The sequence below is a fragment of the Pleurodeles waltl genome, chromosome 9, assembly GCF_031143425.1.
Source record: "Pleurodeles waltl isolate 20211129_DDA chromosome 9, aPleWal1.hap1.20221129, whole genome shotgun sequence".
In the NCBI taxonomy this organism is placed as follows: Eukaryota; Metazoa; Chordata; class Amphibia; order Caudata; family Salamandridae; genus Pleurodeles; species Pleurodeles waltl.
The window spans coordinates 280590716-280662804 of NC_090448.1; positions in this window are offsets into that span (position 1 = coordinate 280590716).

A 72089-nucleotide genomic window follows, 5' to 3' on the forward strand; every position below is an offset into this window, starting at 1 on the left:
TCAAATCACCCTGCACATCACTGTCCTTTCCATGGGCAGTTTCTATTTTACCAGCCCAGTCCATCACTGCCACTTTTCACAGGTCCATGTGTGATGTGCTGCTCAGTCAAGGGATAACATCTCAATACAGGAATTTATACTGTTATTCATCCCTTCACAAAACAGGAATATAAGTTACAGGCTACAAAGTACAAAACCTGGACTTGAGTAGCACATCATGTATTGACCTGGAAAACTTGGCAGGTATGCCAGTGCCAATGCAGGCCCCCTTGCACCATCACACAATTGTGCTTGTGTTGTGGCCAGGTAGCCCAAAGTGTACTGTAATGTGAAAGTAGTCATTGTGTCTTTTGTAGAGGGTCAATGTGCCACCCATGAGCGCTTCCAGGTGCTGAGAAGATGTATGCACTGCAAGTAGTATCACTCAAATACAGCTACTGGTATAAATCCACATTTGACGCAACAGACCTGATGTGCTGGGGAAGGTTATGCTGATGTATCCTACCACGTATGGCACCCTACCCCCTGGCATGGTTACATGGCTACTGTGGGCATGGGTGAGTGCAAGTGACACACTTTAGAGGATCATGATTGGTTGAAGGGAGTGTAAATGGTGTCTGAGCTAGGTGGGTCTCTGGTAGTGTAGTGCCCTGTAGGAGTGTGGCAGAGCATTTTGAACTGCCAATGCGTCTGAATGGTGAGGCTAAGTAATTTTCTGAGGTGATATGTGATGTGTGCAGCGCAGGGTAGGCCGAGTCATAGTATGGCAGTGGTGTGTTGGATATTTTGCTTCATGTGTATTAGGTGTGCAGAGATGGTGTAGTAGAGTTCATTGGTGTTTTACAGTCTAAGTGTGATGATGGCTTGGGTGATGGATGTACAGGTGTCGGGATGGAGCCATATGTAGAAATGTCTCACAATGCAAATAAAGTGAATGCAAGAGGAGATGATTGTGCTAATTAAAGTTTCATGATGACAGAGGTCCAAGATGATGGACAGGTGTCTGTGGTGGTTAGAGGGTGAGAGTTTTTGTAGTACGGTGAGTACATGTTGCAGTATGAGCAACTAATGTCACATACAGGTAGCCATGTTGAACAATGGCATGTACTAACTATTGTTGGTGGAGTTGGTGTCTCATGAGAGCTAGTGTATAATTTGGGTGTCATCAGTGTAGGAGATGAAGTACAGTCCCTGGTTCTGAATTATGAGTGGCAGAACAGTAATCTTCATTTCCAAGAGAGTTGGCAGAGTGAAAGGATTTGATGGACACTGGAGATGAATTTGTTATAAAGATGCAGAATCAATATGAAGAGAATAAATTAATATTTATTCCAATCCAGATGCCATCAACCAAAAACAGGCCACACACTCCATAAACCTTTCCCCCAACCGATTCCGAACATCGCGTCTCCTCGCGATCCCGAGAACCTTCGGATCACAGTGTTCTCAGCGGGATCGCGAGGACACTGACACTACTGTATGTCGGTAAATATAACACATCCCCCTTACTTACACAACTACTAAATAGTACAGTTACTTAACAACTACTAAATAGGAATACAGAACAATTATAAGATAATAATGAAAGGAAGTACAGAAAAATATGAAAACACAGTATATAAAACAAATATATGTCTCAGGACACAAAATCCTTTAGCCAACGTGGCTTGCGATGAACTCTGAGGTTCTTTTTTAACTCAGTAGAGATTTCGGGCATGTTGTCTTGATGCATAAGTCAGTTGGATTCACCAGAAGTTAGAAAGTCCTTGGATCCACTATGCACATGAGATTTCCGCAAGTCCTGACTGTGAGAGCCAGATGGTTTACTCCACTTTACAATCCTGGACATGCTCCATGCATCTCCATTGTTTAAAATCACAACATTCCGTCTAACTTCCTTGATGCAGAATGGACCCATGAATCCTGACATCCCTTTCTTCCCAAAACCAGGTTTCTTCACTAATACCCTGTCACCTACATTCCATTTGACTTCAGATGCATTATGTTTGAAATCATATCTATTTTTATACTTTTGCTGATAAGACCTTCTCAATTCAGGACCCTTATTCAACTTCTCACCTAGCTGATCTGACTGTCGCAACATTCCATCCATCCATGCAGGATTCATTTTAGTACAACCCACTCTTCCTCTTAAATACACAAAAGGAGAAATTGAAGTGACCATGTTAGGGGTGTTGCGATGTGCCCACCACATTTCTCTAAGCAAATCATGAAGAGGCATTCTAGTCCGAACAACCTCTTGAGCACAATATTTCACCATTCTGTTCATCCTTTCAGCAAGACCATTAGCTTGAGGTAAGTACAGAGCTGTTCTCAGATGTAATATAGCCAACGACTTCAGGAAATCTTGCATTTCCTGAGAAGTCAATTGCACTCCATTATCCGTCACTAATTGACTGGGCACTCCTTCACGCGAGAACTCCTCTTTAAGAAATTCAATCACAGTAATAGTGTCTAGAGTGCCTAAACACTTTGTTACAACCCACTTCGAGGTATAGTCTACCAGAAGCATCACATAACGTTCATTTGCAGGTAATAAGTGAAATGGGCCCATGAAATCAAGCCCCAACTTCATCCAAGGTCTTTCTGGTACATTAACAGGGGAAAGTGGAGTTTTGACTACAGACTTGCATTTATCACTGTGTGCACAGGATACACAGTCTTTAACTACAGCCTCAACATCTCGGTCTAAACCTGCCCACCAATACATTTCTCTAAGCCTACATTTAATCAAATTTCTACCCATGTGGCCTTCATGGGCTAAATTGACAATCTTATCCCTTACACCCATAGGAGGAATAGTTTTACTCCCTCTAAACAACTCTTCATCATTACAACAAAGTTCATCTCGTACATTCCAAAACCCCTTCAAGTCATCAGGAATATCTTTAAATTCTGGCCACCCCTTTACAATAAATTCAACAAGTATCTTCCTGGAAAGATCTTCTTCTCTCGCACTCTTCCATACCTCTCCAGATATAGCTTTTTCTCTCACCCAATTTATTACTCCGACATCATCCAACTTTTCATCTCCACTGTCAATGGAGGCTCGAGACAAGAAATCCGCTACACAGTTCCTTGTACCAGGTATATATTCCATTTGGAAATTGTAGTCTAATAGGCCTTCAACCCACCTTTTTATTCTGGGTGGCAAGTCTTCATTCTTCTTTGAGGAAAAAATTTGAATAAGGGGCTTATGGTCAGTTCTCACTACAAAAGGCAAACCCCATAAATAAAACTTAAAATGCTTGATTGCCCAAGAACAAGCAAGAGCTTCCCTCTCAATGACCGAATAATTCTGTTCTGCATCCTTAAGGGAACGGGATGCAAAAGCAATAGCTTTTTCTTCTCCCTCCACCTTCTGAGTTAATACAGCCCCCAATCCATTAATGCTTGCATCAGTATACAAAATGGTTTTAGCAAAACTGTTAAAATACCCTAAAGTCGGCATCTTGCCAATACTGTTTTTCACCAATTCAAAAGACACCTTACACTCTTCAGACCAATTGAATTCAGTACCTTTTTTAAGAAGAGACCTCAAAGGTTGAACTATACTAGAAAAATTCATAATAAATTTGGAGTAATACTCCGCCAAACCCAGGAACGATCGTACACTATCTTTATTCTTTGGTTCAGGAGCTAGGATAATGGAATTGACTAGCTCCAGTTTGGGCTTTATGCCTTCACCTGAAATGGTATGACCCAAATAAGAAACAGAAGTGACCCTTAACTTACATTTTTGCATCTTTACAGTTAAACCAGATGAAGACAGTTTCCCTAATACTCTTCTTAAAATATTGTCATGTTCACCTAGCGTTCTTCCATGTACCAAGATATCATCCTGGAAAAATAGAATGCCAGTTACACTTTCTAGAACTTTTTTCATAATTCGTTGAAAACAAGCGGCAGCGGAGGCTAGCCCAAATGGCATCCTCAAGAATCGGTACGCCCCCAACGGCGTCACAAAAGACGTCAAATGTCTAGAATCAGGATGGAGCCGATGATAGGCAAAGAACACTGAAAAACTTTGAGCCATTCAACCCTGATAATTCTTCTGAAATGTTCGGCAAAGGTTGACGATCCACCCAAATGTGTTTGTTGAGCTCCCTGAGGTCCACACACATGCGAATCTGTTTCCCACCTTCCTTCGGTGCCAAAACTACTGGGGCTAACCACTCAGAAGATTCAATTTCTTCAATTACGCCCAAATCCAACAATCTTGTAAGTTCTTTCTTGAGAGGTTCTAACAATAATCTTGGGACTTTTCTTACTTTCTGCACCGAAGGAGTTGCATTACTCTTGAGAATTATCTTGTGTTCAAAGCCATTAAGACACCCCAGCCTATCATTAAACACAGAAGGAAATTCCTCAAAAATATCAAAGTTGGTATCTTGATCATTCGCCACCAAGACTTGACATGCAGCGTTAGGATCTAACTTAATACCCATATCCCGCTGATGTCGCCAACCCAACAAATTGTCCCCCCTTTTGGCTACATAAACCTTTCCTACAGTCCTTTTATCTTGAAATTGAATTGTCATAACCTTGTAACCTATTATGTCAATCTTGGTGCCACCATAACTCACCGGACTAATATCAGGTTCTTCTAAAGGACCATACTCATTGCCAAATATTGTGTGCCAATTCTTGTCACCTACCATGGTGTATGGAGATCCTGAGTCTGCCAGCACCTTAACAACTTTGTCATCTATTCTAACAGCACATTCAGGCATAACTATGGGTCCCTCATCCACAGCTCCTACACTGTTTACAACACAATCATCTCCAGACTTCACGCAGAACACCATTTTGCCCATATCGTCAGTAATAGAATCTACATTCAACTGTTTTTTCAGCTTTGCAAACCCTTGCATAGTGGCCCCTTTTTCCACACTTTCTACAAACAGAATTCTTAGCATAACAATTTAAACTGTTAGCAGTATGTCCTGAGTTGCCACAACGGTAACATCGCATTTCTTTATTTTCTTTTCCTTTTTTGTTGTCGAAACTGACTCTTAACACTTCATCATGATCACTAGTCACTTTTATAGTATCAGATTCAGAGACAGAGTGTGATCCAGGATCATGCATTTCTTTAATCCAGTTGCTGGTGCTTTCCATTCCTTCCACTATTGCAATCGCCTCTCTCAGATCAGGGTTTTTTGTTAACAACTTTTCTTGTACACGTCTATTGTTGGTACAACGCACTAGCTGATCTCTGATAAGAGAGTCAGTTAGGTCACCAAAATCACATGTTCGCGCTAAGGTTCGCAGGGAAGCAACAACATTTCCTACACTTTCTGTTTTCCCTTGAGTTCTGGCAAAGAACTTATGTCTTTCAAGGACTATATTTAGCTTGGATTCAAAGTGTAGTGCTAACATTTTTGTTGACATCTCGTACACATCTCTTGGTTCACCTTCAGCTCCACCAAACTGCAATATTTCCAAACTGTCATATATATTCCTGCCTTCCACTCCTAAATTGTGCAGAAGTACACCTCCAATCGCTATTAAATAGGAATCAAATAGATTTTTCCAGCGTTTCCATGGCAAGATTGGGTCACCTTTGTCCGATAAAAATGCAGGAGGCTGTGACATTGTAGTATTTGCCATTGTGACAATAATAATACTTGTAAAAATCGACAGTTCCAACTAGTTCATGAATTGGTGCAAGGAGCTTAATAGCTTTACAGCTGAAGAATACAATAAACTAATCAAGTAGTTTGATGAAAAATAATACACCTAAAATGGCTGCCAAATAACACCAAATATGTATCAGTGTTCACGGACAAGTCAAACTCCTGCAAGTCGCATTGCAGACATGAAAAGCAGCCCACCTGAACACTGTGTCAAGTATCGCAGCGCCTCCAGAAATATCAGCAGTTTCACTGTCCCAATTAAGACAGCCTCAGTCACGAAGATCAGGAATGTTTGGCCTGTTGAAAACGACGCTCAGCAGTCAACTGGCGTGACTAAACAGTAAGATTCATGGGTTCGTGAGAGGTTGATGGTAACGCCTGTCTCCTCCAGGCTCTCGTCGCCAGTGTTATAAAGATGCAGAATCAATATGAAGAGAAGAAATTAATATTTATTCCAATGCAGATGCCATCAACCAAAAACAGGCCACACACTCCATAAAGCTTTCCACCAACCGATTCCGAACATCGCGTCTCCTCGCGATCCCGAGAACCTTCGGATCACAGTGTTCTCAGCGGGATCGCGAGGACACTGACACTACTGTATGTCGGTAAATATAACACAATTCCTTTGGTTCTTAGACAATGAGTATGATGAGCTGTTTTATACTACCAGATATGAAGGAGGCTATCCACTTTAGAGATTTTCCTTAGTTCTTAGTGTTGTAGAGTCGGGAGTTGACTGTTTGTGTTAGAAAATTACAAGATTCTCCAGTCAAATTTGGATTCATGTTTTGTACAGGACCTCGCCCATACATGCAGTGCAGCAAAGAGCTTGGTGTGCAGTTTTGTGTGGATGTTTCTGGAAGATGAAGCCTAGGGTACAATAATACACAAATTGCATGCAAGACAGTACAGCAAGGGAGCTTGCTGTGTAGTGCTATGTGAATGGCAGAGTTCAGTATACTGTGAGTTGAAATAACAATTGACATGTCCTGGTTAGTGTTGCCCTGCAAACAGATGGCTAGAGCAAATGCAGACATCCTTGCTACATGGTGGAACAGTCCTTGCAGTAGTGCTAAGAAGCCAATATTGCAACAGTGCAGGCAGACAGCACAAATATGTAAAATGTGCCCCAAAAATGTACATGGCTTGCCATGTAAAAAGAAACTAGGCAACAATGGGGATCATAGCTGGCACTCTTGATGGAGTCCGTAGGCAGCTCAGCCCTAATAATGGTTTATCAAAGACCATCACAGACACCTACACTTGGCTCCAGGGGACTGATGAGTCCCTAACTGACATAGCTGGTACCATGATTCAGAAAGAACAACACCAGCCTTTTACATTTGACACCAGTGAAGTTGTCTGGCAGCTGGGGGGCATTAACCCCTTCGCAGCCAAGGACGTAACGGTTATGTCCTGGGCTGCGGTGCTTAGGCGCCAAGGACGTAACGTTTACGTCCTTGGACTGGCTCATGGGGGAGCCTTTCTCCTCTGATCACATGGAGGGGCCGAGAGAAGCATCAAAGGAAAGTAAGGCCTTTCCTTTCCTTTGATGTCTTTCTCAGCATTTCTGCTGCCCGATTGCGATATGATCGGGCAGCAGAAATGCTCACTAGACCCAAGGGAGTTTTTTGTTGTTGTATTTTACACATAAGGGGAGTGGCCCCTTGGACAAGGGCCACTCCCCAGGGGGGAAAATTATTTTTAGGCCTTTTCTGCCCCCCGGGGGCAGATCTGCCTATTATAATTAGGCCGATCAGCCCCCAGATGGGGCAGAAACCGCTAGACACCAGGGATAATTTATATATATTTTTTTATATGTGGGGAGCGACCCCTTAGGCAAGGGTCACTCCCCCAGGAGGCAAAATTACTTTTAGGTCATTTCTGCCCCCCTTGGAGGCAGATTGGCCTATTTTATTAGGCCAATCTGCCCCCGAGGGGGGCAGACAAACTAGACACCAGGGGATTTTTTTAAATGTATTATTGAATGAGGGGAGCGGCCTCTTGTGCAAGGGTAGCTCCCCAGGGAGGCAAAATATTTTGTAGGCCTTTTCTGCCCCCCCAGGGGCAGATTGGCCTATTATAATTAGGCCCCAGGGGGGCAGAAACCCATAGCCATCAAGTAAATATATTTTTTTGTTTACTTAATTTTTTTATATATTGGGAACGACCCCTTAGGCAAGGGTCATGCCCCTGAGGGGCAAATTCTATTTAGGCCATTTCTGCCCCTCTTGGGGGCAGATCGGCCTATTTTGATTAGGCTGATCTGCCACCGGGGGGAAGAAACCACTTAGGCACCAGGGATTGGTGTGTATGTATGTGTGTCTTTTGTTTTGGGGGGCATCCCATTGGGCAAGGGTCGCTCCCCATGGGGGCACATTACTGTTGGCCATATCTGCCCCCCTTGGGGGCAGATTGGCATATTTTTGGAAGTCCCATCTGCCCCCAAGGGGGGCAGAAAGCCCACCAGAGTCCAGGGAAGATTTTTTTCAAAATAATAGGGTGGGGGTATGGCCTTACCCCCACCCCAAATACATGGGGCAGATGGGGCAATTACCTCCAATCCACACCCTGCGGGGACAGAAAGCCTATTAGATGCCAGGGAAATTGAATAAAATCGTGTGATGGTGGCTACCCACCAATATGGGCATGGTTATGCCCCCACCCCAACTAAAGGGGGTAACAGTCTTTCAGGTCTCCCCCCGCACACTAAAAATCTTATCCCATGGCAAGCAAGAGTACATTTGATTATTTTGGGTTTTCGTTTTATATTTTGGCCATGAGAGCTTGGCCAACTCTCAAAATTGCCCCAAATGGAATGGTGAGGGCTGCATATTTTGGACTTTGGGATACTGCCACATAGAAAAATCCAGAAGACCTAGACACGTCCGAAAACTAAACATCTGGGTGAGTCTAGGGTGGTGTGCTTTACATGCACCCGCACAATTTTCTTACCCACAATGCCCCGCAAACCTCCAGCTTTGCTGGAAATCACACAAGTGAGGTATAATTTTTACCTGGAAACTGAGGGGAAAGTTGGGTGGTAGGAAATTTGTCCCGGTGAGGTGATCCCACACAAAAATGTGAGAAAAAATAGATTTTTTTTAGATAAATTTGAGGTTTGCTGAGGATTCTGGTTAAGAAAACACTGTGGGATCCACGCAAGTCACACCTCCCTGGATTTCCTCAGGTGTCTAGTTTTCAGCTATGTCTGGGTTTGGTAGGTTTCCCTGTATAGCTGCTGAGACCAGGACCAAAAACACTGGTGCCCCCCTGCCCTGCAAAAACAGGTACTTTTGTATTTGATCATTTTGATGTGTCCAGATAGTGTTTTGGGGCATTTCTTTTTGCGGGCACTAGGCCTACCCACACAAGTGAGGTACCATTTTTATCGGGAGGCTTGGGGGAATGCTGGGTGGAAGAAAATTTGTGGCTCCTCTTAGATTCCTGAACTTTCTGTCACCGAAATGTGAGGAAAAAGTGTTTTTTTGCCAAATTTTGAGGTTTGCAAAGGATTCTGGGTAACAGAACTTGTTGAGCCCCATCCTGGATTTCCCTAGGTGTCTAGTTTTCAAAAACGCAGAGGTTTGGTAGGTTTCCCTAGGTGCCGGCTGAGCTAGAGGCCAAAATCCACAGCTTGGCACTTTGCAAAAAACAGCTCTGTTTTCTTTGGGAAAATGTTATGTGTCTATGTTGTGTTTTGGGGCATTTCCTGTCGCGAGAACTAGGCCTACCCACACAAGTGAGGTACCATTTGTATCGTGAGACTTGGGGGAGGATTAAATGGAAGGAAATTTGTGGCTCCTCTCAGATTCCAGACCTTTCTGTCACCGAAATGTGAGGAAAAAGTTTTTGTTTTTTTGGCCAAATTTTGCGTTTTGCAAAGGATTCTGGGTAACAGACCCTGGTGAGAGCCCCACAAGTCACTCCATCTTGGATTCCCCTAGGTGTCTAGTTTTAAAAAATGTGCAGGTTTGGTAGGTTTCCTTAGGTGCCGGCTGAGCTACTGGCCAAAATCCACAGCTAGGCACTTTAAAAAAAAACAGCTCTGTTTTCTTTGGGAAAATGTGATGTGTCCACATTGTGTTTTGAGGCATTTCCTGTCACGGGCGCTAGGCCTACCCACACAAGTGAGGTACCATTTTTATCAGGAGACTTGGGGGGACGCTGCGTGGAAGGAAATTTGTGGCTCCTCTCAGATTCCAGAACATTCCATCACCAAAATGTGAGGAGAAAGTGTTTGTTGGCCACATTTTGAGGTTTGCAAAGGATTCTGGGTAACAGAACCTGGTGAGAGCCCCACAGGACACCCCATCTTGGATTCCCCTAGGTGTCTAGTTTTAAAAAATGCACTGGTTTGGTACGTTTCCCTAGGTGCCTACTGAGCTAGAGGCCAAAATCTGTAGCCAGGGACTTTGCAAAAAACACGTCAGATTTTAATGTAAAAATGTGATGTGTCCATGTTGCGTTTCCTGACGTGAACATTATGCCTACCTACACAAGTGAGGTACCATTTCTATGGGGAGTCTTGGTGGAAGACAGAATAGCAAAACAAGTGTTATTGCCCCTTGTCTGTCTCTACATTTTTGCCTTAAAAATGTAAGACTTTGTGTAAAAAAGACATCTATTTGAGAAATGCTCTGTAATTCCCATGCTAGTATGGGCACCCCGGAATTCAGAGATGTGCAAATAACCACTGCTTCTCAACACTTATCTTGTGCCCATTTTGGAAATACAAAGGTTTTATTGATACCTATTTTTCACTCTTCACATTTCCGCAAATGAATTGCTGTGTACACGGTATAGAATGAAAACCTATTGCAAGGTGCAGCTCATTTATTGGCTCTGGGTACCTAGGGTTCTTGATGAACCTACAAGCCCTATATATCCCTGCAACCATAAGAGTCCAGCAGACGTAATGGTATATTGCTTTAAAAAATCTGACATTGCAGGAAAAAGTTACAGAGTGAAACGTAGAGAAAAATGGCTATTGTTTTCACCTCGATTTCAATATTTCTTTATTTCAGCTGTTTTTTCTGTTAGAAAACCTTGTAGGATCTACACAAATTACCCCTTGCTTAGAAGTTTGTCTACTTTTCAGAAATGTTTAGCTGTCTGGGATCCAGCATTGGTTTCACTCCCATTTCTGTCACTAACTGGAAGGAGGCTGAAAGCACAAAAGATAGTAGAAATGTGGTATGTCCCGGTAAAGTGCCAGAATTGTGTTGAAAAATTGGATTTTCTGATTCAAGTGTGCCTGTTCCTGACAGCTGAGAAGCTGGTGGTTTTAGCACCACAAACCCTTTGTTGATGACAATTTCAAGCAAAAAACACAAGCCTTTTTCTGCAGCTCTTTTTCCCATTCTTTTTAAAAAAATGAAATTTTCGATGTATTTTGGCTGATTTCTTGGTCTCCTTCAGGGGAACCCACAAAGTCTGAGTACCTCTAGAATTCCTGGGATGTTGGAAAAAAAAGGAAGCAAATTTGGCCTGGGAGCTTATGTGGACACAAGGTTATGAGGGCCTAAGCGCAAACTGCCCCAAACAGCCTAAAAAAGGCTTGGCACCTGAGGGGGAAAAGGCCTGACAGCGAAGGGGTTAATACCTTCATCCAGTCCCTCGAGGCCAAGTTAGACTCCTTCATAGAAACAACGAGTGCCTTCAACAGAAACATTGTTGCTTTGTTGGCACAGTAGCTAACCCTTACCAGGGACTACCAGGCTGACTTACTGGCACTCACAAATGTTGTTGGGAACAGGGGAGTCATATCTTCTGTCTCTGATATGTGTGTGTGCCTCCCATTCAAACCCCACAACATCCAGGGGAGGCTGATCATGCATCAGAGGAGGAAGATCTTGATTTCCCTAGTTTTCAAAGGAGAATGTCCCTATGAACATTTGTGACTGCCTCGGGACAGTTTTAAAATCTGTCCTGTATCAAAAATCATGTCACTCGCTTGTGAACCCAGGACAGTACTTTTTGATTGTTCAGAAGTTTTTCGTCCACTTGGGGCCCTAAATCCAAAGCAACACCCGCTAATGACAATGTTCTCCCCCTCACTGAAGTCATGACACAAATGTAAATATTTTATTCCATGGGTAAAATTAATTGTAAATAGACACAATAATTGTCTTTTTTAACTACATGTATGTGGTACTCTATGAGGACAGACCTACTCACATGATGTAATGGAGGTTAGGAACATCTACAAGATGATACATCTGTTATTTGTTTCTGAAAGGTTTTCATTTTTGTATGGTTATGCCCATAAGGGTTACAAACGTATTGGATATAGAAACGCCATTGTGATATTTGTGAATTAAAAGAAAATTGACCCAAACTTAATTGGACATGGTGCCTTTGTAGGTGCACATACACATTTCCACCCATTCCAATGTCCTGATTAGCAATGTGTACTTTAACAATATCATGTCAGAATGTATCAACAAAATTGAGTTTCTTGATAGACACACAGGAAGAACCCACTGACAAAATACACACAATATTTCCACATATACATGGGATGTGTGAGGCATGTGAGGTAAAAACAGTGTAACTAATGTCAACAATAATCACGCACTGTCAAGTACTACATTGTTTAAACGTGTAAACATCACTGGTCTCCTAAATCGTATTAAACAACAACAAAGTATTGACTGTTGGTCCTATTCTAGCCACAAAGCCATGCCCATAATTAACATGGCTTAGCATTGCACTTGTGCCAAAGAAGAATGTGCCAGGGCAAACCAATACTATAAATGACTGTGCCCAAAACATGCAAGTAAACCTTGTCTCACCTATGTATACTGATAACACAGGCTCAAATAAATGTATGCTGATACAACAATGGTAAACCTATGGTAAGAAAGACATTTGGGTTTCTAAATTATAAAAGAGCTACATGATGTGGCACACAAATCAAGCAGAAATGTTAACTTATAATGAATGTTGTCTAGTCGTGTGTTACTTCCTGAACATTACAAATCCACACAACAAGGAAAAGCTCCTTGCGCAATGGTGTAAGGGTGTTGCTGTGAGTGCTGTGCTGTGCAGCAGATTATGCAACAATGCAGTTAGGGAGCAGATTTGTGTATGAAATATACCAATTAAACCTGTACCTACCCACACACTTTAACAAAGGGTGCTTTAGTAGGTGAATACGTGTGTTGTGTTGTGTGCCAGATTAATTTTTGAGTTGCACTTATTGTGTCTTAAGTATGGAACTGGATTACAAAAAGGTTTCAAATCTGAGGAAGACTTACAATTGTCTATAGGCCTCTGACAAAGCTACATATACCAACAAAGGTCTCAGGTCAATTGGGACATCATGTACCCAACTCACCTAACCCAAACATATCAACTCGTATCAATTAACTGATAGCCACCTACAGAATAAAAAAACTTTATCAAATCTGTAAAAAAATATTAAATGTTAAAACTACCTACACCCACCTAGCCAACAGTAGCTCACCTTTACACTAGTCTATACTATCTTAACTTAACTTAATCTAATCTACCTTTAGCAATGTAAACACCTGACAAGTTAAACAACAACATCCCATTCACTTAATACACATAGCAGGGTACAGTATAAATATCAACTACATCCTAAACATATACTAACCACACATATAATCCTAAACAAATATATATTTTTTTTTTTTATTTTTTTTTAAACACACATAACATTAACCTTCTACCCACTTAAAATACTACCATAATAAAACACACTTAAAAACTACAACCTACAAAAATATGAATCACCTAACACTTACCTACACCAAACCTTCACCTTAACTAATGATATGCCTTCTAACTACAAAAAATATTCCAATAAAATAACTGGAAAGGGAATGTTCTGAGGGAAAAAGCCATATTTGTCTGGCAATCCTTTCCAAGGCCTCCTGGCAGGTGAACAATATCTCTCGTATGCCACCCTGCTCCTGTTCTATCACAGTCATCCTACTGCTTAGTCTCCAAATGTGTTGGACCAATCTATAATGAAATGTGGAATCTCCTGCACAGCTGGGCCTCCTTTGCAGGGAGCCTGTCTGGTGAGATCCGCTTGATGATCCCTGTGTGGAATGTGTGCTGACCTGCTGCTGCTGTCTGCCACTTTCCGATTATGTTGGGGTAGATTCTCTTGGGGGATCTGAACGGTTTCCACTCACCTTTGCCCTTTCATATATGTGAGCCATCTCCCTTTAGGCCTTTGGAATGTTGCAGATTACCAAAAGAGGTCCTGTCTGACCTCAAAGGTCCTTGCTTTGTCTGTGGTCATATTATCTAGGGAGTGAAAGGAACACATATCACCTCAAGTTGCAAATGTAGATGATTTTTCCCTGATTTTGTCATGCAATCATAAGTACCAGTCCAGACATACACAGAATTTTGAGATAGAGATATGTCTATGTCCCTTCAGTACAAAGACATCGCCTAATTCAATATGTCAAACTGACCTATGTGAGGTCAGTGTAGGTGTACAATATGGAAATGTAGTAACAATAAGATAACAAGCATATCACTCATAACAGTAATTATTGCTTATGACAACGTGTCAATAGGAAATTGTAGACATGATCTAGATATGTACACTTTGATGTTGGTCTTGCATCATGTAATACTGGACAAAGTTGGTCAAAAACATCAGTGAGCAGTAATGAGGTAAAGTAGTTCAACTTGTGTAATTCTGTATTGCATTACTCTTCTGGAGTTACACAAAGCAGCACACATTGCTGACTTAACTTACTCTGCTTCAGGTCCCACTACAACCTGCAAGACTGTCTCACTCCTGCAAGACTTTACATTTGAACACTTCACCAATTTAGCATAAGTCAAAAACATCGAAAGCTGACATAAAGCATCTGGTACAGGTATACCAAAACAATGAGAACCTTTATATTTTCATGTCTCTGTACACTTATTCTCCCTGGGCTCCATTTGTCAGTGCACAAAAAGGTGAATGCATATAAGAAGTGTGTGTATTCATGCAGGAGTACTCATCTTGGCAAGATCTATGTTATGTGTAATGCAGGGGGCCTTGCAACATGATGCAAGGGTGCCTGCATTGGTGCCAGGCAAGCAAAATTACCCCTCCAGTCGGTAAGCACTGTAATGCTAACATTCTGCATTTCTGCTTTTTAACTTTTACACAGAGCTGTAGCTTAAGTTCCCACTTTGCAATGTATGAATCCCTCACAGAAATGGCACATAGGGGGATACGAGACATGAAGCTGTCATTCGAATGCCAATCCATGTGCATTCTAGTCCGGTTATCCAGCTGTCTATACTCATGCCAATGACACTGTATCCATGCAATGAGGCCTACTGGAGCAGCAAAGGTTTAACAACCATGAAATGTGCACACTGTGCTCAAAAGTACTCTTTTTAACTGAGATATACAGACTGTCATACAGTTTGCAGCTGCTAAACGAAAAGACCAGAACCCTGCCATGTGGACAGCTGCACTCACAATGTGCCACAGTCATAGCAAGAGCGGTAATGATTTGTACAACACCATGGATCAATAGATAGCACCCATACATCCCTACAGCCTCCAGGGCATCAGTGTAATTGTTCCTTTATCACTCCATTTCACATAGGTATGACATGGACTTCTCTGAGGGAGACTCAATCATCCAAGGCAGGAGTACAACAGCCATACCTCAGGTACATTTTCAAACAGATTCATTATCCATACATCATCCACTTAACTCAACCTTATAGAAACACATGTTTAGATGTCATTTTTGCCATTTCCTGGGTCAAAATCCTGATCAAGAAAAGGTTTGGGATGTCACTGTCACATTCCCAGCATCTATCAGTAGCAAAATATTTGGAATGTGATGGCTATCCTGCTAACCCTGTCCTCCACATTTATTCAATTTGCCTTTAGAATTGACACACAGATACAGGAACATGTTTAAGTTCCCACATATTTCAAGTGTAGATTGGCAGGAATCTTTACCCACACCTATATTCAGTCACTAATTATGTTAAGGAGGTCAAAGGTATGCAGCAAGTTTCATTATAGGATGCTGCAAGATAAAGCAAAACATGCAGCAGAATGATGCACATTTTTTAATTATTTATTTCATTATTCCATCATGTTGAAACATGGTAACTGTCTCAGTATTGCTTGCATCTCATTAGTACCAGTTCCATACTCAAATATACCAATAGGCAACAGACCAGCTTTGCTGAGGTCATTCCACTTTACAGCAACACTGGTTTATACATTTTTTGTCACTTTTGTACGGTAAGAGGTAGGACCAAATTTGTTTGTGGTAAACATCTGCAAATTAAGTGCTGGATATTGGATCAAATGCCAAATGCATCAATACTATAAATATGCAAACATCATCACAGATACATAAATGCATAAGTCCTGTGGCCCTGCTTATATTGCCCATATATTCACAATAACATCCCTCCTTGGAAATTCTGAATTCATCAGTGGACACATTCCTTTGTGTTGGCATATTGACTGTCATTTGTAGGTGACACATACCTCCTCATATAGATCACACTGTTACAACTATCATGCATCACACACAGATGTCACAGAGCTACAACCATGTACTCATTAGACTTACTTGTCACATTAGGATCCAGGAAGCTGTACACTTCTTCCTGGGTGTAAGGCGCATGTCCACTTACAAGACAATGATGTAGACAATGCATTGTACATAGATCTACAACAAGTTGAAAATAAACACTATGACATCTTATTGTATTTCCAAATGTCAACACTCTTAACACTAATATCTATACATTGTATGGATAAGTAATGCAGCTAGTTGCCTTGCAGGGCTAACCTGACTGGAGGTAAAAGGTCAGAGATATCTAACATCACATACCTGAAGCATGCTTCAGGCACATGATGACTTAAGTACTGCTGGCCAGCATTAGCTCAGGCACCCTTTTACCATGACACAGGGGTCAAACCTTTGTGGCTATGCAGACAGTAGTTGTCAGCTGAGTGGTCAAAAAAAGCAATACATTCTGTATCACATTACATACTCTCACCACTGCCAACAACCCAGGTCCAACTAACATACAGTAACAGAAAGTAACTTTCACACTTCCTAGTATTCAGCCTGACACACCTACAACATCATTTCCTAAGTGTGGCCAGCATGTCTTCGACATTAGTGTTAGTTTTCGTGACGCATTGCTACGCAAATGTACATTGTGTGATGCGCTGCGCAGGTGCACCTATGCAGCTACAGAAAGCACTATGAAATGGCGGCGATGTGTGGCTTCTGATGCACACAACAGGGGCGATGCATGGGTATCTACAGAAGGTGTGGCTACTGCTGGGGAAAACAACTTAGACCCACTCCCATTGGTCCAGGGTTGTGGTGGCACCATTTGCCAAGGCAAACCGACAGATGGCTGATTCTAGGGGCTAAATTCATGGTTAAGTGATGCAGCACAATGCTGCAAGTCACCTTGCTGTGCTGCACTGTGTCACAGGAAAAGAGCCAGAATGCACAGTATTTAATAGATCACGGCGCATTCCTACCTTTCTCTCTGCGCTAGCCCTATTGTGGCAGCCAGCAACAATGCAGGTACCCTTGCACTATGATGCAAGGTTTCCTCAGTTGTATGGAGGTTTGTTTCTGTGCAGGAAGGGGTTCCTTCCTGCACAAGAACAATCTCCTGAAGCATATTCCTCTTTCTATGTATGTGGCAAAATGTTGCACACATAGAATGTGGAAGTAACTAGAAGAAATAAAGCTATTTCTCCTTGTTATGCTTCTCCTGGGTAGGCATAGGTCTTTAGGGGTATTCCCCAGTCGAGCGCCTCTTGTAAATCTGGGGATGCCTCGAAATCCATGGATGTTGCATGGCAGACCTATGCAACACCCATGTAATGCCATGTAATGCCCTTGTGTGGACAACTGAATTGCATTTTTGCCTTTCATTGCACTTGCACCACACTGCGTGGTGCAAGAGCAACACAACCAGGCTCATAAATATGCCCACCGGTGCTAATGCAGGGTGGTTGGAAGTCTTAAATGTCCCTGAGACTTCATGACAGGAGGCTAGGCAGATTGCCCTTGAAGTCACTCTGGTTTCAAGGGGTGCATCTGCAATTCTATCGCCTAACCAGAGGAACAGCAGGCAGCAGGGCAGCACAGCAAGGGAGGACTCAAGAGCTGATTGCTTAGCTACATAATTCATACAAATTACTAGGGTGCACACCTGGATGTCATCCACAGTCATATGTGCATTTAAAGATTGATTCTGGACCCTCTGCCCCACTCTTTTAGGTTTCCTATTCAGCCTCATCTCTCTCTTCCTGAGATGTGTACAGACCCCTTCATTGTGGATTTTCACTGATTCAACACATACTTAACACATAACACAGAGGCAGGCTGCCTCACCCATACTGCAGTGTATGTTCCACCCAGCTTGAAATCCATCTGGTGATGTTTCTCTAATCTTCATGTTATCCCCAGACAACCATGATCTTACCCACAAACAAACCCAAGTTCCTCCATGTTATGTAGCACTATAGGCACTTCAGCCCTGAGTGTATTCCCTCAGAACATTCAGTGACCAGTACTGTAATCCACATGCAGCATGGTAACAGCAGCATACTGACATGCAGCACACACATTCAGTCTGCGCACACTGTTCTGTTCTACAGTCTCTTTGTACTGTACTAGAGTGTGTCACTTGGAACACACACTACCAGCACATACATATTGCCCATATTCACACTGTTCCACAATTCAACCTATGTGTTGTGTATCTCTTGCATAGGCACATGTATTGTGCACATGATTTAATCGCTCACACATCCATGTGAGCATGATGTTGAGAAGGTATGAGTGAAACACACTGCAGCATAACTTTAGAAGAGGTGAGTGAGCTAGTATGCCTCACAGTAGGGACCCAGGGTTAAATGGTCATGTTTATCACTACCAATCACTACACAATATAGTGCAACCCCACGTTTGCTCGGTTTCACTTCTTGGGAAGGCTTACATCAACTATGATATTATGTCTTTGCGTGGCTCTCCTGGTTCAACCAGTCTGAAATCCATTTAAAAAGGCCTCTGTCAGGACACATAAGCAGATTTCATGTGACTTTGCGGAAAAATACCAGCATTAGTGATCCATGCAACAATACAGTTGGGCACTCAGGCCAAGCGGTACACCAATCTTACTATGCAGGGTAAACTCCCTACCCAAAACACAATTGCACCATATTTAATGAAATTCTGTATGTCCACAACCATTTGAAGTTGCTTTTTGACATATATGCTTCACTCACTACCAATTTCCGTCTTCATAACATGATGGGATAGTTGGCAAACATCTCTCTTGTCTTACTTTTCAGAAAAATGCCATGCATTGCTACTTCAGAGGCTTATTATGTTTTGTTAAAGGTTTGAGCCTTCCTTCATTGCTCTGCAAAGCATGGTAAATGTATATTGAATCAAGTGTGGGAAAATTTATTTTTAACATCAATTATCCCTAGAAAGAAGCCACATGTGTGCTGGTTTTATGGATCCCCACACATGCATGAATGCATTCTTTGCAAATGACATTTTGGCATGTACGCCTGAGACTAGGCCTTCATCCCTGAGAGCTGTCACCCATGACCTGTGATGGTATCAGCTGCGATATCTGCTCCTGCAAAGTGCTGACATTCTGCATGCTAGTCCATATGTGAGACACACTAAAATTAGGAGTTTGCTCCAGGGACTGACTTTTTGGGAGGATTGTGAACCATCGTACACTGAGGCCCTCATTATGAACCTGGCAGTAAACACCATCAACCGCCGTGGTGACGGCGAACAGAAGACCACCATTGGAGCTGAACAGAAACCCACCATATAATGAATAAAAAATCGGAATCCGACAAAAGCCACCCTTCCACCCACTCCACCAGGACCTTGTCGCCGGAAAAGCTGGACCTCCCACCCGCCAACGCCGAGCACACCAACACTGCGGCCTCCAAATAATGATGCACAAATCACCGCAGCAGTCAGTGGAAGCTGAACAGCCATTGGCGGTGCAGACCACCACGGGCTGCAAGTGGACCCAACAGTAAGAAGTGCACACATTGGACAAGTTAGAAACCCACACACCTGACACACATCCACAACACTATAAAACACTCACAGACACACCCACAATCCTTTGCAATGAAAGTATGCCAACTAAGACAGAGAACACCAGAAGCAGACACTGAATGTCACAATCCACGATACTTACACCCAACCACACAAGAGCACCCTCACCTAGATTCACACAAGAAACCATTCCCAACACTCACCATGACACCCCCCAAACACCCATGCTAAACAGAAAGGAAGCTAAGGACCATGGTGGACGAGATCCTGAGGGTCGAGCCACAACTATTCGGGGTACAGGTGCAGCACGCACCCATTGCCTGGAAGATGGAGCTATGGCAGACAATAGTAAACAGAGTCAATGCAGTGGGACACCATCCACGCACCAGGGACGACATCCGCAAGAGATGGAGTGACCTGCAGGGGAAGGTCAGGGCCATGGCATCTAGGCACCGCATTGCAGTCCAGAAGATTGGGGGAGGACCTCCACCAACACCACCCGACTACACTGACTGGGAGGAAAAGTTACTGGCCATCCTGCACCCTGAGGGCCTCACTGGACTCACTGGAGAAATGGACTCAGGTAAGTTATCTACAATAACCCCATATCCATCACAACGGTAATGCATGCACCATCCCACCCCTCCAACACCCACCAAGACCACTACCCCACCCAGCCCACAAGCACTTAATCCAGTCCCCCTACATGCCCACAAACCAACTAACAGGCCCACATCCCTCCCCCTGTGCACAACCACCAACCCCTGCAAGGAAACACAATGGCCTATAATACCCACAATACACCTCCACATCCTAAGCTAAAAGCAATGCTAACCTCATCAAAGCATCCTGCATGGCCCCAAAGTGTGTAAGCTGCACAAACCCGGCCAGCCCTGTGCACCCCATCTGACCATGCTAATGTAACAGACTTGTCCATTTCCCCCAACAGGCGCCACCACCCATGCCACCCTGACGGACAGGACAAGGAGTGGGAGTGCCCCACAGGGAGACAGCAGTACCTCACAGGACACTGGGGATGGAACCCTGCACACTAACAATCAGCCTGGCCCCTCACACAGTCCTGGACTGTCCCCATCCAGCAGCCCCAACCAGGATACCACTGACACTCCTACCACCCAGCCAATAACATCAGCCCAGGGCAACCATCCACACACCTGTGTATCCAGGCCACAGACTGGTGGAACACAAGTACAGAGGCCACAGTCACCCCCTACCAACAGGCAGGAAGATGATGGCCTCAGTACAAGTGGTACCGCCAGACTTGTGCAGGGGACACAGGCACATGGGGCTAGGCCCAGTGGGAGGGCATCAGTGGTCCAGGGGGAGGCCACAGGATAGATGCTTCAGCCCATGATGTGATTTTGGAGGTCCTGGGAGCCTACCACCATACCCAGGACAGATTGGCCTAGATGGTAGCCACCATGGAGTAGAGTCAGAGGATGCAGCAGGCACACCACCAAGAGGCCATGGAGTAGTGGAAAGTGCACAATGCCACAATGGCCAGCATAGCAGGTGCACTGCTGCAGCTTGTCCAAACACAGCCTGAGGCCACAGAACAGGAAGCCCCCACTACAGCACAGGATACAGACCGGACAACAAGAGCATCAGCAGCAACTTCACATGTTCCACCCTCTGAGGACACACGGGGACATCCATCTCAACCCCTACAGGCCAACAAAAGGCGCCCAAACAGACCCTGAGGCCAAGATATGGCACAGGAACACCTGCCAAGAAAAAGATCCCCTCTAAGAAGTGACTCTGCCAAAAACTGTCCTCCAAGTGTCCCACTTAACCAACCACCAAACAGTGCTACAAATAATACAAACTCATGTAAGCATGGATGGACCCACCAATCCTGCCAACAATGCTGCCACCATGTTGCCATATTGATCAACCACCATTAGCCCACTCTCATCACTGTAATCTGCACGATTTAATCCCTGCACCAAATAAAACACATTTTCACCTGTTACAATGTCCCCTGTCATTAGTTTGAACAAAGTGAAGTATGGATGCAAGTGGTTGATAACTCCTTTATTGGTATCTGAGTAGCATGAAAAGCCCCACACACCTTACATGTTGTTGTGCCTACATATGTGTTGAAATAATAGACTAAATTGTAATCTGTCCTATGCAGACCTGGTGACAGGGGCAATTAGTATTGACCCAACACCACCCTAGATGACAAGGCACACTGACAGTATGATGCACAGACACCAATCTCATCCAATTGTCCCACATAGTTACTGGAAGTAGATTTGTATCAGTTGGGTCCTTGAATAAATACCTTCCCCTTCCTCGTCATCACCATCACTCTCATCCCCTCTATGAGGAAGCAGGTCTGGATATACAGCACCCTCCTCATCCAAGAGGGGGATAGAATTTCTAACAGCCACGTTGTGCAACATGCAGCAGGCCACCACTATTCTACACACCTTTTCAGGCCCATAGGCCAGGGAACCGCCAGAGATATGTAGGCAATGAAATCTAGCCTTCAGGAGACCTATTGTACCCTCCTAGTACGTCCATGGGCCTCATTGTAATTCCTCTCTACATCTGTTCCAGGATTCTTCACTGGTGTCAGGAGCCAACACAAGTTGGGTTCGCCAGAATCACCTAGAAAAAGGTGCACAACACAACTTTAAATTACAAGCCTTAGAGGCAGACAGTCTGGCTGTCTGCTAGGTGGCAATAAGTAACAGAAACACCTACCTATGATCCACCCTCCGTCCTCTTGTAGTTGTTCCATCTTGTGTGGCACACTACTGTTCCTCAGCACAAATTAATCATGGACTGAACCAGGGAACATGGCATTCACATGTGTGATGTACTGGTCTGCAGCACACATCAATTGAATGTTCATCAAATGCAAGTTCTTCCTGTTTCTGTACACCTGTTCACTGACTCTTGGGGGGGTGATAGCTATGTGGGTGCCATCGATGGCACCTATCACATGGGGTATGTTGGCAAAGGCATAGAAGTCTGACTTGATGGCAGGGAGGTCAGCACTTTGAGGAAACCTCACATAGGACTGCAGGTATTGTACAAATGCATTCAGGAATCTGGACAGTATAATGTTAAACATTGGCTGTGAAAAACCTGCACCCATGCCCACTGTCACTTGAAATGAGCCCGTGACAGGAAATGGAGTGCAGAGAGCACCTGCACTTCAGTAGGGATGGCATGTTCATTACGATTTGCCGGAGTCAGTGCAGGATCCAGTAATGCACAAATTTCAAGAATAGTTGCATGAGTGAGTCTGTAATTGATTATGATGTGACACTCCACCATGGTCCACAAATCCACTAGTAGTCTGTACACCGATGGGGCCCTTCCTCGCCACAGGGGTCTGTACCTAGGAGGAGTTGAAAACATGTGTGAGGAACACACATACATCGGCACACATTATTATTCATTCAGCACTGCTGGCATGATTGTCGTCGACACTAATGCATAGTGTATGTGACATAACCACAACATGACCACAATGATAGATCAGGGCTGTTCAGGTGAGGTAATGTTAATTGTCGCATGCCGTAGTGTGTTTGGTGAACAATATGACCTGCACTGTGCAGATGGGAGTTTTACAAATGCGTAGTTTTAGCCAAAATGTCTGCCCCATGTAATCCAGAACTGTTGTTGTGGAAGTGACCTCATACTGCTAGCAGTTGACGTAACAGCATAATGCGGTGTTTACAGCCATGCACAAATTCATTGGTTAACATGGATGTCAATGGGGAATCCTAGCGTATCATAATCGCCACCAGTGGGGTGCATGCTGCCCCGGTGCGCACGTGAGCTTGTCACCCCAACTTCACTTGACTCCCTGATCTCATGCAAGCAGGTACTCCACTGAGTGTACTGCTGTGTCCTGCCTCTGATCATGGAAGAGGCAAGTGTTGCAGGGGAAAGGGACCCGGCCTTCACCCAAGAGGATTTAGAGAGGGTCGTGGATGAGGTCCTGCCCCTGTACTCCAAGCACGGACGGCAGAGGTACAGGTGAGTAGGAGGATTGGGGTGCATGGACGTGTGTAGTGGTTGTTGTTTGCTGCATACATGTGTGCACCTCTGACACTGGATGGGCCAGGGTTTCTGACATGCTGCGTGTGTATGTGCTGTTAGTCGGTTTGAACTGTCCGTCCCATAGTGGACGTATAGCCAGCTGCATACGATTGGCCAGTGCCTGACCTCTGTGTTACATTTCTGTGTGTCCCTTTTAGGTAAGCGCCCACCAGAAGAGGGGACTTTGGAATGCCATCGCCAACGAGTTGCGGACCCTGGGGGTCTACAACCGGCGGAGCACCCACTGCAGGAAGAGGTGGGAGGACCTGTGGAGCTGGGCGCGAAAGATCTGCGAGGCCCAGCTTGGGAAGTCCTCCCAATGGTGATGTGGTGCCCATCGGGTACTGACCCCCCTTATGCAATGCATCCTGGCGGTAGCGTACCTGGACCTGGATATGCGCTTGAAGGCTTCACAGCAGTCACAAGGGGGTGAGTACACATACCATATTTGTGACCCTTCATGCATGTGTGTGTGCCAATTTGGATTTATGCTGCTTAGTTGCAGGGTCCATGACTACATTGTGGCCCCCATGGGGAGTAGGGGTGTTTTGGTCAGGTCTACTACACGTCAGGTCCTTAAGTTATTTGGGTAATGGCTGTAGAGCAGGGTTCTGGCCACTAGTCAGGGGCATAGCCATGGGTATAGCGGTAGGTGCTGCCTGTTGGAGGGTCTTCTGGGTGGGTGTATGTGTGAACCACTATTGTACCTCCATTCAGCTATTTACAAAATCTCTCCTGTTTTTTCCCCCATTCCTGTTCTCTTGTGTTGTCTGTGTACATCAGCATCATCTGGCAAGGGAGCGGAGGCACTGCCCAGTGGGGATGCATCAGCCCACGGATCCTCGGAGGCAGAGTTGTCTGACGCCAAGGGGAGCAGTGGGTTGGAGGGCGAGGGGAGTACCATGGGCAGGCAACTACCACTGGTCCAGAGTGAGATGCCCGTGCCCGCTCACCCAGAAGGGTGGGCGTCTCCTTCGCCCAAGGCACCCCTTTTCCTGCCCCAGTCAGCCCTGCTGCCCTCACGGAGGAGGCTATTGACCTCCTGAGAACCATCTCTGTAGGGCAGACACTCATCGTCAATGCCATCCAGGGGCTAGCATCAGAGATGCAGCATACCAATGCCTATCTGGGTGGCATTCACAGTGCCGTATCTGACCTGCAGAGATCTTTTCAGGCTCTGGCCTCCTCTTGGACGGCAGCCAGTGTCCCTGGTCATTCCGTCCACCCTCCAACCTCCTCTACCCCTTCCAGCACAACACTCCCTTCACCCGTCCAAAGCACACATTCTGACACGCAGGCACACACCTCAACACACAGGAAGCACACTTCAAAACACAAGCACCACACTTCCCACCACAAACATAAACACAGCCAACATAAACATGCACACACACCAACATCCACTTCCCCCAGTGTGCCCACCTCTTCCGCCTCCCTGTCTGTCCCCTCTACATGCACACCCCCAGGCACTGAACCTTCATTCACTGTTGCTGAGCCTATTCCTGCAGTCACCACAATAGCACACATCCATTTATGCACCCCAGACACCACACCTGCACTCACCACAACTACTTTAGTTGACACATGCAGCACACTCACCAGACTTGCAGACACGTGGACAACATACATTCACACTGGCAGCCTGTGTTGTCCCACTGTGTCCACCCCTCCTCCTCCCAAGACCCTCAAACGCACCAAAACACCCACCCATCACACATCCACCACACTTCAGCATACTGTCCAGTCACCTGCACCCATATCACGCACACCTACACCACTTATGACCACTCTCTCTACCTCCACTCCCACGCCTTCCACCCCAATTGCACCAAAGAAACTTTTTCTCTCCCGTGTTGACCTATTCCAACCCGCTGGCCCACCCCGCCTCGTCCCTAAACGTGCACACCTCCTTGCCCTGTCCACTCCTTCCATGTCACAGCCCACACCCATCCGCCCTTCACATTCCTGTGCCCCTTCCCCAGAGAGGAAGAATCCCAGTGCTCAACCTGTTCCATCTGCCACCACCCAGTCCTAGCACACTCCCCCACCTTCCAAGGCCAAACCCCCTCCACCTTCCGAACGAAAATCTAAGCCCACCCCGTCATAAATCCCCACCCCCACCACCCTCTGACCCTGTTCCCTGAGGTGCCTGGATACCCCATTGTTGCCCCTATGAGGTGGAGTATCGTAGCACTTGTGGGAGTCAGGTTGGGGCCATTGTGGCCCGTTGGACTTGTCTCCAGACGGATTGGCCATTGGCCTTATATCCACTTCGGTTGCTCAGTGAGCATAATAAATGTTAATGTGTGGCCTGTGTTGTAGGAGGCACACTCTGGATCTCTCATTTCATTGTTTGTGGGCGTGGGGCACATGTATGTACTTTTGACCGGTTGGATTTGCCTTGTGTCGGCTAAGTACCTCTTGCTGTGGGGTGTATGGCTTGTGCCGCTGTGAAGGGTTGTGGGAGCATTGCACTGTGGGTGGAGTGGGTGGGTATGAAACTGTGCCCTTTCTTCCCTTGTTTAGTAGGTTGCAGTACTTACCGTCGTCGTCTTCGTCGGCGGTCTCGGTCGTGGAGGTATATGGCAAGGAGCAGGGCTGGCATGATCTGCAGCTCTCTATCCATGCCTGCTTCGGCATGTTGTGTGAGCCTCAGGTGAGTGTTTCCTTATATTTAGTTCGTTTCCGCCTGGCTTTGTGTGGCTGTGGTTCCCGCCCCGGAACTGAGGCGGTCTTGTGTTTCATTATTTGATGGTCATCTAGGGCCTTTCCGTCGGCCTGTGGGCGGGCTCTGCCATCGTTGTCGGCACTCCTTTGCTGGCGGTGAGTGGTCTTCAGGATGCCTGTGTTTCAGTTGGTTCATTATTTGGCAGTACGGACCGCATGTTGGTTGGCGGTTTTTACCGCTACCGCCGGCAGTGCGGTGTTTACCGCTGTGTTCATAATGAGGGCCTGAGTGTCATATGAAACACACATTGATGCTGCAGGACACAGCAAGACAGCTTGCTGTGCTGCCGTGCGCTGCATTGCCTGGGAGTGGAAGGATAGGAATGCCTCTTATCTAGGTATATATGTGGCAAACCTGCTCTTTAACTTTTATGTAGTGCAATGCATCACATTAGCTTGCTGATTTGATTTTTTCGTAGTTGGAATTATGGCCCCCAAGTTTATCAGCAGCTCATAAATCATGATTCATACACGTTGAGACCTAGAACTAGTTGAGAATGTATGAGTGACTACATATGTACCTTGAAATTCACATATAAGCAATGTAATGTATGTGTTCCCAAAGTTGACATATTTTCTGTCAGTATTACCATCAACTGGTATTGCAAACAAATGACCACTATTTTGTCCCGTCTCCCCTGACCTGCCACTTTGTGCAGTATATCTGTATCATTGTCTGCATCATCTTCCAGTTCATCTGGATTTGGTGGCTCTTAGTCCCACTGCATATTTGTTTTTAAACAGATATTGTGCAATATTGCACACACCAGATTTGTTTTACACACCAGCATCAACAGGTCCAGGCAGTGGAACTGGAGCTTAAGGACCCTAAACTTCCTCTCAACAACATTCTTTGCCTTGGTAATTTTTCTGCCTTTGTCTGAGGATTGTTGAATAGGGTCTGGAGTCATGACTGTAACCCATACCCTTGGTGACCTCAAAAGTGGGAAAAAACAACAGTCCATTATTTGATATAACTGTGTGGATGCTGGCAAAAGCATACGCATTTCTTTCACTTTTAACAGATATGTGTTAGGTATTGTTGGCCATTGCTTTACACATGAATGTTCAGCTTCTATTGCATATATTGACCATGTCCTGAGACATAGGACACATCTACATGCTGACTTTTATGTGTAGGCAGTAGATTGCTATAATAAGTACTTTGGCATGTTAAAAACAGCTCTATGTTATTTGCACTCACTGAGTCTGCAAAGTAACGAGCATGATCAGAATCTCTTGCGTACATTCAGTCCAATATAGGTTGTAACAGTGCCAACATGTTTGACACTCACACATATATTTGTCCTTTTGTCAGCTATGGTGTCCTTGCTTGTCTACTTGACATTAGCACAGCCTTTGATTTGTTCACGTAATTTAGCATGCCTATTTGCTTAGTATATGTAATTCATTTTCAACATGTGACATGGATATTTAAATATGTATGTGTCAAACAAGAGCTAATGCTTTTTGTTTGGCAAGGTGTTGTGCTGAACTTAGATTGACACACATGTATGGCAGGGTAGGCCTTCTTTATGTGAGTTAACATGATGTAGATGTAGGTAGTTTTATACTAGAGACCTGAAGACAACACTTTCGGTTTTCACATACATGTGATTTTGCCTTGCAGGTGAATCTGTGCTTATATACCTTGATTCTGATGTCATTGACATAGCATGAGAGGGTTTTATTAAGGATCCTGAGTAGACTGTGATACCTTACCTTGGTTGCTTTTTCTTCTATGTTATTTCTTAGTGTATGACATATTTCATAGCATATTCATTGACTGTGTCAGCTTAGCATTAATGGACTGGGATGCAGAAATGTACACAGCTTGAGCCACTACATTGTTCAGCTATCACACTGATGAAGTATGTTAATGTGGGTTATTATCTATGTGTGTGTTTGGACCTAGAAGGTTGGAATGGCTGAAAAATAGGTGGACTTTGTACTTGTGGTATCACATATGCACCTCAAGTTTACATTTTCACATGCTTTGATTCTACACTTACAGTGCATGCCATACATGGAATTTTCAAGTTCTTTTTCGATTTGTGCTCCTGATACTTTGGTCAATGTACAGATGTGTTGCCATGTGTGACACATTTACTTAGGTGCACATGATGTCTTCAACACCCATTATTTTGGTGGAACTTTAACTAAAGATCCAGACTTGATACACCATTGCACATACAAACATCTCAAACTTAGCAAAAATGCATTATTCCTACCCATATATAATCTAATAGTGAGCCACATAAATTGTGTGTTGATTTATTCAACAGTGCAGAAAATGTGGTTCTGTCCACTCACACAGTGTTAGATAACACACTACTTGTCACTGTGGATTTTTTTCCTACTCCCATTGCAGATTTAATGAGGGAAGGACACAATGGGACATCATTTGCATGTTGGAATAAGAAATTCCCACTATGTGCACATGACACAAGATCCATACAAAACACAGATATGGCTATTATGTCATACATTACAACTTCTTAGTATAAGGTATATTTCTGCTTTCCTTACTGATAAGTAGGGCATTCCCATATCTGCAATTCTGAAACCACTCATTGATGGAAATGTGAAGGAAGATGAAGGCATAACGTTCACTTCCATGATATTTTGCCAACACATTTATGAGCATCCCCTGATTGCCCATTATGGCTTGGGCACTGAGTAGGTGTGCTTACGGTTTCTGTACAAGTGGGATTTTGCAGCGGGGGCAACAATTGCACATGTATGCATTTAGTTGCTTGGTATCCAGTTGCTGTTTGGAAGTTTTGGGTAACAGAAGGTACTGGGGTGTGAGTTTAATGATGGCATCCAAAACAGATGACGTCAAGGTAGAAAATGTTCTTGGTGAAGTTCCTGCCTATCAGGCTGTTGTGACTTGGAAAGAACCTGATGCCAGCATGTGGAGCACAACCATCAAGTTGACATGTGGTAGAATGCTATTGCAGTTGGCCTAGTTGCATCCTACCACATATCCCAGTCTTGGTCCAATCTTCTCCAGCAGTTCCATGATGGACTCCCTTTTGAAACCCGTAGAACTGTATGGCCTCCTTCTTTCTTGAGCTCAATGACAGATATGAGGGATATGACCCATCGGAAAACACACTCATTCCGCCTTTGCTGCCTACGTGGTGGTGGTCTCCTAGCTACTCCCCGTTGCAATATGATGACCTCCATGGCAAGTGTCCTGTGATGGTGAGGCTTTTATACTGCAGCCACTGCATCATTTTCTACACCTGCTTTGCTGATGCACAGCACTTCTGCATTTCTAGCTTTGTGTGTTGCCCTACATCACAATGTATGACGCAGTGCTGCACCCATACCACTGTGTTACAGTTGCATCTGTTCTTCCAGCAGAACACACCTACATTTCATATTTCAAATAATGTGTGACGCCGCTGAATAAAGCACAGCTTTTCCCCCTCACAAACCTAAAAAAATGATGCATTCTTGAAGATGCATCATTTTTTAAATTTTAAATTAGACTTAATGCTTGCGCCACCCTTGCATCATACTATGTGACGCAAGGCTGACCCAGGCCTTTCATAAATATGCCCCAATGTTTGTACTTTTGCAAAATGCAGACAAAAAGTTTCAAGTGTTGAATACAGAGCACATGTTCTGCGTAAGATCACCCACTGTTACATTTCCTGGCATTGGTTAGTTACAGCATGACCCTTCAGCAATAAACTGAACAATATAATTCATAAATTAATATTTTTGCTGGTGGCTGTTAGACTTTCAGGAATGTATTATGAAAGTAAATATGTTTTTTCTCAGTAGGTGGGCAAAGGTACGGCCAGAAACATGTATTTGTTGTCTTGGTTCCATTTAAAGCTGTTTTTTTCCCACTGAAAGAATCTTAGCATGGATTTGGACGACTATAAGGGGCCCAAATCCAGGGAGCTGGTGATGAGGCCCTGTAAATTCGTGCATGATTTGCTTGTAAGAACAGCTTGACCAAATAGAGCACGATTGTTACTGGTTGATTCTGAGTTCAAATGTCTGAAGCTCCTTAACTAAGTCCTGGGACCTTGTCATGATCCTATTTTTCTGTTCTGTTTCTGCATGTACATTAACTCGACAAATCTTTGATGGCATGTTCTCTTGACAGCAGAGGTCGTATCAGTTCAAATGTATAAATTGGAATTTCTCAGAGTTAATGCTTGAATCTTAGACAGACCTAGAAAAAACAGTGAGCAGGGAGGGATGCTCTCTCTCTGTTTCCAACTTGCTCTGTCACAATTTCATGTAATAACTCGGAGAAGTTCCTTGTTATAAGAACTTCAGACATCTCACACAACAAAAGAAGGCGTTTGGTCTATCATGATAGAGCTCCAGTGTTAGAAAACATGAAGAGGAAATTATCACCCTGTGTCATCGAGCTCTGCCGCCTGCAACGGATGGTCCAGCTCAGATTTTTCAAGTTACTATATGCCCTTTAGATGGGAAAGAGAAGGGTACAGAACCATTCTCTGTGGCGCCACACAGTGAATAAGATCATATTACAGACCCTGGAATGACCAAGGGAGGGCTAGTATATGACATTATTCTCTTTTGCGACTTTGTTTGGAAGAGGTGCACCACTGTTCTGCATCTGCACACAGAGTTTATGACCCTGCCGACCAATCAAAGAAGCACTGGGACATATTTAAGAGCCCCTAGCGCCATTCCAATGCCACATTAGCATCATTTTTTTATGCTAATGTGGCGTTAGAAGGCCAAAAACGCCACGCTATATTTACAGAGTGGTGCAATGCATGCATTGCACCACTTTGTAACCTTTTGTGCTACATTATGCCTGCGCCAGCCATAATCTATGCAAAGGGGACCCTCCCCAGTTCGTGGGGCCAAAAAAAATGGCACAAGGAAAACTAAGACTTCCTTGCCCCATTTCTTTGGCACTTTCAATGCCTGCTCAGAGCAGGAGTTAAAAGGAGGCTTCCATTGATTACAATGGGCCTCTGAATGCTTTGCAGGATTAGAGTCAGATTTTTTTACGCCAATCCTGCAAAGCGCCGACTACTGTAAAAAATTCTGATGCTAGTCCCCTAACTACTGCCACGGTGTGCCATATTTTAAATATGGCACACACATGGTGGTGTTGGGGGACACTACGGGGTGCAAGAAAAGTGGTGGTGCACTGTGTGCAGCTCCAATTTTCTTAAATATGCCCCACTGTCTTATTGTAGACTGGTTTCAAACTGCCATTGAAGAGACAACCAAATTTAACCTGCAGCTCTTACGCAGATACGACCTCCTACAGGAAAGAAAGATTAGTGTGCTATTTTAGTTGCATTGTATTTCAGACCACAGTTTTTCACGTAATTTCCTCGTTCATACTTCACGAATTGTGCTTACCATCCTATTTAACAAATATACTGTAGGGCTCCTCTATGAAAAAGGCAAATATCAACATAACATGCAGGACAGACTAGGTTCTTAATTCTGTGGGTCGTGCATGAATATTATCCAAGAAAATGTAAATGTTAAAATAATAGTTACATTCTTGGCAACGAGCCTTGTGCATTGTTAAGCATTGTTAAATTTGTTCCACTGCCTCTATCGTCATAAAATTAACCCCACCGCACACGCACAAAACCACACACTTTCTGACACAACTGCACCCTTCCAAATAACCATTTTTTCCCATAGTCCTAGTAGAGCCAGAAAAAGTATACACACTGTATCTTTTGTGTAGCTTTCCTGTGTGACATAAATGAGAACATCACTTTACAATGTGGTTTATCTGATGCCCAGAATTCAATGGGCATTTTCTGCCAGATAAACTATCATATTAAATACATCAAACCCGTAGGAAAAACATTTAAAAGTAGTTATCGATCTGTTCATTTTCAAATGTGGATCCTTTTAATGTAGTGGTTCCCATCCTCTGGTCCAGGGTACCTTGTGGGTCAGCGAAGCCTCCTCAGGGGATCCGCAACTGCTTGTAAAATTAAATAATAATAACAGATTAAGGCCGCAGCTTTCAGTAATGACTTAGTAGGAGGGTCCCCGGAATCCAATAATTATTCAGTGGGGGTCCCCAGGTTCCAGTAATGATAAAATTGGGGGCCACAGAAGTCAAAAGGTTGGGAACAATTGCTTTTAATGCACATATTTGTTCCTGAAGCCAGCTGCCAGGAACGATTTAAAACAAGGGACTTCCACACATCTTGGGAACCCTGGAATACACATAAGGGAAGCTCTCTGTCAAGTATCCAGTCAGGATCAGGGGCCTAGCTTCAAGGGGGGTGTTTAGGGTGTCACCCACTCCAATAAATGTATATCGTGGTAAATAGTTGGGTATAGGTTTTGGTGAGGTTTCTGTTGGATTTCATCAGGATTTTTTACATACACACAGACAAAAACGCATATACACTTTCTCCATCTCTCGATTTTGAAAGCCTTCAAAAATATTGGCTATTTTACAAATTATTGTTGTCTCTTAGTACCACTACCAATTTGTATTCTTCTCTTTTTTTACTGCCTCTTCAGCCCATCTCATGCGCTCTGCTTGTGGTATAATGGGCCAGATTTACAATAAGGTGGAGCAGCACTGCACTGTGCCAAAATTGGCAGAATCACACTGCATCACTTTAGAAATGCACAGATGAGCTGTATTAACAAGAATATGGCGCACCCCTGTGTTTCCCCCTGCGCTGGCACTAAATTTGCTGCTGAACTCCAATGCAGCAATCCTTGTGCCTTGGTTCAAGGATGGCTGCGTTGCAGGGAGATTGTATTTGTTCAGGATGGGACACCTTCCTGCACAAAAACAATCTTAAATGGCAGAATGCAGCACACATAGAAAGAGCGAAAAATGAGATGAAATTAAAGCATTTCTCCTTGTTGCGCTATGCTAACGCCACCCCTAGTGTGGTGTTATTTTTTGCTGCTGCCTCAGATTTATGAAATGTTGTAAATCTGGGGCAGCACCAAAAGGCAATGAGTGTTGCTGTGGAACGGGTGTTGATGTGGAACACCCACAGCAACATCCATTGCACGCCTCTTGCACATAAAGTGCTGCCTGTGAAGGGGCTGTATTTCAAGATGGTGTTAAGCAACAAAGAGTGCACAGCTCCACCAGAGTGTCACAAAAAGTGACGCCCCGGTGGCGCTAGGGGCTTGTAAATATTCCCCAATGTATTTTAACCTTACATTGTCGGAAAATTTGAAGCTCACACACCCCACTCTCCCAACCTTCCTGACCAAGCTTCGCCACTAGTCAGGATGCTATGGGGCCTATTCTAGTGACCATTTACGCTCTCTCATGCCTTTGGAGGATAGACACACTTGTGGCAGACTGGAGCGAGGGAATGACTTTTGGAGCGAGTGAAACAAAGCAAGCAGTAACAAAGTAAATTGAATTTGGCTTTTTTTTTTTTTATAATGCCTGACAAAAATGTGCACCACCTGAAGAGAAGCATAGTGACACAGCGTTTAGATTGCAGTTTTCCAAGGGCAAACATACAAGCATACATAATGGTACCTAAACAAACCACATGCAGCCCAGTGCATAAAGAGACACAAATAGCGCCAGGACATGCCTTCTTGTGGTACCAGTGTACATTATAAATATAATTTATTAATTAACTCATTCACATAAGGGAAACCATGTACAACAGATTACTCACATACACCACTCACATACATTTACCAGTACATACCCATAATTTACAGAGGCACGCCTACAAACGATCCACCCGCCTTACCTGGCAACAGCAATTAGGACTTCGATTTCCATCAACCATATTTTGCATGTTGAGATTTTTAATCCCTGATTTGAAATGTGAAAAATGAAAACTTCAAGTCTCAGAATGTAAAGTTCTCTTTATTAAAATGCCAGAACCGATACAAGTGTCACAAGTAGCTCGTCTCATTTGGAAGTTATGAGCAGATAACAATTGAGTTCCTGCAGTGGTTGAACACAATAAAAATAAACCTTCGGTCTTTTGATGGTGATATTTTCACGTCTGTTTGCTTTGCTTGTGCGTTTTGCAGCTTAATAAATACACATTTTCATTTCTTTTACAATGCTAGATGATGAACTGCTTTGCATATTAGTGATCCCGTTCAATGATTATCTAGAAGCAAGTTGTAATCCAATGTATTTTTGCTATAGTACTACAGTGCAGTGATAATGCAGTTATTACTGGGACTAGACATGTTACAGCTGATACTTTTAGCATGTCTGTCTCCTGTTGCCCATGGGCTTTCTCTTCTCCACTCATTGCTGTTTGTATATAATATTGAATATTTTTCTATGTTATTATATTTTCTAAATTAATCACTTATTCAGAATACATGAACACTCATTAATAATTTTTATTAAAACACCTGTGCTAGCAATCCCTCCTCTGATGACTAATTACCACCCACAAATTTGTGCATTTGTGCATCAGCTAAAATCTGTCAATTCAATCCCTTCAGAATGTTGTGTCCCCTTAGAATTTTCTCTGTACAATTTTTCCCTTTTCTTCCCTCCTCTGATTATTCTTTGACCTTTTCCATTTAATAATTTGACATAATTTACACAGTCCCCATGCATAATTTACACAATCCCTATGTTTCAAATAGACAAACCACAAAAATTAATATCCCTTGCAATATTTTCAATAGAATCCCATTCCAAATGTTGCTGAGCCAATTTCCCACTGAAGCAAAATCTTTGCCAGTCTTTTCCCAAACACCTGTTTCTTTTAATTCTTTCAAATCAGCACTTTCATTAGTCCGATTAGTAATTAAGCCTCTAATTTCTTTACTATTATCAGGAATATACGAACAACAATACCTAGAATTAATCATTCTACAGACTCCACCATCCTTCGCTAAAAGAATGTCTAAAGCAAGATGAGTTTGAAGAGTCATAGCTCTATCAGCAGCTAATTCAGTAGTATGGGTCCTGAAAAATTTGTCAGCATGTTATCCACAATAGTAGACAACTTTCAAATCTTTAACGAATTCAAAAGGACTCCCACTGAAGGAATTACTGCCCCAAATATATCTCCCACTATACCAGAGGCGGACTCCCTCCTCTGTATCATATGATGTAATTCAGACACTTTCGGAAACTTCTTCAAACCTCCATTTGATAAATCTTTGGGAAAACTATTCCCAAATATCATGTCCCATACCATGCTCTTGGAAGACGGTAATAAGCATTAAGACCACAAATATAATAAATTCTGGGAATTGCCGGGTCCTGTCCATTCAACATAAACGTCCATTTACTCTGAAACAAAAACACATGCTTACATTCTCTCGTTCCCACAAACAAAGTGTCAGTGAGTGATTTAGGCTTGTATATACAAAGTTTCCCCATGTGTTGCGAATCTAAAGCTAATTTCCCTTGTGTTTTAATTGCACTATAAGCATAATCGTTCATGTAAGTCCTTTTCTTTAAGCCTTTTTTTAATTTCTCCTTTAAGGCCTTTCTCCTGTCATCTGTGTGATCTTAGAAGCTTTTCTCTAAAGGTGTAAGCAAGCTTATCAGATTATTTCTATGTGCATAAACTGTGCCAAATGTCAATGTAGGTTCAAAGAAACCTCTAACTATTACTGTGTCATTATCCTTAGCTACTCTACTCCAATACCTAATTATAGGAACAAACTAAAACACAACATCATAATTCGAGTAAAAGTACTGTATGTACTCCTGATCATAAAATCTTGTTAGTAACAGACTACAACTTATTCCGTAAGTTAATGGCAAACTATGATAAGTAACTCCTTCCTCAACACATGACAATTCCTCGCATCCATTGTCTCAAGATACTCAGTCAACAAGCGATAGAAAACATTAGAAGAAAGTTACCTTTGCGCATTAGTATCCTAACATTTGGAAAATCTTTCAGCAAAAATAAAAAATAGACAACTCTTCTTTCAGCTGTTATTTACAGATCTCAGTCTCACTTCCAGGATCCCTTGTCAAAATTGGTTAGCAGCTTTGTCAAAATCAGGTTTCAAAAGTCAAATCAGGTTATCAATGTCTCTTCCGGTTACCCTCAACAGTCTCTTTCTCAAAAATGTTCTTGGATTGTTTCAACAGTTCAGTTTATCAGCTTCCTTCAAGTGCCAAAATACTGACCAGGAATTTCTCTATCAAAACAAACAGACAAAAACTCTTGCTGCCATTCACTTGTAGTTGCAAACGCCAATTCAGGACCTGCGTATCTTTGACTTGCTATTCTCTTTCTTTTCAACTTTCGATCACCATTCTATTCTCCTTGTTGGACTTTTTTCCTTTTGCAGGGTCATCTCAAATCTTCTTGCCTCCTATTTTTTCTGACCTGGTTTTGTTGGCTTTAGGACTCTGGGCACTTTACCACTGCTAACCAGTGCTAAAGTGCACATGCCCTCTGTGTAAATTGTACTGTTGATTGGTTTTTCCCTGATTGGCACATTTGGTTTACTGATAAGTCCCTAGTACAGTGCTCCAGAGGTGCCCTCGGGTCTGTAAATCAAATGCTACTAGTGGGCCTGCAGCACTGGTTGGGCCACCCACATGAGTAGCCCTGTAATCATGTCTCAGACCTGCCACTGCAGTGTCTGTTTGTGCAGTTTTACACTGCCAATTCGACTTGGCATGCGTACCCACTTACCAGGCCTAAACCTTCCCTTTTCTTATACGAAAGACACCCCTAGGGTATGCCCTAGGTAGTCCTATGGACAGGGTACAGTGTATGTTGAAGGTAGGACATATACTAATGTGGCTTATATGACCTGATAGTGAAATACTGCCAAATTCGGTTTTCACTGTTACAAGGCCTATTTCTCTCATAGGTCAACATGGGGGCTGCCTTTAAATATGATTAAAGTGTGGATTCCCTTTGGGAGCATATAGACATGTGGAGTTTGGGGTCTGTGAACTCACAATTTAAAAATACATCTTTTAGTAAAGTTGGTTTTGAGATAGTGTGTTTGAAAATGCCCCTTTTAGAAAGTAGGAATTTTCTTGCTTAAACCAGTCTGTGTCTCTGCCTGTTTGTGGATTCCCTGTCTGGGTTAGTTTAACAGTTGGGTTGTTTGCACCTCTCTATGGACATTGACACAAAGGGAGCCGGGGTGTAGCCTGCATATCCTGATGAGCCATCTGTGCTAGGAGGGAGGGAAGGAGTGGTCACTTACACCTGAAAGGGCTGTGCCTGCCCTCACAAATGCAGTCTCCAACCCCCTGGTGTGTGTCTGGGGCTTGGCCTGGGCAAGGCAAGAATTTCAAAAACAAGAGAGACTTTCCTTTGAAGTAGGCCTACTTCAAAGGCCAAAATGGGTATAAGAAGGGCACCCAAAACCACAGACTTTAGATCGCTTCTGGAAATCAAGAGGAACCTCTGCCTGGAGAAGAGCTGAAGAGCTGACGAGAAGTGCTGCCCTGCCTATGACTGTGCTTTTGGGGAGCTATCCTGCAGTTGCTGCTTCTGCCTGTGCAAGGGGACAAAGACTGATCTTTGTTGAGCATTCCTGCTTGTGAAGAAATCTCCAAGGACTTGTCCTGAGCTTGCCTCCTGTTGTTAAAGTCTCAGGGCCATCAAAGACTTCTCCTGCCAGCACCTGTACTCTCTGCTGGGACTCCTGCCCTGCCAAGTGGTGCCCTATCTAGTTCCTGGGGCCTTGGAAGGTGAAGCTGGCAGACCAAGACTGAAAATCCACGCACATACCGCCTTGCAGGGAAATTATCAACACACCTTCCGAGACGCGGCTGAAAAATGACACACAGCCGGCAGCGCAGCAGAAAACAACGCTCCACCGGCAATTGGAAATACAACGCGCAACAACCGCTGACGGAGACTGATAACGTCGCAACCCACATAGCACAGTTTTGCTGATACCGTGCAGCAGGATTTTCAATGCAAACCTTGCTGGGCGTGGAAAAATGGCGCAATGCCTGCCCAGACCCGAGTGATTGCCCGGATCGACACATCGCTCTCCTGCGGAGATGAAAAACGATGCATGCCGACCCGACCGGTGAAGGAGAAACAACGCACGGTCTCGCTTGCGGGTGAGAAATCAACACATTGCTACCTTTTTCGACACACACTTGCCTGTGCATGTTATTTTGACTCTACCCAGGTACTTTTCAACGCTAACAGTGTTTTTACTGTTTACTAAATGATTTAATACTCTCTTCCCTTTAAAATTAATAACATGACTTGTGTATGTTGGATTTTTGTTGTTTTGGTCTTGTTTTGTTTAGATACATATTTCCTATTCTTCTAAACCTTTGTTGTTTCATTTTGTAGTGTTTTCACTGAGTTACTGTGTGTGTTGGTACAACTACTTTACACCTAGACTCTAAAGTTAAGCCTGCCTGCTTGTGCCAAGATACCAAGGGGGTGAGTGGGGGTTAACTGAGGGTGATTCTCCTTTTCTCTGACTAGTGTGAGGGTCCTTGCTTGGACAGAGGGTAACCTGACTGCCAACCAAAGACCCTGTTTCTAACACTCCTTCACTTAGATCTTCTCTCCTTGTTGTATCTACTTCTTCCTCGATTGTTGTCTCAGGAACCACTTCTTTTCCTCTTTCTACTGGTGACTCTGGCCACTTTTCTCCTTTCAGTGGACCTTTTGTCAGTGTTCTCTTCAGAGTAGAATGTGAACCTTCTCCTTGTTCTGCTCTGTTTTCTCTTGATGGACCTGCAATCGGTTCAGGAGGAGTCAGATCACAGTGACGTTTATCCACCTCAACTCCTTTCCCCTCTAGGTCTGGCAATTGCTCTGTTTGTCTCTCAAGATGGTCTGCTCTGGGAAAGCCCTCCTCTGACTAGACTCTCCTGCTGCCTCAATTGAGATAGGCTCTCCATCACCCTCCTGGAGGTCTTCTCCTTCGTCTCTCACAGGAGTGACTGAACCGCCCTCAATGGGCTCAGATCCGGTCTCAGTTCCCCTATGTTCTCTTTCCGGCCCTGAGACTTGTCTTGCTGTTGTTGGTACTCTCACACTCATGACCCAGTGGACAGGCCACTCTCTTCGTATGACTCGCATGAATCCAGTTCGGAATTCCAGCACACTTCACAGCTGTGGTAGTTGTCAGAACTACCTGATATGGTCCCTTGAAATGAGGCTCCAAACACCTTTTCCTCACTTGTTTCCGGACCACAACCCAGTCTCCAGCTCTCAGATTCTGCCCTGGATCATGGATCGGTGGCAGTGTGGTGGCTTCCACCTTCTGAGAGAAAGAGCAAACCACATCAGCAAGACCTTTGCAGTAGTCCGACATCATATCATCAGTAATGTTGACAAGTACATTTGCAGGTATCGCTGGCAACCTCATTGTTCTGCCCATGAGGATCTCCTGCAGTGACAATCCTGTCAGGTGTGTTTCTCATTGACATCAACACTAAAGGCAATGCGTCAGTCCATTTCAAATTCATTGACGCACACATCTTTGCAACTTCTGACTTCAAGGTACCATTCATCTGTTCCACTAGTCCTGATGCTTCAGGGTGGTAACTACAATGCTGCTTCTGCTCAATGTTCAATGCTGCACAAAGTAATTGAATTACTTCACTGTTGAAGTGACTTCCCCTATCTGATTCTAAAGAGATCGGAAACCTGAAATGCAGTATCAGTGAGACTATGAGACTAACATTTCTTCGTGTAGGGTAAGCTTCAATACAGTGACTAAAGACGCAAACAATCACCAACACATATCTCAAACCTCCACACACAGGCATCTCAATAAAGTCCATCTGCATTCTGCTGTATGGACCTCCCGCTCTTCCAATGTGGCTCAAATTAACCACTGTCCTTTTTCCTGCGTTCAACTGTTGCCAAATGACACAACCCGGGCAAACTGCTTCAGCAACTTGTCTAAACTTTGGATTGAACTAATCATTTTTTAACAATCGAATCACTGCATCCCTCCCAATATGTGTTTGACCATGATAGTACCTCACCATTTGAGACAACAGGCTATTTGGCAGAACCAATCAACCCTCTTCTGAAACCCACAATTCATCTTGTCTTTGCACAGAACGTTTTTCCTCCCTGTCAGCATTATTCTGCAATGCTTTCAATTCTTCCAAAGTGTCAATTATTTTCAATGCATAGCATGCACATGTTTCATCTTCTTAAGACAACAGTTCCCACTTGTCTTTGAATGATATACAGTTCAATGTGCAAAACCTTGCTACTTGATCCGCATAACCATTCCCCAATAAGACAAAGTCCTGCGACTTCAGATGTGCACTGCATTTTGCCACAGCAATTTTTTCAGGCATTTGAATAGCATGTAACAATTCTTTAATTCTCTCATCATTTCTCACTGGTGAACCAGAAGAGGTCATGAAACCTCTCTGTGACCACAATTGGACAAAATCATGGACTATTCCAAGTCCATACTGGCTATCTGTATAGATTGTAACTTTCAGCTGAGCAGAAACATGGCACACGCTATTAAGGCTACCAGTTCCGCTACTTGGGCAAAATACACTCCTCGAAGCGAAGACACTTCCAAAATACCAGTAATTGTGCACAAAAATATCCTGCTCTCAGTGACCCTGCATTGTCTCTCAGACAAGAACCATCAACAAAGATAATTTGGTCAATTTCTTCCACCCAGGTATCTCTAATGTCTGGTCTCGGTTCTGTGCACAAGTAAGTTACTTCAAGACAGTCACGCTCAACATCTTCCACTTGCTCAATCTCTACATTATCATTTGGAAGTAAGGTTGCCGGGTGCAGCACTGTACATCTTTCCAATTACACATTTGGTGACCCTAGAACTCGTTTCATATCTAGTCAACCTCGCACCAGTCATCATCATCATATATAACTTTATTTCGGCTATAAGCCATAAAAGTAAACAATACAAGACATAACATGATTAAGAAGCATAGCACTTTAAAATTTTTAAGAATGTATAGACAACGTTATTTTTAAACATTTTTTGTTTTTACGAAATCTCAAAGACATATAAAAGTATTAGGTTGTTAAAATTTAACTTCAATTAATTAAAATTTTATCAAACTAATTAAATATAATCTAAAATCAGGACATTAGAAGCACATGATTATCAGAATTCTAGTTCGTGTCACCTGTGTATTTTACAAGAACCTTGCCGCTGAGTGACCAATTTTAACATTTGTCTCTGTTATCCGAGATAAAAGAAGAAAATTGCATAATTTACTTTTTTTTTTTAAGAACCCTAAATAAATACAGTAGTGAAGTCATATATTTATAAAACATACAAATCGTCATTATTCTTTAAACTAAAATCCAGACCGTTTAGGTTTTAGGTTCATCCGGTTAAAAACTGATGTATTAAGTGAATATAGTCTAGAACCAATGTATTAAAATTACACATTTATAATAGTTCTTTTGTTCTTAGTAACCATGCACTTCGCAGATATCCCACCACAGAAAAAACTATTTTATCATTTGTATCAGTTGTTAGGAGTCGTAATGCCGTATTCCATTCCCTTATCCCAATAGCCCTACATAGTGGAGCAATCCACTTTTTCCTAGGTACCAAATATCTAGGGCAGAAAAACATAAAGTGCGCGAGTGACTCTTTTGTCTTTTGACAATGATGGCAGTATATTGAATTGCAGTCCTCCGGTCTCCATTGCGCTGTAATTGACTTAAGCGGAAGAGTCCCTAGTCTAAATTTAATAAATAGTGTTTTGGTATATGGAGGATTTACATTATCCATATAGGCCTCGAACTTGGGACTACATTTATGGTCTAAGAACTGCAAAGTCATACTACCATGATTTTTTAACCAAATTTGGGTCAGAATGCTCTCCCAGTAACACCTTTTTACAAGTTCCTTTGTTCCCTTTGCCAAATTGTGGGGAGCACTCCACACCTCCTCCATTTTAAGAAATTTACACGTATCTCTGATGTATCTGAACCAAGGGATCTTTAATACGCTGTCATTTGCAAGAAATTCATCTAGTGCTTTATGGAGAATGGACCGGTCCTCTGAGGACCAAAGATTAATCCAATACATTAGGGGTCTTAATGCAATTTCATTGTGTATTTCATTTAGGGCTAAATCAAATCTTAGTGGAGTGAGAGGGGTGCTCATCGGCAACTTTAGGAAATTTCGAATAAACCGGTTTTCTACAGTGGTCAGACACCTAGAGTTGGTATGACCCCAAAGCTCGGCACCATAAATTGAGGCCGCTACTGCCACTGATTTGTAAACGGTGATGGCAGGTGTTATCTCCCCTTCACAAGTATTAGCTATTTTCTTAGCTATCACTATAGACCTTTGCCTAAGTGTTGTCAGACTCTTCTTAATCTGTGCCGACCAACGTTGGTCGTCACTTAACCTAATCCCCAAATAATCAAATTGTCTGACTCTCTCCACTGGTTGGCCTGCTATCATCATTTTCCCCCTAAATAGTTTGTGTGGGTTATAGGCCATAAACTTAGATTTTGTTGAATTAATTTCAAGTCCTCTGTTAGAGCAAAAATTATAAAAAGTGTCCAATTCATTTTGCAAGCCCATAGGTGTTCTTGAAATTAGTCATTGGCGAACATTAAAATAGGGACTGGGGTTCCAGCTAATCTAGGGGCATCATGATTACAGTGTAGCAATTGGTCCACAGCACCGTTTATGTAGAGGTTAAATAGTGTTGGTGCCAAGATGCAGCCCTGCCTAACCCCTCTATTGACGGGTATGGCTTCCGTTAGGTCGCCACTATCTGACCAACGTACATGAGCGTAAGTCCCTTCATGGAGATATCTAATCAGTCTTAGTAGTTCGCTATTGGGTTGATAACTCTCCATAACTTCCCATAATGTATCCCGAGGTACCATGTCAAAAGCAGCTTTTAAGTCGATAAAAGCTACATACAGTTGACTTTTGTTGAATGACAGGTATTTCCAGCAGAGGAGGTTAAACCTAAATACCTGGTCTATTGTACTCACTCCTCTTCTGAAGCCTCCCTGGGATTCTGAGAGAATTTGGGCATCATCTATCATGTCTGTAATCTGTTCAGCACTTGCTTAGCGAAGATTTTTTGGCTAACATCAATAAGACTGATAGGTCTATAGTTGTTAGGTTGTTCCCTTGGCCCTTTCTTATAAATAGGGACTATAACTGCTCCTTGCCATGTAGTAGGGAGTCCTCCCCCCCTCAGTATTTCGTTACTAAGTGCGTTTAGATACAATGACCACGTTGTCAGACGAGAAAGATATAAATCTCCTGGGATACCATCAAGACCAGGGGCCTTTCCCTTGCGTGTGGATTGGAGAGCCTCTGTTGTTTCTTTTATGGAGAATAAGTCCAGGTCAAATTTGGGTGGTGTTGTACTCCCCCACGTTAGGGTATTGCCAACAGGATCATTAGGTTTTAGTAGGGGTGTAATAGTGCTATTGGTATGTGGTTTTCTGTATATATTTGAAAAGTGCGTCATCCAAATTTCTGGCTGGATGACAGGGTAACTTTCCATTTCTTGAGGTCTACTCTTATCTGACACTAGTTTCCAGAATAGGTTAAGATCTTTCTCCTGGAGCGCCACAACCATCTTGTTCCAATTCCTATTCGCCCATTCTTTTTTTGCATTTTTAAGTACATCTTTGTATACAGTCCTGCTCTTCCTTATCTCTCTTAAATTCCTTTCCTTAAGTGCTCCCAGTAAGTGTATCTTAGCTTGACGGCAGGAGTTGGAGAACCACCTAGAGGTTTTAATCACAGTCTCTGTCCGCCTCCTTACCGTCTGAAAGTGTGGTTTTAGTCGGATGGCCAAGATATTATGAAGATAGACCAAATCAACCAATTTGATATTTGTATGTTTCAGGGGGGAAAGTGTTGTTGCAACTGTTCTATAGATCGCTAGCTGGAAATTTACATCACTTTCAACCCGATCCCATTTCACATTTTTACGGTCATTGGTCCTAATGAGGGCACTATTTGAAGTCCACGTTGATAGTGTCTTGGAACTAAATAAGATAGTGGAAAAGGAGGTACTTAAGGCTAGATGGTCACTATCAATGCGAGGGAGAACTATCATGTCAGTTAGGGATTTCCAGAGGGCGTCATTTACTAAGACATAGTCCAGGTGGCTAGTATATACACCTCTCCTATATGTAGGTGACGCCGGATTGTCTGATCTGGTATTCCCATTTACTATTCTTAATCCCTTTATTTTTATTAGGTCTTCCAGTAGGTCTAAGGCTCCTCCTTCTTTCTTAGATGTAATTTGCACCGGCCCTGATCTATCCCATGAGTCTGTGAACTGGGATCCCTCTTGCTGATTGCCATCTCCGCGGTTCAATTGCATATTGAAGTCGCCCGCAACCATTATACCCCGCCCAATAGGTAAGCAGTTAAGAAATTCTACTATTGAACTCATCTGGATGGTCTGGGTCCTTTGGGTGCCAGGTCTAATATATAAATTTACAATTATTATGTTAACAAGACCTTTAACAGTACTAATTTCAACTGCAACGGCTAATAAATCCCTCAAAGGGGATACTATCTCTTTAACTTTTGGGAACAAGTCGTGTTTTAACCAAATTATCAGGCCGCCTGAAGCCCTACCTGATGGTGATGGTAATGCAGCCTTCTGGAAGGTCCAATAGCCTTCTCTATTTACTACAGATGGCGCCCAGGTCTCCTGTAATAAAATGATGTGGTGTTGATCTATAAGTCTGCACCAGTCAGGATTAGCTATTTTCTGAGTCAGGCCTGCCACATTCCAGGATAGAATCTTAATCGGTGGGTCATGGTCATGCCCATTTTCTGGTAGATTTTCCCTAGTCTCATATGTACAAAATATTTCTTGCTGGGACTTTCCCTTTGGCGAGCCACTACAATAAGTTTTAGGCTCTGCTCCCAGGATATTAGGTAAGTCATTTTTTGTAGTATAAGAGTCGGGATTGGGTATGCCATTGCTCCCAACTTCAACGGCAGGAACTTCAACGGCAGAGACTTCGTGTCAATCTATGTCTGAAGTATGGGTTTGCTTTCGATCCCTTCTCTGCGGGCAAAAATATTGGGCCATTATAGTACTATTTATCTCTTGTGGAGACCAGTTTGTCAATGATTGCGGAAGTTTGTGAACAAGTGTCATTTGGGAGGAGGTGCCCGGTCTCATTCTTTCCTCAAGTGCCAAAAGGCCCTTAACTAGATTCTGACTGGTCAATTTTATCCCTATGAGATCTGATGTTGAACCTATTTTTATAAGTCTCTGTGCAATGACTATATCGTCCCTTATAATGGATCTACACTTCTTTGTCCTTCTTATCCAATGTATAACTTTATTTTTAAGGGAATCCCCTTGCTCAAATTGATCTTTACTTAGCTTCGGGACGTTTGTTATGTAAATATCATAGACGTTATGTCTAGTCTGGCATTGGAGGTTATTTCCCAAGGGGCATTTGGAGCTTGTATCTAGGTGTCTTTCTCTGTGCACCTTCCAATTATTCCCTGTGTTCAAGGGTGGATTGTAGTTATTACGAACACACGCTGCAGGAGGTGCGCTATTGCCCCCCTGAGTAGTCTGTGTTACCATTAAGACCCTTTGACGCCTACGCCTCTGTGGGATGGGTGTTTCCGGTATTTCAACTGACTTTGGTAAGGAATTAAGGTCTAATTTTTGTGGTATCTTCCTTATATCCCCAATTACTGCAGATATGCCGTCCAGCTTCTCATATATCATATGAGTAAAAGATGTAAGATGCTCTCTAAGGCTTAAAATTTCATCTCTTATCTGTACTAGCTGGAAGACAGCTAGATGTTCATCTTGAGTGGCTATGACTGGGACTGGTTTCTCAATTTCCCTTGAGATGGTTCTCTCTAATTCAGCTGGCGATGGTAGGACAAGGGGTAAGAAACGGTTATTGCAGTTTGGCAGGGGGGATACACCATCTTGCTGGTTAGGCAAATTTAAGTTAGGGCTCTCTGTTGGATTCTTTAAAATTTCTAACTTCCTAAGTTCTGTGCTGGTGCCTTGGGGTATAGATATCTGCGAATCTCTGTGTACAGGAGCGAAGAAAGATTTTATGACATTAGAGGAGGAAGAAGCATCTTTCCTACGAGATTTTGAGGGTTTCGTGGCTAGCAAACTCTCCACTTCCTCTATAAGATCGTCAATTTGGGTGAGCGTACAATTTTCGGCCGCGTGTCGAGGTGCTCTTTTTGCCCTTCCCTGCTCAGTAGGATTACTGGTAGCTTTCCTTTTCCCCATCTTGGTAAGCTATTTGCCTCAAAGACGTTTATAACTAGTGCGCGAAGGGGGAGTTATGAATACCTTGGGTAATAAATTCCAGAAGCCGATAGGCCCTAATTGGGAGGTAGTGCGATATGGGTAAGATTGTTTGTACTTAAATAGACCCAGGCGCACTGCTTTTAAGGGGCATCACATTTGAGCCTACCTCGTTCAAATTATTAGGGGGGTGGCCTTGCCCTGGCTCTTCCTGGCAATGACGGGCAAGGACGGGCCCGCCCTTGGCCCGGGCTTCGCCCGGGCGCCGCCCGCGCGCGTCCCGCGCAGCGGGAGCGCGACAATGTTTTTAAAGGGCTACTTGCCCTGACGTGTGGCGGCTGGCCCCTCCTCCTGCTCACAAGTGCGCTACCCGCGGCAGCGGGAGCGCGACAATGTTTTTAAAGGGCTCCTTGCCCTGACGTGTGGCGGCTGGCCCCTCCTCCTGCTCACAAGTGCGCTACCCGCGGCAGCGGGAGCGCGACAATGTTTTTAAAGGGCTCCTTGCCCTGACGTGTGGCGGCTGGCCCCTCCTCCTGCTCACAAGTGCGCACCAGTCAAATATTGGGTTTTCATCCCTGTCAGTAAAATCTCAATAGAGTGAGGGACCATTACAATCAGGGGATATCCCATCACAATGCCTTCACACTATGTTAGACTCTGACCAACTTCTTCAACTGCGCGCAAGCAACCCGGTAAGGCTGCAACAACTGGATCCAAAGTAGCTGAAAAATATGCTACTGGACAATTTACACCTCCAAGGACCTGTATCAAGACAGACAAAGAACATGCATCACGGTCATGGCAAAACAATGTGAAAGGTTTCGTGTAATCAGGCATGCCCACGCTGAAGTCTTGCACGGCCTCTCTCTCAATTCACTGAATGCTTACATTCCAGCCTGGTCTAACACTATTGGATCAGTGACTTCCTTATGAGTCAGCTTCTGCAATGGTCTCGAAATGACTGAAAAATTTGGAATCCATTGGCGACAATAGCCTACCATCCCTAAAGACATCCTGACATCTCTCTGTGTGGTCAGGGGATTTATCTGCAATATGGCTGTGATCCTTTCTCTAGGTCTCTTTCTTGATCCCTTCTCAATCTGATGACACAAATATTTCACTACGTTCTGACAGAACTGCAATTTAAGCAGATACACTTTGTGACCATTCTTTCCCAAATGGTTCAACAGGGCAAATGTATCATACTTGCACTCATTCCTTGTTTTGGACACAATCAGCATGTCATCCGTGTACTGCATCAAGCTCGATTTGAAAGCCAATTCCAACGACTCCAAATTCTTTTTCAAGATCTGATTGAATATGGAAGGTGATTCTGAAATCCCTTGAGGAATTCTGCTCCAGCAATAAACTCAATCCAGGAATTTTAAACAAAAGAGAAATTGACTATCCTCATGAACAGGCACGGAAAAAAAGCTTGTGACAAATCGATGACGGTGAACCACTCACCATCACATGGAATCTGGAACATTATCACAGCTGGATTTGGCACCATAGGACAACATTTGACCACAATCTCATTTATTTTTCTCAAATCCTGAACTATTCGAACTTTCCCACAGAGCTTTTATAAACCAATTATCGGTGAATTTCATGGACTACTCAATACTTCCTTCAGAACCTCTTGCTTTACAAAGTCTGCAATTATCTGAGCTACCCTCATAAGGACATCTTGTGGCATGTGTTACAGTGGAAGTTGAGGGAAAACTGCATTTAGCTTCACAGTAACTTTAACTGCCTCAACTCCCTTTATTAAACCTACTTATTTTCCTGTCAAATCCCACACTTTCTCCTTAACCGTTCCTTGCAAATCAGGATGAAGCTCTTTCACTGTGAACATCAGGAAGAATTCAATCAGAGGGTATTCCTCATTTGTAGTTTCACCTTCTGTCTCTGGAGCTTAGTCATCTTCATCATCACTATTCATCTGGATCTCAATCCCCTCATTTGAACAAGTTATCGAACACTTCGTTTTACACAGCAAGTCTCTTCCCAGTAGGGATACCGGACTTGAATCGCAAACTACAAATTGTGCAATCTCTGAATGTCGCCAATCTCAACTTGAACTGGTCTGTAATTGGGATTGTTAAATACTGGTTTGCTACTCCCACAACCTGAACTGTTCTACCTAAAAGGGGCAAATTTGGAACTTCTGCACTTCTCACTGTAGAGCGTGTAGCTCCCGTGTCAACCAAGAATGAAACTCTGTGAAGCATGAATATCCTTCACATAGAGACCTCTTTGATCTACTTCTAAGGAAGTTGCAAGCACACATGGCTCCCCATCATTTATTCCATTCTCACTGTGTAATGGGAATCGGTGCACTGTGTTACTACTTTGGTTAAGCCTCTGACCTGTGACCTGTTGAGAAAGCAACATCTGTTGCTGTTCCATCGGGGCTTGAGGTATTTGAGTTTTCTGTCTAGGTACCATGGGAACCTGCTGTTATATTGGCTGCAACTGTGCCATTTGTACAAGTGGCATTTGCACCTCCTTCATGGGTTGAAAATTCTGCATTTGATCCACATTATACAGAAAATTTGGATCAGGACCTCTCAGTCCTCTCACATTCTGGAATTAATTGATGTAATTACTCTGCTGAACGACACCTTCCTGCACCATCATCAGACACTCCCGTTTCCAATGTCCAACGGCTCAGCAAACGTGACATGGCAATACTTTTTTCATTCCCTGCACATCATTCTGAACCACTGCGGTACTCAAGTCTGGACCACGAGTCATATTTCCTCCACGACCTCTACCTCTCATCTGAGGATGAAACATCATGTTCCCCCTTTGCTGCTGTGGTAACTGTTGTGAAAAATTCCCTTGCACCCCTGTTTGAGCTGCTTTAGTCTGCATCACCATGACCTTCTGTTTCAACTTTTTCTGCTTCAACTCAATCTCATCACTACAGCATTTCGCATACTGCAACACCTCATCAAGCGGCTTTGCTTGCCAGCAAATCAAATGACTCAATCATCTGGCTAATTTCAGGTCCTTCCACAAATCTGAACACAAAATGGAACATGTCTTTCATCTCAATTGTTTCTGTAATCACATTTTCAAATGCGTGTACTATTTTTCTATGTTATTATATTTCCTTCACAAATCACTTATTCGGAATACATAAACACTCATTATTAATTTTTATTAAAACACCTGCGCTAGCAATTGCAACCCAATAAAAATTCTACATGCCTAAAGGTTGCACGTCAGTAATCCTAGAAAATATGTCTGTCCATAACTACTCCTGAAACTCTCTGAAAAGTCCATAAACATTGGAAATTTTCTCCAAAATTAGCAGTTATTCTAGTATAGCTAATCTACTGGACCATTTGTGACTCAGACCCTTAGTTCTTAATGATGAGTGGCAAGGAAGTACCAAAAAATGTAAAGTGCCCACACTCATAACTCTGATCATACTAACTATGCCAAGCAAGTAAATCTGAACCTCCTTTTTTCCCAAGTGATTCTGTATTATTGCTTTTTTGATGGGCAGAATTGACAAACAATAACCAAGTACATAGACAAATGTGACATCAACATTTGGTCAACTACGCATTCCTCCAGTCAATAGGTGCAATTAGCCATTCTGCGACCCCTTCTACCTAGCACTGGGTAGAAGAGGGTCACTTGACTTTTAAGGTAACTAATCAACAAGGCCACAATCTCCAAACTAAAAACTGTTTAACCTTGTGATAGCGTACTAGTGGTAACTCTTGCAATTCTACTGATCGGCTTGTTGTTGGCATCCTGCCCTATTCACCCACTCACTTGCCTGAGGCTGGGCTGGTGTGCTGCTGCTGTTACCATGATCTATACATAGTCAGTCATCCTTACTCAGCTTGTGAAATTGATCCCGTATAGGGAAGTGGGGAAAGAGCTGTTTCCAAGAATCTTCACAGTGGTCTGACATTCATTTTGCAAGGCTGACCCTCCTTAGGAAAGTTCCATTCATTCATCCATCTCCATATTCATCTATCCATCCTTTCACAGTTCCCCATCTGTCCATTCATCATCTGTCCATCCATCCATTCATCCGAGTGCTAAATTGTAACACCCATGAAAGCCTCTGGTTGCACAATTAGCACTGAGTCAGAGTTGTCTGAAAACTCTAAAGAGTAGCTTCTTAAACGTTTGACCTATGTGGACCCCCACTGAATCATCACTGGAGTCCGGGAACCCCCACACTAAATTATTGTTTGTGTCAGGGGACCCCACACTGAGTCATTAGTGAAAGCTGAGGACTCCTACCAAAGCATTTTTGATGACTTGAGCAATAAAAAAATACACAAAAATACGGAAACAATTATTCATCAAACAAATTGACAAACAATGAAATATTTTATTTTATTCACAAACATAAAAAAATCATAATTTTAATAGGATGATCGATTGGAAATGTTCTTGATTTACTTGAGGCCACTAATCGTCTTTACTATATTCTGTTCGTTGCACTTGCACTGTACCAAAAAGTCAATCTAAAGACTAACAATGTTTACCCTCCAGTTTCAAACTCCTTCACGTTTACAGGGCATTTCTCTAACAGTTTAAAATTTGTAAATGCACGTTTTGATTTTTATTTATATATACTTTATTAATCTATCGATATTTATAATTTCCTATGCAGTCGAGGACCCCTGACTGGGGTTGCGGGCCTCCGGGGGTCCCTGGAGCATAGATTAAGAACCACTGTTCTAGAGTTTTGCACAAATAAATTTTATAAGGTCAAACCTGTGTATATTTAAAAATTCAAAAGCGCCTAATGAATAGTGCAGCTTGCTGATTTTTTAAAAAAAAAACACCAATATTTGTATGTTCTTTGTCATTACAAAGAGATACACTTGTGATAAGTGTTATATGTCGCACCCATTAAAGCCAGAACAGAAGGGTATTGATATTTAACGGTATGATACACAATTCCTGGTATTTGGAGGCACATGTGATCAAGGCCTTAGTGAGCTGATATTGTCTCAGCCTATAAAAAAAATATTTTCTATTTGTGAGAAAGAACTGTGAAAGTCTGGCTGAAAATGATCAAGAAACACACGACCCTAGCTTAGCCATACACTGTTTCTAACAAAATATATTTATATTTCAGCCCATACTGTTGACGCCGCCAAAACACACTCTTCTCTGAATATGATATACTTCACAAAAAAACGGATTAAATACATTTTTTCTCAGAGTGGATAAGGAATCCTATACTTTGTTTTGACTTGGCGATGTGAAAGAAAGCTCATATAAGTCTTGATTGTTTTTTTTTGTTTGAGTCATTTCTAGAAAACAATTCTGTGCCGGTATATATTTCTCACATACTGAAGCCTATTGCAATATATTAGACTACCCAGAAGAAAAAAATTTGACAGCCCCCGGAGTTAAATAAAACCAAAAAAGCCCTGATTCCTATTGGCTCCAAAGGGGAAAAGAGAACGTGATATATGCAAATATATTTCACAAAACCACTCGGACGAGGATTTGCACAAAAACTCGCACGATGTAATTAGATCGAGTTACTAATTATGCGAATACTACTTAAATGTTAAATGGAAGATAATGTTTGGTTAACATTGGCTGAGTAATTCAAATAAATCAGCATTGGCTATAACCCCTTAAAGGCCAACAAAACTGGCTACGTTTACATCATTTCATAATGTTTAATCAAGCGTTTCAGGCCAAGCATGATTTTTTCGCATACTCCAAGCTGTTTTTTATTAAAATGCCTGAATTATGAAGATGATAACCTGGGGGGGACCCCCAACGGAACCTCCTTCCTTATTATCTATTGTCTGCATAAATGGGGTATTGAGGGATAATACCGCAGATAACTCGTCTCCTGCACTCAAACAGTTTCGAAAACACTTTAATCAGATTTAGCAAAAAAGTACATCTGCAAGCGATGTAAGAATGAAAACAAAGCTTTTTGAAATGAGGCATGCTTCCACTTAGGTAGCTTCTTATGTCCTTTGGACTCATTTACGTATTCTGATGGTCTGACCCCCAGACTAAAACTTTGGCAGTTGAACCACCAGGGAATGGCAGCTACAGGCAGGGTCATTGATCTCGAAGGGTTGGCGGTGGTCAGGGTCGTGGCCAGCGTTGATGCCCATGGTGCCACCGTGCCACAGTGCTGATCACGACTCCACTTTCCACCAGCCTTTCCACACAGCCATGGAAAGACTGGCAGAAAGCCAGTGCTGGGGGCAACAGGGGGACCTGTGCACTGCCCATGACCATTCCCCCTGCCAGCACCCTCGGAATGCGCACTGTCTGCTCTGCGAGGGTGCTGGTGTGAAACAGCATTGTTTCTGCTGGGCTGACTGGCAGAAACGTAATACAATGTTTCCATCGGCCAACCCAGTGGAAAAATCATAATACGACGGGGGTGAGGCTGCCGGTATGACGGCTGCCTCACCCTTGCAGGTTTTGCTGTCCGACAGTCAGACCACCAAACCCGTGGGGTGAGGCCCTTAGTCACTTGACCAAGTTTATTCTAACAAAACTCAAGAAGCGAGCAAAATTACATCAAGGTACCTCATGTTCAATCACTATGGGCCTCATTATGAGTTTGGCAGTCCTACCACGGGACCGCCAAACCCACAGGGAGGATGCCACCGGGCTGCCCGGCGCGAACATTGTTATACGCGTTCCCGCTAGGCTGATTGGTGGAACAGTGTTAGGATATTGGTCTTGACTCCTTTAAGGGAGCTGAGGCCAATATCCTAACACTCAACACCCTCGGAATGCATACTGTCAGTAAAACAGACAATGCACATTCCAACTGTGCTGGGCAGGGGGCCCCTGCACTGCCCATGCTATAAGCATTGGAAGTGCAGGCCCCCCCCTGTGGCTCCCTGGCACTAGCTTTCCACCAGCCTTTTCATGGTGGGGTCCCTACCATGAAAAGCTGTCAGAAAGAGGGGTTGTAATCAGCCAGGTGGTGCTGAGCTCACCACTGCCCTGGCTGATTACAAGCCCAAATGCCGTCATGCTGTTGGGAACCATGTTCCCGGTGGGGACAGCGGTCCTCTGGCGCATCCACCCACCAGGGTTGTAATTGGGCGGTCGGACCACGAACGTTGAGTCGGTCTGACTGTCAGTGTTAGTGTGGCGGTCCTCAGATGAAGCCATACGTTCAGTAACTTATCAATAGTATAGTCAGGCAAAATATAAACATGCCCTTACAATTAAAAGTGCACATCCATGACAAATAAGTGGTTCAGAACGTCACATGTTACATCACAAACAATATCTTTGATGCATTGGTAATGGAATTATGTAAGATGTAACCAATAATTTCACTATCACTTGAATTTCTGTAGTCCAAAATCATAATAGATAGATGAAGAAGTTCTTTAGATTAATGCAACCTGTTCTTTTGTTCACGTCAAGTGGGGATAAAATGAGAATGAACTGATGTCAGAAAATATCATAGGGAGATGAAATATTGGTGTATAGCCTACCCTGCTATTTCTAGGGTTTCTTGCAATTGTTGACCAGCCAGGACACAGTCCCACTTACCATTATTTCCCTACCATTGTGGTATTGAGAAGCAAGGATTTTGTCTGAAACTGTTGTATTTATTGACACCAGCCCACATCTCATTGACCGTTGCTAAATGACTCCAATTTTGGTTTAAATAGATCTCACAACTGGATATGATGTGGCCTTGCCCAAACCCTGCACCCAGTTACCAAATCCTAATGGTAACTGGGTACAGCCTTCTGTAGAGTTCACCATTTAATGAACTCTACCCCTTCAATTCTTGCTCTGCATGTTGACAAGGTGAGGGTGAGCCATATACCTTCTATTTACTGTGAGCACTCAATGCTAGTCTGTTGCTTCATCTTAGTGTGTGGCAGTGCAAGCTCCAGCCTTCACGCAGGCCAAGACTACACCTTGTTCTTTGATGAATGGCTAACTTTGCCCGATCCCACAACATCATCTCATTCTCCGATGACACCCAGCTGATCCTCTCCCTCACCAAGGACTCCGCCAAGACCAACCTCCACAAAGGAATAAAGGCTATTGCCGAATGGATGAAGAGCAGCTGCCTCAAACTCAATTCCGACAAGAGGGAAGTCCTCATCTTCAGCTCCACCCCCTCCGCATGGGATGACTCCTGGGGGCCTGACACTCTCGGAGCCGCTCTGACTCCCATAAACTATGCATGCAACCTAGGATCCATCTTGGGCACCTCATTATCCATGACCCAGCAGGTCAACGCCATCTCCTCCTCCTGCTTCAACACCCGCTGCATGCTCTGAAAGTTCTTCAAATGGATAACTACCGAAACCAGAAGAACAGTCACCCAAGCCCTCGTAAGCAGCAAACTGGACTACGGCAATGCCCTCTAAGCAGGAACCACGACCAAGCTCAAGAAGAGGCTGCAACCCATCCAGAACGCCTCCGCTCGCCTCACCCTGGACATCCCCGCCACAGCCACATCACAGAACACCTGAGAAACCTGCACTGGCAGATGGCTCTCCTGCTACACCCCGACCCGGCATCTCCGCTCTGCCGACCTCGCCCTTGCAACCGTCCCACATGTCCGCAGAACTACAACCGGCATTAGATCATTCTCGCACAGTGCCGCCAAAATGTGGAACACTCTTCCCACCCACCTGCGCCAGACCAAAGACCTCCTTACCTTCAGGAAACTTCTCAAGACCTGACTGTTCGAGCAGTAGCAGCACTTCCCCCACTCCTCCCCCTCCTCAGCACCTTGAGACCCTCACAGGTGAGTAGTGCGCTGTACAAATTCCTGATTGATTGATTGATTGAGTGAGCTAAGCTTAAACTAACAGATTCTATCTGTACCTGCTGCATGATTATTCTCGCTGATCCCCAGACCTCAGGAAAGTCAGTTTATGAGTCATTACATTTCAGCCAGGCCTAGAAAGCTTAGTCCGTAGAGAATGTAAAGTCAGTGCATGTATGCGCATGTGCGTATGTGAGTATATGAACATGTGACTGGATGTGAGTGACTGAATGGGTGTGTTTATGCAAGGACGAGAGGGATGGGGTATGCTTGGTATAGTGTTGGCAAAGAAGTTTTGGCAAAGAGTGATAAAATGGAATATACCTGAGATTTAGTGGCTATTTCAAGTGATGTTCTGGTTATTCACATCATAATAGTGGTCGACTTTGGCATAAAGTAGTTCTTCATGGAGTAAATGTCATTTTGTGGCCATTCTTCGTGAGACTCACTGGCATAATACTAGCCTGTCCTTCTTGTATAGTGACATCCCTGGTGGTGTATGACTATCTCTGAAATAATAGTGTTCCATCCTTGTAATCTTGTTGGAGATTTTTTGCGTCATTCTGGATATGAGCGAAAGACCTCCTCTTGCCATTCCCAAAAACACGGTGCAGAACCATGCTTTCTGGCCCTCCTCTTTAGGCCTGCTACCCACACCAGAGCCAAGTGGAAGAACAGATCATTTCAGTTATGTTCTTAAATGGATTATTCACCTTCTTATCAACCACATGGACGGAATATGAATGATTACCTATATCTGAGGCTGAACTATGGCAATGCAACCAATGTTGTCCTGCCTGGCTAAGTTGATAAATACACTTAAATTGGTGCAAAATGCGCCTGCCACTTTGATCCTAAATGTTAGGCAACATGTATCCAAAATCCCGGATTTAGCCAAACTTTATTGGGTCCCGGTTCACCAAAATATCAGTTCTAAAGCACTCTGTTGAGACCAGAAAGAGTTGTGTGAAAACAGACCTACCTCTTTCACCTAAAGATTTTCTTTTATTATTCCTTAGTGCAACTTGTTCTCTGAGAAGGTCGTGTTAGTTAATGTACCCAGCTCTTGTCAAAGGACTTTGCATGGTTGATCTTTCTCAGAGGTGGCGGTAAGACTGTGGAAGGTCATTAATGCCATTTAGAAGACATTTAGAAGAAAAATAAAGACATGGATCTTCTGTTTGCAGCTTTTATACAATGGTTTGTTTTAGTGTCTATAGGAATCCTAGGCGTTTCAGCACCAAGATGACCGCAAGTAAAGCTTTATACATGCCAAACGAACTGTAAAATCACTTACATTATGGTGACCCAGCCCTAGGACACCGTGTGCATTCTTTGCAACATTTTTTTATCCCTGGCATCACTGTGGCTCATCCCTATGATACTGTGGACTTTCTTTGCTGCAATCAAGCAATGCATGTTATCATAATGACAACCCTCTTGTCAACCCTACCATTCTAGTGCCATATCCTTGGTATAGTGTGACAATTCATGACAACAGTATGGCTATCCCTGGCATAATGGTATCTATCCTTGACAGACGGTGGCCAATCGTGATAAATGTCTGGTTACCTATTGCATAATGGTATTGAAATCCCTTTGATATGCCAGACATTTTTGCTTTTGACGTTCATAGTAAATCGAAATGGAAGCAGAAATGCATGACAGTAAAGCAGGCAAATGCTTGGTTAAAAAACGCAAAGAATTAAGGAGACCAAGCACTATGAACTGTAGGTTTACTGCTGATTTTGGTTCTCTGGTACTAGAGGGCACTTGATGCTATTTCTATTTGTAAGGTGCACATATCATTGGGAGTTTATCCTGGAGCCCATGAAGGGGGAAGTGATGGCCTTTATAGGGGCCTTTTTGAAGAGCCAAGTTTTCAGTTTCTTGCAAAATTCTAAGATGGATCTAGTGGCTCTAATGTGCTAGGGATGAAGTAGAAGCAGGCAGCTCAACCTCTGGTTTTGGCCTGGCAGACGCAGGAGATGTGGATGAGGGGTAGGTTAGCGAGAGGAAGTATCAGGCAGTGGGGGAGAAGGCCATTGATGAACTTCTCCAGGACCTTGGCTAGGCAGGGGATGGGGAGGATGGATCTGTTGTTGGCTGTGGTCAGGGAGTTCTCTGAAAGTTTCTTGAGGAGTGGCAGGATAGTGGCATGTATCCAGGAGTCCAGGAAGTTGGCATTAGAGAATATGTTAGGGCTCCACAGATGGGGTCAGGAACTATGGTGAAAATGTGGCAAAGGCAAGCATACATTGCGGAGCCTGAGTGAATGGAGTGCTTGGTGTTAGTGGCTTCTATTGTGGTAATAGCTTGCCAGCAGGTCAGTGCATTTTCCGTGGTGTTGCTGTCATCGGAGTAGAAGACTTGGAGAGTGGGGAGCTCTGGTTGGGGGACGACGTTGTTGTAGGTGGTATTCAATTTTTTGGTGAAGTATTGGGAGAGTTGAGTGCAGACATCCAGGTATGATGTGTGGGCCATGGAACTGGGAAATGGGGACATGAATCCCTTCATGATGGTAAAGATTCCTTTAGTGTGTTGCAGCCCTTGTCTGTCAGTTTGGTGAGAGTTAGTTGCTGGTGCTTGGTGGTTTTGAGGTGCTGATGGTTAGTCCTAAGTGCCAGTTTGTAGAATTTTATGCTAAGGTCAGCAGACGGTAGAACAGGGGCTCTGAATCTAGGGGTCATTGAGGCATGGATGTGCGCAAACAAGCTTGCCTTTGGTATACCTTTACAGCACCAGTGGTCTGCCCGCTGTTCATGTTAGTGGCATCTCTGTGCTGCAGAGACTATAAAGAAGGATTCTGGGAGGGGAAAGAGAGAGTGGTGGGTGGGGCTAGCAGCACTAGAAAGGAAAGGGTGGGAAAGGAAAGGGTGGGAAAAGTTAGAGGGGCACATAAGGGGAGAATGTAAAGCAAAAAGAGAAAAGCAAGAAAAAAGGGAGCAAAAAGAGCAAAAGAGATTGAGAGGAAAAGAACTGAGAAGGTAAAAGGCAAAAAAAGAGTGGAACAACACAAAAAAGAGGCACAAAGTGAGATGTAATAAAGGAGAAGAGGCACAGCGTAGAGACAGAAGAGAGTCAGTAAAAGGCAAGATGAGACTAGACAAAATGAGTAAGAGGCTTAAATGAGGTAGAATAAAAGGGACAGTAAACAGCATGAGGAACAAACTGAGAGACAACAGGAGTCACAGTGAGGCACAAAAAGATAGGCAGTGGGGTGCAGTGGTCTTCTGTTCCTCTGAAGATCTAGACAGTGTTATGATGGGTTGCTTTGAGGAGCTACATTTATTACTCATGCCAGCATGTGGATGGGGATGACTCTTGGGCACTCCCTAACCAATGGGCTGAAAGTTCCCAGGGAGAAACATGCTCACTTTTTCAGGAGATGTTGTTTGTCTTGCTGGAAACAGGTCTACAAAGTTACGTTCCAGGGAATTTAAAGATGGTGACACTAAAACGATGGACATGCACTATGGTAATCGCTGGTGTCCTCTCACATCTAACTCTAAAATTCAGTTTGAATCAGGCCCTGCACCCACAATAAACTAGGAGACAGACGTCTGGTGGGATAAAGGTGGGTCCTATAGCACCGAGGCAGGGAATACCCAGGAATGGTCCTAGTATTCTGATTTTGCCCTTTAAAGTGTACAAAGTGTTACATACCTGTCAGGCATGATTTGTCACTGTTGTGCAAGCAGAATGGCCCTAGCCCCCACCAAGAATATTCTGCCTAGCTTGGAGGAGTCATCTCTGCCCATTCAGGTCAACCTATTGTTTAGCTCCTGTAAGGAAGTTCACACCTCATTCAGGGCTCAGAATAGACCGGGTGTTGTTTAATACCGTCTGACTTCACAATTGAATTGGACTTTTAGTGACTATTAAAATTGTTTCAACAATGCCCCCTATATTTAAAAAATGGGATTGTATGTCCCCTAAATGTCATCTACCTATTTTGCTCCTTGATAGTACATTGAAGATTTTGTGTAGGATCATTTTTAATCATTTGTGGCCCTGGATACAACAAAATAACATATGTTGTCCTCATCAATATCGCTTACACACTGTTCTGGGTACAGTCAAGCAATGTTTAAATCTACATTTGGTCATTGGAAGGTACACTATCACCGGAAGTGCTCCTTGTACCTGGCCTTCATGGACCTCTCACCAAAGTTCGACTGTGTAAACCATGCCAAGCTCTGATTTATGTTGTTAGAGATGAGGGTGGATAAGACTTTAGTTAACCTTTTGTTCTCTTTACATGAAGCTAATGTTCCATTTGGTAAGATGGGTGAGCTGACCGACTCCTTCCCTTTTGATAGAGGGTACGCCAGGGTTATACCCTAGCCCCGCTGTTGTTAATTATATATATTAACAATCAGAGTCCCTTTTTGCCAGCAGTTACATGTTATGTTCTGTGTTACTGTTAGACTTTTCATCCTTGGCGTGGTCTCCCTTAACTTTCTGCCTCTGTTCCCCAGGTTGTTGATGTGTGCTGGACTCAGATTTTACTGTTTTTGTTACTCTGGACACTTTACCACTGCTAACCAGTGCTATAGTGCAAGTGCTTCTTTACAAAATGTGTATGTAATTGGTTTATCCATGATTGGCATATTCAATTTACTAGTAAGTCCCAATTAAAGTGCACTAGAGGTGCCAGGGCATGTAAATCAAATGCTTCTAGTGGGCCTGCAGCACTGGTTGTGCCACCCACATAAGTAGAGCTGTAATCATGCCTCAGACCTGCCACTGCAGTGTCCATGTGTGTGCAGTTTTAACTGTAAATTCAACTTGACAAGTGTACCCACTTGCCAGGCCTAATCCTTCCCTTTTCTTACATGTCAGACACCCCTAAGGTAGGCCCTAGGTTGCCCCAAGGGCAGGGTGCCATGTATGGGTAAGACAGGACTTATAGTAATGTGTTTTATATCTCCTGACAGCGAAATATTGCTAAATTTGTTTTTCAGTGTTGCAAGGCCTGTCCCTCTCATAGGTTAACATGGGGGCTACCTTTAAATCTGATTAAAGTGTAGATTCCCTTTGGGAGCGAATGGACATGTGGAGTTTGGGGTCTCTGAGCTCACAATTTAAAAATACATCTTTTAGTAAAGTTGATTTTAAGACTGTGTGTTTGAAAATACCACTTTTAGGAAGTGAGCATTTTCTTGCTTATACCATTTCTGTGACTCTGCCCGTTTGTGGATTCCCTGTCTGGGTCTGTTTGACAGTTGGGCTGGTTGCACCTCACACTAGACAGTGACACAAAGGGAGCTGGGGTGTAGCCTGCATATCCTGATGAGCCATCTGTGCTAGGAGGGAGTGGAGAAGTGGTCAATCACACCTGAAAGGGTTGTGCCTGCCCTCACGCAATGCAGTCTCCAACCCCATGGTGAGTGTCTGGGGCCTGGCCTGGGCAAGGCAGGATTTTAGATTCAAAAGAGACTTTACTTTAAAGGAATCCTACTTTAAAGGAGATATTGGGTATACGAAGGGCACCCAAAACCACAGACTTTAGAAACACTTCTGGAAACAAGAGGAACCTCTGCCTGGAGAAGAGCTGAAGAGCTGAGGAAGAAGAGCTGCCCTGCCTGTGACTGTGCTTTGTGGAGCTATCCTGCAGTTGCTGCTTCTGCCAGATTAAGAGGGCAAAGTCTGGACTTTGTGTGCCTTCCATCTTGAGAAGAAATCTCCAAGGGCTTGATTTAGAGCTTGCCTCCTGTTGTTTGAAGTCTCAGGGACAGCAAAGACTTCTCTCTGACAGCACCTGGGGTCTCTGGTGAGACTTCTAATCTGTCCTGTGGTGACCCTCCAGTTCCTGGGAACCTGAAAGGAGAAGCTGGCAGCCTAAAGAAAAAGAAATCCACGCACAGAACGCTGTGAAGGGAAAAGATCGACGCAACTCTGATCTGCAGCTGAAGAAATGACGTGCTGCCGGCTCTGCAGCTGAAAATCGACCCTCGCCGGAAACGTGACCGAAGAATCGACACACGGAGCAGGAGAAATGACGTGCAGCATCGTTGACGGAGGCTGGGAGATCGCAACCCACGCTGCGTGATTTTCGGATCATCGTTCGGCTGGATTTCCGACTCAATCTCTGCTGGGCGTGTAAAAATAACGCAAGGCCTGCCCGGACCCGAGAGTGCTGACCGAATTGACACATCTCTCTCCTGAGGAGAGAAGAAATGGCACACCCGACCTGGCGAAATGAGAAACGACGCAAGGTCCCGCTCGTGAATGGAATTGATGCATCGCAAGCCCTTTTTAACGCACACTCATCTGTGCAGGGTTATTTTTGATGCACCCAAGGTACATTTTCACGCTAACAGCGTTAGTGTTTGTTTGAAATTACTTAAATTCTCTTTTTGATTTTTAATTGATAACTTGACTTGTATATTGTGGATTTTTGTCATTTTGGTCTTGTTTTGTTTAGATAAATATTTCCTGTTTTTCTAAACTGGTGTTGTGTCATTTTGTAGTGTTTTCATTAAGTTACTGAGTGGATGGTACAAATAATTTACACCTAGCACTCTGAAGTTAAGCCTACTGCTCTGCCAAGCTTTCAAGGGGGTAAGCAGGGGTTAGCTATGGGTGATTCTCTTTTACCCTGACTAGAGTGAGGGTCCTTGCTTGAATCTTGATGGTGTCCTTTGCAGACTAAGTAAGCTTGATTTTGTCACTAATTGTGGGAAGTCACACATCATGCTTCTGGCCCTGGATGGAGAAATGCTTTTAAATTAACAATTAATAACCTGTGAATAGCTTTTGCTACCTGTGAGTTGTCTTTGACACCTCTGCTTGTTGGCATTCACAGATTGGAAACTCTGGTTTAAAACTTAGCAGGTCAGGAGGAACCATTTCAAATCACCCACAAATGGAGTGAAAGGTAACTATAGTTCCTCAAATTAATATATATAAATTTCAGTCTGTTCCTGCTGCTTGTTACATGGCCTGAGTTTGGCGATATTCTAATGCCCTTTGCTTAAAGACTGAGGAAAACCAGATAATAGGATAAGTAAAGGGCCCCACTCCCTCCCATTATGTTACTCACTTGAAGGTTGGTTTACAATATATTCCAAAGTGAGTAAAGCTGGCCCCTTTTTGTTGCTGGTTAAGATTTGGGCTAATAAGTAGTACTGTCTGAAGAGGGATATCATTTTGGATTGCATCAGTTTGGAGAAGGGTTTATGAATCCCTTAGCTGCATTTTGTTCAAAACAATTTAAATACTCTAGGCTTATCTGGCATGTTTGATTCACCCACCATTTTGGTTAAAAGTGATAAACATGTAGTCAAGTGTCGGTTCCAGGAACTTAATGGATCGCTGAGGCTAAATGTGGAAAACACCAAAAGGTCCATACATGATTATATTAGAATTTTGCCCTCAGGAGAGTCTTGTTCTTGTCCGGGTAGGAAAGATCACTCCTTTTTCTTTTTAGAGCAAGGACTGTTTGGAGGCTCTTGTGTTTCTGGGAGGGTCAGAGTGTCTGTGGTAATAAAGTTCAGCTTTCCCTCGTGAATGGCGGTCTTTACAGTCATTGATTAATTTTTTTTTTTTAAATATTTTATACACCCTTCTTCCTGTTTTACTTAAAGGCTATTTTAAAGTTGGTGCTATTTCGGAAGTGCCAGGATGCCCTTCGATATTTACAGTTCTTTTTAAAGGTAGCAGTAAGCTCATGGAAATCTATGGAGGGTTGACAGCCACCCTGTTTGAAGTCTTAGGACCTTTTTACGGGTCTGACTGTCAACAGACCACCAGACTCATGGTGGCGGTTGGACCACCGCAGTTGTGGTAGTCTGACCAACACATAACGAGGTTGGCGGGCAGACCCGCCAACCTACTGCCATCCCCGCCAGGATCCCCTATGCTGATGAGCTGACGGCGGTGCATGTTGTAATCAGTCAGGGCGGTGCTGAAGTTAGCAGCACCCTGCTGATTACAGCCTATTTCCTTTGCAGCCTTTTCATGGTGGTACCACTGCCATGAAAAGGCTGGTGGAGAACAAGTGCAGGGGTCCCCGTGCCCCCTTCGTGCAGCAGCATTGCTGCAGGCTCTATTATGAGCTGGTGGCAATTCTGCTCACGTTTCCCACTAGGCTGACCTTTCTTCCCACCCATCAGCCCAGTGGGAAAGTTGTGCAAGAGCCGGTGGGGAGACCACCACCTCAACAGCGGTCTCCTCACCATGGGTCTAGTTGTTGGCAAAGCCAACCACCAAACCAGTAATCAGGCCCTTAATGTTGAATCTTAAGATCCTGGAAGCTTAAAGGCCGTAGGGGCATATTTATGAAAAGTGGTGCATCATGTCATGGTGCGCCACTTTTCTTGCACCCCATTGTCCCCCCCAAATGCCACCATGTGTGCGCCGTATTTATGATACAGGGCACCATGGTGCACATTAGGAAACTAGCATCATAAATTTTGACGCTTGTTTCGCGCTTTGGCACTTTGCACGATTAGCACCAAAAATGTTGACGCTAATTCTGCAAAGTGAAAGGAGGCCCATTGAAAACAATAGGAGTGCATAATGTTAATGCCTGCCTTAGGCAGATGTTAAAAATATTCCACTGCACCATTTTTCTAGGCCTCCTAAAACCGTAACGTCCCACCTTGCATACATTCTGCCTGGCGCAGGCATAATGTTGCGCAAGGGTTTACAAAGTGGCGTAATGTATGCATTGCACCACTTTGTGAATATGGCACTGCGTTTTTGCCAATCTAACGCCACATTAGCATAAAAAAAATGACCCTAATGTGGAGTAAGGTGGTGCAAGGGGCTCATAAATATGCCCCTATATATATTGCTTTTTTGTACCTAATATATATTTTATCATAGGTTTTAACATTTCTGATCGTAATGTTTTAAGCAGATGTATTTTTTAAGCATGCCTTGTATTTTTTTCTTTTATGATTTCTTTGAAAATGAATAAAGATTCATTAAATTGAATATTAAAATTGTGGTTTAATTATTTTTCCAGCTGATCCCATTTCAGGGTTAGCAATATAAAAATTTCAATCTATATTATACTCTGGTATTCTACATAGGACAGCTAAGCCTACAATAGTGAAAATAGCTCTTTGAGCGGTGTCATTGCAACGACATGGTCATCTTTATTTGTCTGCCTGTTTTAAATAATATGCACCCTGCCTTGTGGGCTACAATGCTTAGATAGATGGACTAACGAATATTAAAAAGGGGAGTCTTTATCTGTCAAAAAGGGTTATTTTGGCAGGGAACACTGCAGATTTTACACAACAGCCAATAAAAGCCAATTTTGTACTGCCTCTGTAGTGAATGGCACAAGAGATGCTATAGTTCACAAGTGCTGTTTAACTTCTACGCCCAGGGTGGATTTTATAAAGCTTGTACATGGGACACACAGACAACTAAAGGTGCCAATCAGGAATAAGCCATTTAGCCATGTTTAAAGGGGAAGAACAGGTCCTTTAATGTTGGTTAGCACCCAGGTAATGTACCCAGAGTTCTAAAGACAGCAAAGCAGATATAAAAAAGGTGGGTGGTGTCATGTAAAATATGGTTATTTCGGATTATTGTTCAAAGGCAATAGGTATCATCCATTCCTCTCATGATTGTGCCAGACCTCATTGGGGATGTGGTTTGCTCAAACTGTTCACCATTTCTTAGAAATGTTTTACCATCATGATGCTCATAGACTTCAAAGCTTTTCATGTTATATCACAAAATATTCAATGGAACAAAATGTTCAGCTTCAAACAGTGAAGGAGAGTATTTCTAATCTCAAGGGGCCCTACAGGGGTGCTGGTTGTAACCAGCCAGGGCGGCACCGTAGTCAGGACCACCCTTCTGATTACAACCTTGTTCTCTGTCAGTCTTTTCATGGTGGTGCCCACAGCAGTGCAAGGGTCCCCGTGCTGAGCACCCTTGAAATACATGCTGTCCCCTGCATGCGGCAGCATTTCCGCCAGCTCTATCAACAGTTGGCGGCAGGGCTGCTGCACCTTTTCCACCGGGCTGACCAGTAGAAACATAGGTTTCCATCTGTCAGCCTAGTGGGAAAGCTGTAATGGGGCTGGCAGGGAAGTTGCCAGCACGCAGCGACCTCCTCATTGGGGGTTTGGCAGATGGGTTTTTCCATCCATCAAACTCATAATCAGCCCCAAAGTTTCAAAGACTGTGGATTTTCACAGACTTGAAGTGTTTTCCTGCCCAGTCAAATAGACATTGTCAATAATCCAAGAATAATGAGTGAACCAATTAGCACCAAATTTTAAAATGAATGCAAATGAAACTGGGCTCTCTTTCCATGCCACATTTGGTGCCATTTCCTATAACAGCTTTGTCTGTTTAGGTTAGCAAAATCCCTATTTGAGTTTAATATAATCATCACACTTTGAGAGCCCCTTATAAATTTGCTCCACCCTTGACAAATAAATAAGAAATTTGAAAGTCAGAATTTTAAAATTAAAATAGATTGTTGTGAAGTTTCATGCACATTCGTAAAACTAGTGATAACGTTATATATTACATTGTTTGTGGCAGAGACTATGAGGTTATTAGTAAGTTCAGATGATTCTGGCAAATTGAATTTTTGATTTGCCAGTGATTTTGGCAATGTTTATAAAATCACCACAAAATCTGGAAAACTATTGGTCTATTCAGAAGTTAAACAACACGTGTGAACTGTAGCTCCTCTTGTGCTATCCACTACAGATAGTACAAAATTGTCTATTATTGGCTGTTATGTAAAATCTGCAGTGCGCCCTGCCAAAATAACCCTTTTTGACAGATAAAGACTCCTCTTTTTAATTTTTTTTGTAAACCAGACAAGAAGAAACAATGCTATCTAAGATGAGCTGAAGTTTTGCTCTCTCTTCCTGTGAAAATCATTGAAGAAAATTAAACAAAACTTCGCATGTACATAGACTATTTCTCAGAATATGCCTTATGAGTGTTGGTGTAAATTATTACATTAATTTGTATTAAGACATAGGAGTTGGGCAGGTATCAAGTTGTTTTTTTTAAGATAAAATGTGTGTGAATCCAGATATTAGACAAATATTACAAAAAATATTTGATTTTGGTTGAATAAAGGAACATTGTTGCACATTTGCTACTTTGATATCTGCATACACTGAATGAATATGTCAATCTGGCATTGGGTTGGCTCACATCAACAAAACAGTTGGGCTGTCACTGCCATTACAAATGGCTTCTCATGGATCCTCTACTGCAAAAATATAGGTAGAGTATAGGTGGGTTAAAGGAGTATTTCTATATCCAAGGGAAGATGGGGATGGGTGGTACAGAAAGGTATACCCTGCCCCAAAATGAAAACAATGAAAACAACATATTTTTCAGTGTGGGATTTTGAGGTCCGCACTGAGAACCGTGAATTGGTGGAACAATTACATTATAAGATGGATCTGGAGCTACCTGTGGTCACCAGTCACCGAGAAGCAAAGGGTGGACTAATGGAGCACAGAAGCATCTATCACTCGAAGAAGGAAGTGGGCATCACAGAAGGCAATGGAGCAATGATATATGTATGGGAGTATGTTAACTCTTTTGGAAGAGGGGAGCTAGCAAGTAGATCTTGTAAGTGTTGAGTGGTTTGAAGGCATTCATAGCATGGCCAGGAGCTCTCTTTCTTAGAAGTTATGGGCTATGGATTATAGAATACATAATGGGCGTAAAAGGCTTGATAATATATAAGCAGTTCATCTTCCTTTGTCACATGAGATCACAGAGAGGTAAGGGACAGTAATTCAAAGACTTTTTCAGTAGATAGTTAGCTGTTAGGAGTTGGTTGGTGAAGGGTACCATTACTTCACTATGGGCCAGATGTATCATGAAATGGCCTTGCGAATCGCAAATAGCGTTTTTCAAGAAATTGCTATTTCCGAGTCGCAATAGGCCATGTATCACTATTGCGAATCGGAATTAGCGATTTCTAAAAATTCGCTAATTGTCGTTTGCAAGGCCAAATACCGAATTGCAATTTGCGTTCTCGCAATTTGCAATTCGGTAATTGAAAATCGCAAATTGCGAGAACGCACACCTGGGGGAGTCTGATGACATCACAAGCAGGAAGTGAGTCATCCCAGGCAGTTTGTAGGTGCCACACCCAAACTAGCACTCAGAGAGAGTCAGCCCAGCCACACTGAGCAAGTCTCTGAAGAAGGCAGCACAGCAGAACCGACATGGACACCTCTGCCCAGGGAAAGGAGAATGGAGAAAGGAGGCGCAAACTGAAGTTTAGTGAGCAAGAGCTGGAGGTGCTCACAGAGGAGGTGGTCAGTGTTGTGTTAGCCCCCCTCTTCCGTGACATATTATCATTTCTGTCCTTCCTCTGTGATAATGCTTTCCCCACCTGTTGGTACAGATCATTATGTTCCAAAATACTAGGAATGGTATCCCACACTGGTCTATTAACACAGATAGTACTTGGTGCTTCTCCAGTAACACTATGCGGGGTCAAACGATATTCTCTTAAAAACGAATACACCGCACAGTTCACATTCTGGCCTTCAGCAATGGCTATATGCAGTACCTTATTCAAAGTCCTCATAAATCTCTCCACTTCTCCATTTGCTTGAGGCCACCGAGGAGTAGTTTTCCTATGCACAATTCCTCTAGATGACAAATAATCAGCAAAGTCTTGCCTGGAAAATGGAGGGCCATTTTCAGTACGAATCTCCTTCAATAGACCATGAGTGACCATGATCTTTTCCAGCCGTGGAATAACTTGGGCTGCAGTGACAGAGTCAATAATTTCCACCTCTGGATATTTCGAAAAATCATCTATCACAACAAAGGTGTGACGACAATCTGGTAAACTACAAAAATCAGCACTAGCCCTAAACCAGGGAACTCGAGGAATGGGCTCGGTAATAATTGGTGGAGGCCGTTCACCAGGACCAACAGCCTGACACATCATACACTGCCGTACCACCCGCTCCACATGATCATCCAGTCCCGGGAACCACACCTTACTTCTCAATCTGGTCTTAGTTTTCACCATGCCTTGATGGGAGGCATGAGCCAGGTCCACAACCGACTGTTGCAATGCCATAGGTATGACAAGCCTGTGTCCTCTCAACAAACATCCATCAGGTGACATAACTAGTTCATGCCGAACTTTATGTAACGAGGACAACACAGTACGTGCTGCCGTTGTCCTAAGAGCCAAATTCTTCAAAAGGGAATGCCACTTTCCGGATGCCACAGCTGATATCACCAACTGTAAGCACTCATCCTCCTTCGTGGCTAATCGAATGTCATCAAGAGACATAGGCAATGGGTAAGACCGTTCCTCAATCAAATGTACATATTCCTCAACATCCTCGGCATCTGCAACTTCACGGGACGTAGCAGGTCTGGCATGTCGTGACAGATAGTCAGCAGGATTCAAACTACCAGGACGAAATACCACCAAGAAATGATAATCTTGTAATTGCAAAATCCACTTCTCAATACGTGGTGGTGGCTTAGACGAGGATCCATTAAACAACGGAATCAAAGGTTTATGATCAGTATACACAACAAATGGCTGACCATACAAATATAGATGAAAATGTCTACAGCCCCAATGTACAGCAATGGCCTCTTTTTCAATCTGTGAATAGCGTTGCTCAGTGTCTGTTAAAGCTCTACTGGCATATGCCACAGGAGCCCATTCCCCAGCCAACTGTTTTTGTGCCAACACCGCTCCCAACCCTGTAGGACTAGCATCAACCGACAGTTCCGATTCTTTAGTAGCATCAAAATAAGCCAGGGTGGTATCTTCAGAGAGTGCCGATTTAGTGGCCTGAAAAGCAGCTTCCTGAGCAGGCCCCCACTCCCAAACAGTACCAGCTTTAATAAGATCTCTCAAAGGTGCCGTCAAGGTTGTCAAATTCTTAATAAAGTGCCCACAGTAATTCAGCATACCCAAATAACTGCGAACACCAGACATATTGATGGGAGCCAAAACAGCTTGAATGTCTTTAACTTTATCTGGGTCAGGCAACACTCAATCTCCCAAAAACCGATATCCAAAGAGAGCCACTTCTGATTGTAAGAACGAACACTTCTCTTTATGGAGTGTCAAACCATTTTCATGGAGACTCTGAAATGTGGCCCTCAGTCATACTAAATGTACTTCTTTACTTGGCACATGCACCAAAATATCATCACTGACATTGATGACCCCTGTCAGACCAGCAAGCACTCCACGTATAGTATCCTGAAAAACTTCAGCGGCACTAGAAATCCCAAAACCTAACCGTTTATAGCGCCTAAGACCCATATGAGTCGAAAATGTTGTAATCTCCATAGAATCCGGATGTAATAGCAATTGGTGGTATCCAACCCTTAAATCCATCTTCGAGAACCATTTCGACCCTGACACCTCAGCAACAAGGTCATCCACAGTAGGTGTCAAATGCCGTACACGCTTAATAGCGACATTGGGCAGGCGCATATCAACACACATTCTCACCTCCCCTGGCTGACGGGGCTTTCTCGCAACTACAATGGGCGACACCCAAGGTGTAGGTCCATCCACCTTCTCAATAATATCAGCGAGTTCCAGCTTCTTTAATTCTTCCTCCACCTTAGGTCTCAGATGGAATGCAACCCTCCGATGCTTCAAAGCCACGGGTTGTATAGATTTATCAATATGTAAATGCACCATACGATCCTTCAAACAACCTATGCCTTCAAACAAGGATTGAAACTCAGTCAGTAAGTTCTCCACAGTCCCCAAATGAACACTGAAAGCAAAGGATATAAGATTAAGCTGTTCTGCAGTCCGGCAGCTTAATAAAATGTCTGACCCCATGGTGGTAACAAACACTTTTGCTGGTATCGACTGGTCTTAATGAGACAATAACGTAGTAAACACCCCCGCCAACGGCAAAGGCTTTGAAGATCCAAATGTGTAAACCTGAGTTGTTGTAGGCCGTAAATGGGGCTGAAAAGTAATGCGCTGCAAAACTGAAGTTGCTATAACATTGATGGAAGCACCAGTATTGATTAGCGCGTCAACCTTATGACCCGCCAGCAGAACTGAACATCGTGGCACTCGCTTCCTAGGATGGCCACCAGGCTGCATAGCATGGATCATATGGACTGTACCCTCACCGTTCTCATCATCATCCAAATCGTCATCATCCATGACAACGACCGGCTGCACCGACTGAACAGCCTTAAATTTCTGTGGTCGAGAACGGGACATGGATTTACAGACTTTTGCAAAATGATTGAGTTTCTGGCAATTAGAACATGTCTTGCCTTGCGCCGGACACACCCCTTGATGAGGAAAAGGACTCCCGCAAGAATAACAAAAACGGGGCAACGTAGGAGTCCTAGATTTATACTTCCTCCTCTCCCCAGGTGCAGTATTGACAACATTCACCAGCTCCACTTTTACCTGAGTCTGTAATGCTGCTTCCATGTGAGCTGCACGCTCCTTGGAAAGTTCTTTAGATCGTCCCAACGTGAGGATATTCACCATTGACATCCCAGGTACTTGTAATATATGTTCCCTTAACTTCACAGAGGTACACCCCTGTATAAACTGCGCACGTACTTCATCCTCCACATCCACCAAGGTGCAGGTGTGAGCTAACTCCTTAAGCCTAGCATAAAAGGCATCCACTGACTCATGTGGAAATTGCCTCGCTTGTCGCAGAAGAAACCGTTCATAATCGGGATTTGCCAAAGGCTCAAAATGCGCAGTTAGTGCCTGTTTCAATGATTGATAAGTATACGGCGGACCCTTCTCCACCACAGATCGGCCCAGCTTATGAACCGCCTCACCCCCAAGATGTAACACCATGGGATGGCGTTGATCATTCTCCACAGCCGTTGCAGCAAAATAAGTCTCCAAACGATCCACCCATTCTTTCCACCGGGCAGCGAGAGCAGACAGAGGGCCATCAATAACAAAAGGCTCCAATGCAGGGATAGATGCCATGATGACACCACTCCAAAAAAATCCAAATGAAGTGGCAGCAATCACACTGCCCCCCCAAACTCCTGAAACACGTCCATGGAAAGTAAAAAAAAAAATCCACCTCCCAGGACACCAGCAATGGAGGGCAGGGCACACCACACAGGAAGAAAGAGTAGGCACCAAAACCTCTCACCAGGCAGGAACAAAACACCTGCACCGGCACTGAAGCAAAAAAGAAACCAGGGTATTTATTAGTCAAACAATCAAATAATTAAACAATTAATCAATTAACGACGTCACGGACTCTACCATCGGGGATCGCCATCAAAAGGGGAATTAAAACCATTCCCCTTTTTACTAATTCCTCGATGGAAGAGCCCTTGAAACATAACAGTCAGGAGCCATGACCGTTTGTTCGGCAAAAGCTCACTCCAGGTGCCTGAGAGTGAAAAGCACAGACTCTGGGCAGATATCCAGAGTAGCGCAGCGCTCTGTCGAAGAAATAAAGAAGTGGTGGTACTACCTGCGGTCCCGTGCCAAGGAGAGGGTGGCAAGACGACTGCAGGAGGCCAGGAGCACAGGAGGTGGACCACCCACAGAGACACCCTCCACCCCGATGGAAGACCTAGTGGAGTCCACACTCCTC